The following is a 70616-nucleotide window of genomic DNA, read 5'->3' as shown; positions in this document are numbered from 1 at the left end:
TCACAAGATCTGCTTAATTAAACTTCCCACTTTGAAGTATTCCTACTGAATTTGTACAGATGTATTGGTTCACACAAAATCCAAAGTTAAAAATCACTGTCGGTAATGTGCAACCTGTAGGTCTCAAGAGACTAAGGGCCATGAAGTGGGCTACAGCAGCAGGCCTAGCCATGAAAGAGGAAAGTGCTCCCCCTTGTGGGTAAGATCAGGTCTTGCACCCATGGCTTTTCACCCCCACATTTTCTCTTGTTCCCTCCAGATAATTGTATGTCCTCACAATTTGAATCTCTAAAGTAGGTGGGTTCTGGCTCTATCAAGTCAAATGATACTTATTAAGCACCTACTACATGCAAACTGCTATGTGGGCTACTGGGGACAGTGTGAATGAGGTGATATGCTTGCCATTAATGAACCCCCATACTAGAGAGGGCAATGAACCCAACACAGATACCAGGGATGGTGCTGTAATGGTGCCGTGATAAAGGGAGAAAGCAATGTGAATTAATGCACCTTCTATCTGGCAAATATCATGTAACCCTTCTATTAATTACAATAAAAATATATGGGAAAAAAAGGGAGAAAGCAGAGGGTCTTGGAAGGCCATGTCTGGATTTTGAAAGCCCTCAACTAGCAAATGGCAGGGAAGGGAGGACAGGATGGGGCAGAAGCTCCAGAAAAGCCCCAGGCATCCCAGCAAGCAGACTTATTGAGTAGCCCTAATGTTACTGGGTGGGGCAATGAAACAAGATCATGCCAGTTCCTACTCTTATCCCAGCTGCCCTGAGGAGTCCTGTGAAAAAGACCTGACCTGAATGCCCATTGGTGGGCATTCTCCACTGTCTCCAGGTGCAAACGAGGGCCAGCAGCAGGGAAAGAGAACCACCGCCAGCTAGGCCCTCTGTCTGTGCCCGCCACCCTAGACTGGCAATCTTCAGGAGAGCTGTGCTTGGAAGGCTTATGTCTTGGGCCTTATGTCATGAAGAAGAGACCTTGGGCGGGGTCTCAGCCATACTGGATCCTAACTGTGCCACCAGTATCTGAAGCACTCTGTAGTTGAGCCTGTAAGCAAGGCTTCACAGTGACTTATAAAGACCATGGCATCCTCTAGCAGGGCTTTGGAAATACTAAGATGGAGAGGAAAAGACCTGAAATGTGGAGTATCTCCTATCTGCCACACTCTTTCCATACTTATTTCCTTTAATGCCCCCAGCAGCACTGGAAGATGGGTGTTAGCCCCACTGTGTGTGAATGAGGGAACAGACTCAAACAGGTTAAGTCATGTAGCTAGGAATGTGCAACTAGAGCTCAGGACTCCACATCAGAGTCCTTGTTCTTTCTGGGGTGGCACATTCCCTCTGGAAGGATGGGAGATCCTATCAGGCAGACTTGTCCAGCTCCAGGATGCTAAGTCCTATAATTTGGTGGTTCTATGCATGATACTTTCTGTTCTTCCTGCTTCTGCTGCAGCCCCCACTCCCCAGACTCTACGTAAACATCCATATTACTGCCACAAGAGAGGCGTGTCCCACCCACCTGCCTGTCTCTATTCTGCCCTTCTGAGAGGTGCCCCTTTGAGAGATTCCAGGAAATAAATGGGCAAAAAGGACTCAGGTACCAGTGGCTCACACCTGTAATCCTAGCTACTCAGGAAGTTGGGATTTGGGGATTGTGGTTCAAAGTCATCCTGGGCAAGAAAGTCTGTGAGGCTTTTATCTCCAATTAATGACCAAAAAGCTGGAAATGGAGCTGTGGCTCAAAGTGGTAGAGCACTAGCCTTGAGCACAAAAACTCAGGGACAGTACCTAGGCCCTGCCCCAGGACTGGCAAAAAGTAAAAATTAAAAGAAGGGTGAGAAAGGAGGAAAGAGGGACCTGGAGGAAAGAAGGAGAGGAAGAAAAGGGAGGAAAGAAGGCAGGCGGAGTGGTTCCTACCTCCCCCAGAAAGCTCTGGAAATCCCCAGCAGCTGCTTCTCTCTCCTGTCTGGCCCTGAGCCAGACAGCAATGGGCCTACTATGGGGTGGGGGGGAACCCCCTTCAATCCTGTTGCCCACTCTACCCGCAATTCCAGCCCCTCTGAGAGATTCCAGGCATGCTCCCCTTTAAGGAAACCATACATGCCAAAAATCCACACATACCAAGCAGACATATCAGCGCTTGCACTATAAAAGGATTCCTTGCTTTACAAGAGAGCTCAGCACATGGAGAACTTAAAATAGGAACTTTCCCAGTGCCTGGAAAACAGCTAGGATTTCAGAAGCACCCATAGATTCTGCTTTCTGAGACCTTGAGCACCAGCAACTAGCCTGGACTGCCTGAAGGCCTTAGCCACCTAGCCCTGCCACCTCCGAACTGTGCACATCATGAGAATGTATATCATGAGAACAAGCATCTGGGGGCCCTCGTAGGCTAGGGAGTAGGCTCAGGTGTTTTAGATTATCCATCCCCATAGCCAGCAGAGATTTCACGGCAATCTAAAAAGTGTATGCAGATCTGAAGCCTCTCAGTGACTCTTCGGAGTCAGGGCAGAATCCCATGGCCTAAAGGTACACATGGTGGTTGTACACCTGTAATCTCAGGAGGCTGAGGCAGGAGGACTACATGTTAAAGGCCAGCCTGGGCTACATAGGAAAGAAAGGAAGAAGGAAGGAGGAAGAGAGGGAGGGAGGGAGGGAGGAAGTAAAGAAGGAAGTGAAGGAAAAAGGAAGAAGGGAGGAAAAATAGAGGGCTGGAGCCATGGATAGAGATCAACACAAGGGGGGGGGGTGTGTACTGGTCACCATTGGGTCACGATGGTAATCCTAGCTACTCAGTAGGCTGTGATCTGAGGATCCGTGGTTCCAAGTTAGTCTAAGCAGAAAGCAATGATATGTGAAACAAATTATATCTCCAACTGATCACAAAAAAAAAAACAGAGGTGTGGCTCAGCTGGTTAGAACCTTGAGTGGAAAAAGTCAAGTGATAGGATGTGGCCACGAGTTCAAGTTCCCGTACTGGCACGCACACTTGTACCCATTTGCATGCAAGAGAGAGGGCGGGGGAGATGGGGAGAGAAAAGGGGTGAGGGAGAGGGAGAAGGAGAAGCAGGAGAGAGAGGTGAGAAAGCAAGCCAGCTCAATGTGGTGAAAGCTCAGTATGGTATCCTGATTCTTTTTCCAAGGGAGGAGACAGGCCAGGTCTGTGCTCTGAGTAAAGGAAAGTAGTGGCCCTGGATCAAGGAAGGAAGGGTAGGAGAACTTGGGCTGTGATGAGGGAGACAGAATTGGCTTCCTAGTCTTGTTTCTCCTTTAAATTGTGTGTGTGTGTGTGTGTGTGTGTGTGTGTGTGTATCTATGTTTATGTGTGTATGTATTAAGGCAAAACTCACATAACACAAAACTCATTCTTTTACAATAAGCATTTCAGTGGCATTTAGTAGCCACTGACAGTAATGATAACGGCAGATAATGAAGAACTGAGTCTCCTTCCACTTGCCAGCCCTTAATGCTCTGGGGAACTGCCACTGGACATTTAAATTAGTGCCCAAGATGCCAAACAGACCTAGAGTAGCTTGCAGCCCTGCCCCAAACATCCAGGCCAGCCAGAGATGATGCCTAGAACACTTTAAACCTCTCCTGGACCCCTCTCCAACTCCCCCAGAACTTAGGGTCATACCGTCAGCTGGCAGCTCACCATCCCAAGTAAGGCTCCACAAAACCCCTCTGCTATAGCACAGGGAGCCTGAGCTTACTCAGAGCCCCAGGGCCCCAGTGAGCCTGGGGCAGGGAAACAGAGGCAAGCAGGAGGATTCAGAACTTATGACTGGTAACAGGAAAACCCACCCCTTTTCTCCAGACCACACCCCAGAATCTCACTCCAAAGAAGCTGGGAAGATTGGCAACAACAAGAGCAGCCTAGCACTTGGCACCCACAAGCTGGCTGCCTCTCTTAAGAGAAGGGGCTGCAAGGCAGGACAAGAGTCCCTCGCTTGTTCACTGATGGATGGTTTGTCTGGGTTTTGATAAGGTGTATCCAGGATGACAGTTCTGGCTTGGGGGGCGGGGGGAGGACTGCCTACTATGCCAGCCCACACTTTTGGAGCCTTATGAGGGAGCCTGTGTGAAAGACAGACAGCCCCCCCTCCTACACACACACACACACACACACACACACACACACACACACACACACACACTGGCTGCATTTGGGGCACATAGGAAAAACGTCTCCCACCCCACCCCACCTTCTCACTGCCATGAAATGGTGGCAGCAGCTGCTGCAGCTGCTCTAACTGGGAAAGGAGGCAGCCTGGCTGGGGGAGCTCCCTTGACGGGTGGGGGGATGGGGAGCTACATTTTGAAGTCTCACATGGGGGCCCGGGTGGGGGTGGGGACCGACAAATGAACGTCAGCGGGATGATGGGGCGACACCTCCCCGTTCCCCCCACCCCGCCCCGGGAATCGCCCCCTTCGTTCTGCAAACCTGCTGCCCCTCGTTGTCCAGGGCAAGGGCTGGGACCTGGCCGGGTAGGGCGGGGGGCTTGTGAATGCGGTGCGGTCTTTCTGGAGAGGAGGTGAGGAGGAGGGCGCCGTCCGTCTGCGCGCCTCCCCGGGTGTCCGTGCGGGGACCGCGGCAGTCCCCTCGAGTGTGCCTTGCCAGCCCCGCCCAGCGCCCCCTTGCCCCCGCCTCGCCCACCCTCCACCCGGCCAGGACGCCCGCGCGCCGGCCCCGCGCCCCGCCCCGCTCACCTGCTCCATGCTGCACCCGCTAGGTCGTCCTCACCGCGACGGCCCCGAGGGGCACAGGGGAAGGCGGCGGCCCCTCCATGCGACCCCGCAGGGCAGCTGCACCCGGGGACCGCCGGAGGCCGGGAGCGCCTGCTGTCAGCCGCCCGAGCCCCCTCCCAGTCCGCGGACCCCGCCCCGGCCGCGGCCCCGCCCCTCCGCCCGCCCCCTCCCCCTGCCCGGGGCGGGGGCCGCGCGGCGAGCGGCGCACCCTCCCCAGTCACCTTGCCACTCACGGGTGCGCGCTCGCGCGGACACACACACACACACACGTACGTGCACAGGGCACACGTACCTCACACATCCAGGGCCCCCGACTCCACTGCCCCCCCAATTCTGTCTGTGCTGGGGTCTAGAGGGGAGAAAAGATGTCATTGAGTCATTGCAAGGGAGGACGTCCCTCTCCTCCCTCCTGAGGGTTACCAGGTTAGTAGGAGCGGGCTTGGACAAGGTCACTAAGTAGTTTGGTGGCAGAGCTGACGCCAATGGCCTTCTAGGCCCATGGGCCTCTTCAGAGGTTATCTGAGAGTAAGGATGTCAACCCACAGGACACAAGGAGCCACACTGGGCCACCCCACCAGGGATGGCGGTATAAACAGGCAGCTGGGGGGGGGGGGGGAGAGGCAGGAGTGGCTGCTCCTGGCCCCTGGGATCCAGCCTCCATACAAATGTGTCCTGGGGCTTTGGGCTGGGGAACAAGGATGGATGGATGGAGAATGCTGTTACCCACCCACTGTGCCAAGCCCCCCAGCCATGTGCTGACCTGTGTATCCACTGCCAGACAAGGGGCATGTGAACTCCAGATGTCACCTGCCTGGAAACTGGAGTTGGGGATGGTAGGGCCACCCACTCTGGCAAAGACTAAGCAGATGTCAAACACATTACTTCCCCAAGTATGGCCTTTAACAGGGGTGGTTCCTGCCAGCCCACTGCCTGGGTCCTGCCCCCAACAGGGCAGGGCTAAGCAGTTGCATCACATAAAGAAGGCCTGTGAGAAGTACCGGCAGGGAGTCCTTGAGGCAGGCATGAGGTGGGGTTATCCTTGTGCAGACGCTGGTTGCACTAGCGTCCAGGCTGGCATGAAGGTGGCTTCATCCCTTTTCACCCAGCCCTGGCCTCTTCATCAAACACCAGAGGGTAAAGGGAGAAGGAGGCAGGGAGTGGAGATGGAAAATTAAGATCCTCAGTGGGCTAGACAAAGGGGGCTTTATAGTCTGGGTGTGGGGGGCGAGCTGGAGGCGGAAGGCAGGAATGTAGGCCCAAGACCCTGAGCTCCCAGCGTCTCATTTAGAGGCTGAGTTGGACGCCTAGCTCTCCCATCATTGGGCTCTGCAGTGCGTTGTGACTTTGCTCCTGAAACTACAACTGCTCGGGCACTACACCCTGTCCTGCCCGACCCCCTGGGCAGCCTCAGGCCCTCAACTGGTATGCAGGGTGACTGCTGGCTGCTTGAGAAAGGGAGGGCAGACTTGGGTGGGGTCATAAGGCGATGAGGTCAATGGGGCTCTTTGTCCTTTCCAAAGAAATCTGTCCTGGACTGAAGAGACAGAAGACAGAAAAGGGTCAGCCAACAAGTATGTCATGCCCCCACCCCCCACCCCCATCACCCCACCCTATGGACCTATGGACCCTGAACAGGCCTCTCCCAGCCTTTGGTAGAGCTGAGTCCTGGCTTCCACCAGGCTCCATTCTTTCTCATCAGCTTTTCCCTGGTTTGTCCTTCAGTGCCTTGGAAAGAAGGATAATGGCAGCTACTCATTCTGAACTTCTGACAACTGCTGCTTGATCAAGTCTAAGTTATGGTATTCTGGTTGACAAAGAATTAACTATGCAATCAGGCACTGGTAGCTCACACCTATAATCCTAGCTACTCAGGTATATGAAACACAATTGTGGTTCGAAGCCAGCCCAGGAAACAAAATCTGGGAGAGTCATATCTTCAAATAGCTACAAAAAAAAAAAAAGAAAAAGAAAAAAGAGCTAAAAGTGGAGCTGTGGGCTTAAGTGGTAGAGCACTAGCCTTGATTGAGCACAAAAGCTTAGGGACATCCCCTAGGACCTGAGTTCAAGCCCTAGTAGTGGCACCAAAACTAAAATAAAATAAGTTAACCAGCAGAAATCAGAACTGGAGGGTGGCTTAAGTGAGAGAGTGTCAGCAGAACAAGCAAGTTGAGTGAAAAATCAAAATCAAGCCAAGTAAGGATGAGGCTCTGAGTTCAAATCCCAATGCCATCAAGAAAAGAGAAGAGAGGAGAGGGAAAGGAGGGGAGGGAGAGAGGCCTCAAAGGAAAGAAAATAGCCGATTTTCCTTAGTCCATTTGTCAACCATCTCTTGGCAAGGCTTCAAGTCCCACTAGAGGAAGACCGACGAAGATTGAGATGTGTTGTCAGCTCAGTGGTGGATTTGAGCAAACAGCCTCCCCTCCCACACGCTAGCTTCCTCTCTGCAAACCAGGAATGATAATAGTTCTTGAAAGGTTAGATATAAATGTGAGCTGTGAGCACTCGGTCCGTGGTCAGGGCAGAATTAGTCCATTAGGTGATGATTACTAACTTTAGTTCAGCAGGTGACAATTTCTGATCTTGTCATTCAATTCTGAGAGGCCATACCCCAGCTACAACCTAGTGTCCTTACAGGGGAGGGCACAGAAATAATGGCTCTAGCCCGGATTCCCACTCCCTCCCTGTGTTGAAAGAACTGAGAGCTGTCACAGGAAGGTCCACAACTCAAAGGTGCCACACACCTGGGAAAGGATGAAGGATGGATGGGGCAGAGGGGGGGGGTAGTCCTGCACCTGCTGCTCTGAGAGCATATGATGCAATCCTGCCTGGGTACAGCTGAGGCTGCCAGGCTCTGAGAGAGAAAAGTGAGTATTGGATGGAGAAGGCATGGGAAACAGAGTGGACACATATTTCACTTGATCCTGGATTCTCAGTCCAACATGTGGCTCTTTGCATGGCTTCTGGCCCCCTTCCCATGTCCCTTACCCAAGGCTAAGCCCCTCCCCAAATAGGCCTCAATGCCCTGTGGTCAGGAGTGTGACATGATGCAATTAAAGCATCATTGTAGGCACCACCTCCCGTGGGTGAGTGTTGCCTCAGGGCTCAGTCTCTGCCCCTTGCTCCTCTCTTCCCCTCTCCTCTAGAGAAAACAGGACAGATCCTCCCGAGAAGAACAGAAGGCTCAGGAGAATCTCATCCTAGAGCCTGTACTAAACTGTACACATTTATAGAATTAAATAGAACCCAGAGTAGAACTAAGTAGGTCCAGGGCCTTAGCATCTGTCACTAGTCAATGTCCAGGCAGCAGGGGTGGGGTGGGACATGAGCCTAGCATAAACCCACTTGGGGGTACAGCTTCAATTTTCAAACCCCCTCTAGCTGCACCAAGAAATCTTGTCCTATGTTCAAAGGACAGGTGGAGGATGTGAAGACCCAAGTTGTCCAGGAGGCAGGGTATAAAATTAGTCAGAAAAGGACTAGAGGGGCTGTTCAAGAATATTTAGCTAGGGCTTGGAATGTGGCTTAGTGATAGAGTGCTTGCCTAGCATGCATGAAGCCCTGGGTTAGATTCCTCAGTAACACATAAATAGAAAAGGCTGAAAGTAGCGCTGTGACTCAAGTGGCAGAGCGCTAAGCTTGAGCAAAAGAAGCTCAGAGATTGTACCCAGACCCTGAGTGTACCCCAGGACTTACAAAAAAAGAAAAATAAGAAAGAATATTTAGCTAACTGGGCGCCATTGGCTCACTTCTATAATCCTATCTACTCAGGAGGCTGAGATCTGAGGATCATAGGTTAGTCTTGAGGGAAAAGAAAGCTAAGGAACAGTACCCAAGTCCTGTATTGCTTCACCTATTATTGCCCAAACCTGAGAGGCAGCTGGGTGGTGTAGCCTCATGTAGCCACTAGGTGGCAGGAAAAGGCCAAGGATTCCTTGGCTTCCCTTCATCCCCACCAGCAGCAATCCTCTTTCCCCCACCCCACTCCAACCAACACACAGCTGTCCTCTAGCCTGCCTGCTCAGGGCAGCCAGCCCTCTGCAGACTCCAGCATTGGGCTCCTGAAGTCTGTACATTTTTCTCTCTGCCTTCTGAATTGCAGAAGTTCTGAGTCTTTCTCTTCAGCACACCAATTTAAAAAATGATCAGACCAAGCACCCGTGGTTCACACATATAAAATCCCAGCTACTCAGGAGGCTAAGATCTAAGGATCAAGGTTTGAATCCACCCTGGAAAGTTCATGAGACTCTTCGGTTAACCATCAAAGAAGTGGGAAGTGGAGCTGTGGCTCAAGTGGTAGAGCACCAGCCTTGAGTAACAAAGCTGAGGGACAGTGCCCAGGCACTGAGATCAAGCACCAGGACCAAAAACAAAACAAAAACAGGATTAGAGAGCATAGCTAGTTTTTTTTTTTTTTCCCCAGTCCTGGGCCTTGAACTCAGGGCTTGAGCACTGTCCTTGGGCTTTCTCAAGGTTAGAGCCCTACACTTGAGCCACAGCACCATTTCTGGCTTTTTCTATGTGTATGTGGTACCAAGGAATCGAACCTGGGTCTTAACGCATGCTAGGCAAGCACTCTACCACTAGGCCAAACTCCTGGGCCCCGTTTTTGTTTTGTTGTACCATAATGGAGATTGGATCCAGCCAGAATTCTAGCACTTGAACTATACCTTCAGATGTGTGTGAGTGTGTATAGGTTTCATATAGGGGGATGACGAAGGCAGAAGGTAGCATTATATTTGATTTTCCTGTCAGGCTGACTTAGAGTCATGATTCTCCAGATGTCAGCTTCCTGAGTAGCTAGGATTGTAGATGTGAGTCCTTCTGATCAGTCCTATGGAAATAGGACTTTCCAAGACAGGGAAGTCATATCATTTGGTGTGCTTCCCCATGAGAATGCAGCAACGAACTTGCAATTTCCCCAAAAGGCACAAAGGTAGTCCTTCGGCCTCCTACGGAGCGAACTTGGAGACATCGCGTAGGAAAGTGAAGCCACATCTGAGAGGGTCTAGGTGCAAACTGGTTTAAGTCACAAGAACATACCAGGTGTTCTCTCCAGACAGCTCAAGAGGTAATGGCTAGAAAGGCAGTAGGCAGAACTGGGCCTGGTAGTACTCATATATAATCGCAGCACTTGGGCAGTTAAGGCAAGACTGCAAGTACCAGGCCAGTCTGGACTACACAGTGATCCCCTGTCTCAAACAAAACAAGTGAAGCCCAGAATGGCAGGAGAGAATTGCAGACTAAATGTATGAGAAATCTTGACTACCAACCATGGAAAAACCATTGCCCAGGCATAGGAAAATGTGAATCTCACAGCACAGTCTACACCACTGCTTCTCAAGGAAAGAAGCACTCACAGGCTCTCTGCAATCACCTGCACTTCCCTGGGAAGACAAAACAGCCTTAAACAATGGCCGTCAGCCTCAGGGATTTTCCAACATGTCTACTGAGACAAGTTCAGCACTGGGGTCTGCCAGTGCTGGAAGGGGGGGAATGACATAACTGACATCACAGTCTCCCCTCCAGAGACAGGTGAGGAGGAAGATGGGAGATTGAAAACCCACAAACTCCAACGGGATGAAATGATTTCTAAACATTTTTATTTCAAATCTCTTTTCACCCTTCCCCAAAAAGACATGGGTTGGTACAGCAATCATAAAAAGGAGATACAAACACAAGAGTCAAAGGTCTCCCGCACTGACACTTACAAAAAACCTGGGAATTGTACATGGGATTTCCAAACAGGACCTGCAGCAGCTACTAATGTCCCTTTACAAGAGTCAAACATGCCTATTAATACAGTATATACAGACACCCCGCTCTGGAGCTAATCTACAGGGACATCCCAAGGCCCACCCCTCTATACCCAGAAAAATACCAAAACACACCCAAAGTGCATTTGTTTTGTTTATATCAAAACATCTTTCCCGCTCCCTAGCCCTCCCCCTCAGGCCCTCCCACCCCATTTAAGATTGGCCTGCAAGTCTATTTTAACCATTTAGTCATTTTTATAGTTTATGAAAATAAATTATACAGCAACTATTTTAATAAATTAAGCACAAAAGGGGAGAGGAAAGGACAACTAAATGGGAAGACAAAAGCCAGGCCACGCTTTGGCTTGGAGGGCAGGGGTGGCTAACTGAGACAGAGTGGTTGCAGAGTGTGGCTCCCCTTCTAGTGAAGAATTGGCAACCACACTGAAGCCAGAATGACACTCTTCAGCATGGACTTTCTTAAAAAACAACCAAAAATGTACAGCAGTGGCTGTGCCATGGCAGCACCGGTTTGGGCATCCCAACAGCTGGCCTGCCCACAGGGTGGTGCCCGGATCCTGCCTGTCCTATGAAGCACCGGGGATGGAGTGGTCAGACCAGCCTGCCGCTCCATCGGGGCTGGTTAGGGAGCTACGGACACAGCCGAGAGAGGCTGCGTGCGCATACATGATTAGCCCGATGAGTTCTGATGAATAGTGTCCTGTTTTCCTTATATTTTGTCTCTAGGAGAAACTACAATCGCAGTCCAGCTGCGATCTAATGTTGGTGTCTTCTCGCCATGGTTGGCTGCTTTTGCCGGCCCCTTTAGGCCTCCTGGCATGGAGGAGTAGGAGAGAGGAGGGGAGCACTTCCAGGAACCCTCTAAAACCTGCTGAATGAAATGGGAGTGAAGGCATGTCACAAACTCAGCATGCAGGGCTGGCTTTCTGGGAGGTAGATGAGAGTGGGAAGGAATGGGAAAAGGTGCAGAAAGGGGAGGAAGAGAGACAGGAAGAACTAGGTGACCCGCCCTACCCCAATACACCCCTTAGACCCCCAAAAGCAACGAAAAGGACAAAGAGGATGTGAAATCTGCTGCAAAGAAAGGTCTCTTTCTCTGGCAGATTAGAGAATCAGTATTGTAAATGCAACTCAGTCCTCTGTGAACCGCACGCAGTACCTGAGTCCCCAGAGCCTGTCTCTGTGATTCAACCCCAACTCACTTCTCCACAAACTTTTCCATTTACTCAAGGCCTCCTATCATTCTGTGCTGAGCATGAGGGCTCCAATGTCAAAACAGGATACATACTGGGACTTGTGGACTTCTGTGGTCCCATAATCCTACAGCTATCATAGGAGGGCATATTTTTTTCTTTTTCTTTTTTTTTTTTAATAAAAAAGGTTTTACTCCCCAGGAGCAAATAAATCATTTTGAACTACTGATAAACACTGCTGCAGTGAAAAAGAAAGATGGCTACATGTATGCAATAGCACAAATTCAGTGTAAAGACAGCTGTATTGACGACTAGAGATAAAAACCACTTATCCATCTCTCCCTTTTCCACAAACCAAGAGGATTCCCATAGGGAAAATGTCTAACTCAAAAGCTCTTCCCCTACACAGGGGGGCCATGTCATTCTCTTCAAGTGGAAAACAAACTCCAGTCCCCTGCCAGTGGAGATGCTCTCAACACTCCACCTAGAAGCAAGACTTCTGTGAATGAAGACACAGACTCACCCAAACACCACACACAGACTTGCAGACCTTTCCAGCAGTCAGAACTATGTCCTAGTGCCTGGTCCTCTAACTTCTGGGCCCAAAACCAAGGGAGAGGCAGTAGCAAAGAGAAAAATCTCACTTTGGGGGAGAAAGCTCATTCTATCCCCAGTTCTTGCTGGGATGGGGGCTTGAAGCAGACCATGCTCCACTGGGAGCCCAGTAGAAAAGGCTGGCTCTACTCCAGTCTCACACACCTGGATCGGGGGGGGGGGGGCTCCTTCCAGATATATCCTGCAGAGGATATGCTACCTCCACATCATTTCCAAATACACACTTAGCCTCAATGAAAAGCGAAGAAAGGAGAAGAATCCACAGGAGCAGCTCCCTGTCGCTTTTCTTCTCAGGAGGCTGCAAATGCCATCCACATTCACTTCATCTTGGCATGGGTGGGAGACAAGACCAAAATCATCACAAACAGTTCCAAAGTATTTCAAAGACCAGCCATCACTCATCTAGTTCCCCACACCAAAGCCCCCATCCTGCTCCTCCTGTACTCTAAATATAATACAAGCATTTCAAGGAACAGCAGGTTGCAGCAGCAGCTGACACTAGTTCCTACTGGCTCATACCATCCTGAGGAATACAGCAGGTCAGTCCTAAACAAGGACCTGAGACTACTGACACTCCCCACTCACAACACAGAAACCAACAGAGGGTCTCTAGAAGTGAGAGCCTTTCCTAGTTTGTGGTATCAGCATAAAACCAGAGAGGAATGAGTATACTCTGTATACTCTGCACTGCTCAGCCATGGCCAATTGCTAACTAGCCCTGCTACGGCTCCCTCTGCTCTACAGACTCTAGCCAACCTGAACTTTAGTCAACTGCCTCAACCCCTTCTCTCCACTGCTCAACTAACTTGCTCTATATAAGGCCATGCCCACCAGCACCAATCACTCATGCCTTCTAGACATTGCAAGGTTGTTTTGCAGTGTATTCAACTGAGGAAGGGTCAGGCCAGTTTAAACTATGAGAAAAGCAGACAGATCACACCTGTGAACACTTTCCTAGGAGGGAAGGCGGAGGGGTCAGGCACCTGGGGCATGCCTCTGTAAGCTAGTTGTTTTGTTCCTGAGTGTATGAATTCTCCACTGCAAACTCCATTACCACAAAGACTACTATTGGCTCCTTTACAGAGCTTGAGCTGATCAAGGCCAATAATGAGGCTCTAGATGGACAGTCGTTCTGTTGACTTCTGGGTTTGGCCTTCCCCTCCCTATCATATACTTCTAACTTTTAGATCTGCCTCATGCTTGAGAAGTTTCATTCTAGACCACGGCACTGATGTCAGATTCGTAACAGTACCCTGCTCAGCACATGCCATGCAGATTTCTGCTTCGTTGTTTTTGCTCCTGAATTTCTCTTTTTATGCTGCCCCTGTCTACAATCCAAAGCCTAATCAGTGCAGAGCTCTCCAGACCATCTGGTCTTCTCCAATCTCACCCACTCTAAATGTCTTTAAAGACAGTCCTTGATTTTCTGCCACAATGAGTTGTTCTCCGATTGCATCACATCATGTGTAGCAGTGACTTGAAAGTTCCCTTAGTGCAGGAAACATGTTTACTAACTAGCCCAGGGCATGAAAACACACTAAAAGTAATTTTTGAATTATGAGTGGCTAAAATGGGGAGTGGAAGAAAATTACAGGTAGTTTGCATAAAGACCTTACTGGGTTTTCATATCTCAGGACACTTTCTGTAAAATGGCAAACACCTTACTCTCTCCAGAGGTAATACTCACAGGTTAAGCCAATCTCTGGATCATAATCTTTTTTTTTTTCTTTCTTTCTTTCCTTTTTTTTGCCAGTACTGGGGCTTGAACTCAGGGCCCGGGTACTGTCCTTGAGTTTTCTCCAGGCTAGCATTCTATCACTTGAGCCACAGTACCACTTCCGTTTTTTTTCAGTATACATGGTACCAAGGAACCAAACCCAGGGCTTTGTGCATGCTAGGCAAGCACTCTACCACTAGGCCACACTCCCGGCCCACAATCTTTTCTTGTGTGTGTGCTAGTACTAGGGCTTGAACATAGGGCCTCATACTCTTTGTTTGGCTTTTTTGTTCAAAGCTGGTGCTCTGGACCACTTGTGAGTCATACCTCCACTTCTAGCTTTTTGCTGGTTAACTAGAGATAAGAATAAGAGTCTGATGGACTTTCCTGCCCAGGCTGGCTTCTGACACTTGGATGGATCACATTCTTATGCAACTGGTAATACTACCATTGAAACCAAGGAAAGGAGAGATACTATAAGACACCATGGGTTGTGTTTATATTGCAAAATTCATTTTGTGGGTCACTTCTTTATAGTAATAATGTGTATTTCCTCTCTGTTCACTACAAGGAAGAAAATTGGTCCTTCCCAAGCAAGGCTTCTGGATGAGGCAATCCTATAAAACAAACAAGACACAGGGACCTTGCCCCAAAACTGACAGTAGTACTTGTCTCATGATCTGAGGAAGGGAATCCCAAAAGACAGTCACATGGAACACACTACAGAAGAGTAATAAAGACCCAACAGCTCGACTGTCACATTTTAACAGCAAACTTCTCCCATAACCATGAAAAAGCAAACTCACAATTTGTATGATTGGCTATGGCTGACTACAGGCATAATGAAAGATCACTGAAAAACACTGAGTTTTTCTCCTCATGTCCAGTTGGAAACGAGCAACTTTCAATCAGCCCTCTAACAGAACATCTCACTGAATGGAGGGCAACAGGATCTGACTCAGGAAATATCTGGCTGCTAGAATGAACGCAAAAATGAACAAGCCATTGCTATCTCTAGGACAACAGATAAACCCAAAAACCCAAGAGGTGATATTTTACCTCTGCACTAAGGAAATCTCATTAAGGCTGAGACACTAGGCTTCACCTATCAAGAGCACAATCACTGTTTCTCACCTTCTTCTCTATTCCTTCTCACTAACAGATGGACAGATGGAGACAACATGGACTCCTACACCATGGGCCCTGTTTGCCATGAGGTTATCAAGAAGCATGCTCCATTAACCTCAACATCCTAGACTGGAGCTCTGCACTGCTCAGGTGACAGAACATGACTGCCTCACCAGCTGGTGAATGCAGTAGCAATAGAGGCGATAGAGTGTTACCAGACTGAAGCGAAAGAGACAGTTCTCTCAGGGGGAGAGGGCTGAGGGTGAAAGGAGAATGGGGAATGGGGTAACTTCAGGTCACCAAGCTTAAAGAATGCACTAAAACAGAATGAACACATACTCCATGAGAGCTGATTCTGAAATCAAGTTTCCAACCCTTAAAAGGGAGGCTGTGAAGAGTCACTAGTTCCTCTAGCGAAGTATTTGCCAGTCTATCTAACAATCTTCCCTGCCAACCACCCTCCGCTCTCCAGCTCCTAGTGATCCTTGGCAGTGACGACCTGATTCTCGTTCCTGCAGAGACTTCCAATTCTGCTTTGCACTTCGCTGGCTCCTCAGCCCTCCTCAAGATCCATGGTGAGGACCCACATTCTGTCTCTGTCACTAGCTGAACTCGACTCCTCTACTCCCCACCACCCTTTGGACTTGATCTTCTTTCACACTGCCTTCCAGTCTAATGGACACAAAGCTTAGCTGCCTTCAAAGTGAGTTTTCCATTCTGAGAAATGGAAATATCAAAACCAAAACTTGTTTGAAAAAAACAAAAATAAAAACAGTGTTGAGACTTCTTCCAGTTTTTCAAGGAGCTTATCTAGTTCTGGGGTACCATGGGGGTATGCAAAATGGTAGAGCCCACTCAGAGTATGGCTGTGTGCTTCTTCCAACCCCCAGGGCTGCAGGGGAAACAAAGTCTGCACAGAGACTCCCAATTCTTCATATTCCCTCTTGTACTTCCTACTTCTTTTCACTTGGCTCTTCAAACTGGAGCTTGGCAATCAGATGCCTAGGTAAAATACAGAACAAAGACAGGAAATTAGGATGGCTTGGTTCCACAGTACAAACCAAAATGGAGTGACAGAACATACTAGCTGCTGGAGGTTGGAGAATTGAAGCTGAAAAAGAATATGGAGCCTGGACAGCCAGATGCCGTGTAAATACCATAGCTGGCTGGGGATATGGCGATGACCTCTGTGTCAAGCCTACTGTTGACTGCCAAAATGAGGCCCTGAAATAAATGAAGACATATATCCTATAATATTACTCATATTCTCTTTTTCCTTTCCTTTTAGTTTACTACCCACTTTTCCTTAATTTTTCCTCTGAGGCCCACTTGGTCTAGGGGCTACAAAGAAAACTAAGACAGGGGCCGGGAGTTTGGCCTAGTAGCTGAGTGCTTGCCTAGCATACAGGAAGACCTGATTCCATTCCTTGGTACCACATAAATAGAAAAAGCCTGAAGTAGTACTGTGGCTCAAGTGGTAGAGTGCTAGCCTTGAGGAAAGCCCAAGGTCAGTGCTCAGGCCCTGAATTTAAGCTCCACGACTGGCATAAAAAAAAAAAGATAACTAAGATAGGAAATGGTATATTTTTCTTTTTTAGATAAAGTCTTATTTTTGCCTAGAGCTGTTCTCAGACCCCAATCTTCCTACTTACGTCTCCTGTGCAGCTGGAATCACATCTGTGAACACTACCACCTAGCTTGTTAGTTGAAATGAAGTTCTCACTTTTTTGGGGGGGGAGGGACGGGAGTTGGTTATGGGGCTTGAACTCTGGGCCTGAGCTCTTTAACGCAAGGCTAGCACTCACTCTATCACCTTGAGCCACAGTACCACACAGTTTTTTGGTAGTTAACTGGAGATAAAGAGACTCATGGACTTTTGTGCCTGGGCTAGGTTTGCACCAGCCCAGATCCTCAGATCCTTCTGAGTAGCTAGGATTACAGGTGCGAGCCACCAGCGTCTGGCTCTCATTAACTTTTTGCCTGAATACATTGTCTTTCTCTTTGGTTCCCTGCTTTATAAATTACTTTTGTATTATAAAGAAAATGACTGAATACAAATTTGAGAGAAGGAACTACATTTAGTTACAATTATATGTCCTTATTTGTATGTTTCATGGATTTATTTATTTTTTTGGCCAGTCCTGGGCACTACTGGAGCTTTTGTGCTCAAGGCTAGTACTCTATAAGCTGAGCCACAGTTCTACTTTCAGCCTTTTTTTGGGCCAGTGGTGGGGCTTGAACTCAGAACATGGTTACTGTCCCTGGGCTTTTGTGTTCAAGAAAAGCACGCCACCACTTTGAGCTACAGTACCACTTCTGGTTTTCTGGTGGTTCACTGGAGACAAGAGTCTCACAGACTTTTCTGCCTGGGCTGGCTTTGAACCATGATTCTCAGATCTCAGCCTCCTAAGTAGCTAGGATTACAGGCATGAGCCACTGGCACCTGGCATTATTATTTACTTTTTAAATTTTTTGGTCAGTTGTGGAGCTTCAACTCAGTGTCGGGATGTTGTCCCTGAGCCTCTCTGTATTCAAGGATGGTGGTCTACCACTTGAGCCATAGTGCCACTTCTAGTTTTTGAGTGGTTTAACTAGAGGTAAGAGTCTCATGGGGACTTTTCTGCCCAGCCTGGCTTCAAACTGTGATCCTCAGATCTCAGTCTCCTAAGAAGCTAGGATTACAGGTCTGAGCTACTGGCACCCAGCTCTTTATGATTTTGTTGTTTGTTTTGTTTTTTTGTTTTTGCCAGTCCTGGGGCTTGAGCTCAGGGCCTGAGCAGTGTCCTTGGACTTTCTCAATGTGAGAACTCTACCATTTGAGCCACACAATACCATTTCTGGCTTTTTCTATGCATGTGGTACCGAGGTATTGAACCGGGTCTTCGTGCTTGCAAGGCAAGTACTCTACCACTAGGGCAAACTCCCAGCCATCTTTTTTGTTGTTGTTGTTGTTTTTGGTCTGTCCTGGGGCTTGAACTCAGGGCCTAAGCACTATCCTTGGACTTTTCTCAATGCTAGAGCTCTATTACTTGAGCCATAGCACCACTACCGGATTTTTTTCTATGTATGTGGTACTGAGAAATTGAACCCAGGTCTTCATGCATGCTAGACAATCACTCTACCACTAGGCCACACTCCTGGTCATTCTTGATGGTTTTTTTGTTGTTGTTGTTTTGTTTTTTTCAAGTCTGTGTATAATCCTCCTATCTCAACTTCTCAAGTGTTATAATTACAATTATGTACCATGCCCAGCCTAAGCACTTTTTTTTTCGTGATTGTGGGACTTGAACTCTGGGCTTGGGTGCTGTCCCTGAGCTCTTCAGCTCAAGGCTTCTGGGCTTGGGTGCTGTCCTTAAACTCTTCAGCTCAAGGCTACCACCCTATCCCTTGAGCCACAATGCCACTTTCAGTTTTACAGTGATTAATTGGAGATAAGACTCTTCTCATGGACTTGACTCTTCTCATGGACTTTAGTGCCCGGGCTGGCTTTGAACCAGGATCTTCAGATCTCAACCTCATGAGTATCTAGGATTACAGGCGTGAGCCACCAGCCTGGCAATCTTAAGCATTTTTTATCTGACTTTCTTCCAGAATACATGCTCCTTGGGAAGTCCAGATGCCTGGATTGCGGTATACAAGGAGAATGGTGGAGAGACATAAAGCTCAACACATGATGAAAACTGCTTAGTATATAGGTTAGACAGGGAATCAGACAGTCCTTACCCTTGACCAACAAGGGGCCCTCACTACGTGGAGGGCTCCACCTCTTGCTTCTGTTTGGAAATGAGCTGCGCTTCCTTTAGAGACAGGTACACCTCTTCCTGAGGATCATAGTAGTAGAACTTTCGGATATAAGAGATCAGAGGTCTGTAAAAAACAAGGAGACACATAAAGTATAAAATTATAAAAGACATACTCCTTTATTCAACCTTTTTTTCTTTTCCCTTCCCCATGTGGCTACCATTATACCAAAGACTTTGTCAGTCTAACAAAATTCCTGTCTTCTCCCTCATTACAGTTTTGTCTCCCTCCCTTACCACTCCTATTCTACTCTTCAGGGGGCCTACAAAAAGGGCTGACACACTCTCTTTCTCCCTTTTGGCTGTAGTATGACAGCTCTAGAGTTAAGTAAGACATAGGAGAAGTGAAGGGATGTGGCCAGTCTGTCTGTCTCTGAGCAGCGGGCAGAACCCATTGCTATTTGAGGTCCACCCCAGTTCCTTCCCCAGTCTTCACAACCCCATTGTACTTAGGCAGTGGGAGGTCCGGGATGTGATCTATTCGGACAAGCTGTCGGATCCGGAACCTGCAAAGGTGCTGGAGGGATTTGACATTGCTGAATCGGGACACTGGATAGAGCAGCTGGACTGGAGTTGGTGGCAGTCCTTCAAGGAAGAAAACAAAGAAATACTCAGAGGAAACAATGAAGCTAACTACAACTTCCTTATTCTTCTTTATAAATTCTGCACAAAAATCTTTCCACAAAGGATTCATTTTCTACTTGCAAAAGAACTATTACCACATTTCATACTCAAGGGAACTTGTTCTCCTCTACTGATGGCTTTCTCAGCATCACTTAGAATCTAGGACCTCATGCATACCAGGCAGATGCTCTACTACTTTAGCAATGGGCCAACCCAATATCATATTCTTACCAGCTAAGAATCTTGCTCCTCAGAAAAGCCCAAGGTGAAATGCCTAGCTAGAGGATTTGTTTGGGGCAAAGTAGCCAATCCTATGCTTGAAGCTTTCAGAGAAAGACAAGAATTAAAAATCTCCCTGTTGAGTCTGAGAAGGGTGAAGGTTAAAGAGAAGAGGTTGGCAAATGGTGAACATAATCATAACAATACTTAATGTATATGTGTGAAAACAGAACTTGAAAGAATGGGTGAGGCTAGGTTAGATGCAGGGAGACTGAGAGAAGGGATGACATTAATCAAGATGCTTATGCAGGGTTAGAGATTTATCTCAGCAGAAGAGTGCTTGCCTTGCAAGTGGCAAGACCCTGAACTCAGTTCTCAGAATCAGGGGAAGAAAAGAATCAAGGAGTAAGTCTAGTTTGCAAATATTCAGAAGTGAGTCTCACTTATAATTTCCATATATAGCCATGTAGCCATATATTTCCATATATAGCAACTATAGCCATGTAGCCAGAGCAAGGAGGGGAGCACAATCTATGGCACAATTCTATGTCCCTAAGAAAGGACAAACCACTTTTCAGAAAGGCACCAGAGACTGATAACAGATCTCTAAGGTGGGTCCTGGCTTTTCCTCCCTCTCTCCCTCCCTTCTTTCTCCCCCTCTCTCTCTCCCTCTCCTTCTCTCTCTCTCCTTCTCTCTCCTTCTCTCCCTCTCCCTCTCCCTCTCCCTCTCTCTCCCTCTCTCTCCCTCTCTCCCTCTCTCTCCCTCTCTCTCCCTCTCTCTCCCTCTCTCTCCCTCCCTCTCCCTCTCCCTCTCCCTCTCCCTCTCTCTCTCCCTCTCTCTCTCTCTCTCTCTCTCTCTCTCTCTCTCTCTCTCTCTCTTTGTAGGTCATTGGGCTTAAACTCGGCCTGGCCTGAGCGTTGTCCCTGAGCTCTTTAGCTCAAGGCTATCAACCCCCCCTCCATACACACCCTAAAGCCAAGCCCCACTTCCTGTTTTCTGGAGGTTAATTGGAGATAAAAGTCTCAGGTCCTTTTGTGCCTTGGCTGGCTTTGAACCTTGATCCTCATATCTCAGCCTCCTGAGTAGCTAGGATTACCGGCATGAGTCACTGCCCAGCTTGCTTGCTTGCTTGCTTGCTTGCTTCCTTCCTTCTTTCCTTTCCTTCTTTCTTTTCTGTTTTTGTGGGTCAGGGGCTTGAACTCTGGGCCTGGGCACTATCCCCAAGCATTTCAGCTGAAGACTTAACCCCTTGAGCCACAGTGCCACTTCAGTTTTCTAGTGATTAATTAGATAATTGGAGATAAGAGTCTCGCATGGTCTCTTTTTTTTTTTTTTTTTGGCCAGTTGTGGGGCTTGAACTCAGGGACTGAGCACTGTCCTTGGACTTTTCTCAAGGCTAGAGCTCTACCCTTGAGCCACAGCACCACTTTCAGCTTTTTTTCTATATATGTGGTACCAAGGAATTGAACCCAGGTTTCATGCATGCTAGGCAAGCACTCTACCACTAGGCCAAACTCCTAGCCCTCTCATGTTCTTTAGTACCTGGCAGGCTTTGAACCTCAATCCTCAGATTTCAGCCTTCTGAGTAGGATTATAGGCATGAGACACTGCACCCAGTGGGTCCTGGCTTCTTTCACAAGTATCTAAGAAATGAATTCATCTGAGTATGTCTTGTATCTTTTTTTTTTTTTTTTTTTTTTTTGCCAGTCCTGGGCTTGAGCTCAGGGCCTGAGCACTGTCCTTGGACTTTCTCAAGGCTAGAACTCTACCACTTGAGCCTCAGCACCACTTCCAACTTTTTTCTATGTATATGGTACCGAGGAATCGAACCCGGGTCTTCATGCATGCTAGGCAAGCACTTTAACCACTAGGCCAAACTCCCGGCCTGTCTTGTATCTTAACAGCAAACTTGTGCACTCCTATAAGGAATCACACAGTGTAGAACAATGGAAAGACAGTTCTTCCCCTGGAGTTCTGGGCAGTCAGATACGGAAGATGAAAATGCAGCAAAGACCACCTATGGTCCACCTATCCTGTTCTAGATATTAGAAACCAACTAGGAAAAACTAACATGCCTGGTATTTACTCTTTCTTTTCCCTCTAGGTTGTGGGGCTTGAACTCAGGTTTTGGCTACTGTCCTTGAGCTCCTGTGCTCAAGCTAGTGCTCTACCACTTTGAGCTACAACTTCACTTCCAATTTTTCTGGTGGTTAATTAGAGATAAGTCTTACAGATTTTCCTGCCCAGGCTTGGCTTTGAACTAAGATCCTTAAATCTCAGCCTTCTGAGTAGCCAGGATTAGAGATGTGAGCCACCAGCACCCACCTTAGTGTTTACTCTCAGAATTACCTTAAATCTTTTACATAAATTATTTTCCACATTTTAAAAAACTCTATAAAGTTATATACTATGGTCACTCTCATTTTGCTAATGAGGAAACTGAAGCAGGCATAATTAGTAACTAGTATGGGTAGGGATGGCACTCAGGTTTTCTGGCTCCAGAACTGAGAATCCATACTTTTTTTTTTTTTTTTGGCCAGTCCTGGGCTTGAGCTCAGGGCCTGAGCACTGTCCTTGGATTTTTCTCAAGGCTAGAGCTCCACCACTTGAGCCTCAGCACCACTTCTGGCTTTTTCTAAGTATGTGGTACCAAGGAATCGAACCCGGGTCTTCGTGCATGCTAGGCAAGCACTCTACCACTAGGCCAAACTCCCAGCCCCCCATACTTTTTTTTCTTGGCAGTGCTGGGCTTGAACTCAGGCACTTGTGCTTGAGGACAGGTGCTCTATCACTTGAGCCCCAGAAACTAGCCTTTTGCTTGGGGGGGGGGGAGGGAGAGAGGGGGGGTCATGGGGCTTGAATTTTAAGCCTGGGCGCTGTCCCTGAGCTCTTCAGCTCAAGGCTACTGCCCTACCCCTTGAGCCACAGCACCGCTTCTGGTTTTCTGGTGATTAATTGGAGATAGGAGTCTCTTGAGCTTTGTGAGCTTTGTAGTACCCGGGCTGGCTTTGAACCTTGATCCTCAGATCTCAGCCTCCCGATTACAAGTGTGAGTCACCGTACTGGGCTCAAGACTTATCATTCTACCACAGTTCCGCTTCTGGCCTTTTCTATGATTAGAGATAAGAATCTCACAGACTTTCTTTCCCAGGGTGGCTCAAACCATGATCCTCAGATCTCAGCCTCCTGAGTAGCTACTATGATTACAAGTGTAAGCCACTGGTGCCTGGCCTAAAGCTCTCATTTTAAGTTATTAGTTTCCTACAAATATCTAGTGCTTGTCAGTTTTCTTTTCTCGGGGCTAGGAAAGCAGATTCCTCTAAACCATTTTTTCTTCTAACAATGGTACAATACCAACAAGGCTATGACAGCCCAATCCTCCCAAATGGAGTTTTGAAGATGGATAGAAATGGCAAGTTTAGCACAATATGGGCAAACCTATAATAGACACCTCCTAACAGAATGAATCGAGTCTTCTAGACATTTATTCACCATTTCCTTTTTGGTGAACCACCTCTCACACCTTTTTGTTTCTTAGAAATTGACCTCCCTCTGGGAGGGTACTGAGGGTCTCAGAAAGGAATGGAGAAAGGATGAACAAATGTAATCATGCTATTCGACATATATAGTAGAAAATGACCTATATAACTTGTGGGCAAAGATGGGAGGGGGAAATTGAGGGAAAGTAAAGGAAGAGATGACATTGTACAAAAAACGAAATATACTCATTAACTAACTTATGAAATGGTAGCCACTTGTATGACACATCAATAGTAACAACTTCTTCTATTATTATTATTATTATTATTATTATTATTATTATTATTTTTAAAGAAAATGAACCGAGGAGGCTGGCAGTTTGGCCCAGTAGTAGAGTGCTTGCCTAGCATGCATAAAGACCCAGGTTTGATTCCTCAAGTACCACATAAATTAAAAAAAGCTGAAATTGGTGCTGTGGCTCAAGTGGTAGAGCTCTAGCCTTGAGACAGCCCAAGGACAGTGCCCAGACCTGGTGAAAGAAAGAAAAAGGGGGGGGGGAAGAAAGAAAGAAAAGAGAGAGGGAGGAAGGAAGGAACATAGGTAGGTTTGGGAAGGGGGAAGGAAGGAATTAATGAATATGAGCCAAGAACACTCTCATTCTTCTTGCAATATTGAGATGCCTGGAACATCAACAAGACATTGTGGAATTTTAAAAGTTCACATGATGCCTGGACATCAGCAGTGGGACCAGTTTTCTTATTTACAAGAAGCAAAGTATGTTGCAGAATTAATATACAAAGGCCGGAGATTAGCCACTGGACTCTAGGAAGAATGATTGCTTAACCACCAGGAGAAAAAAAAAAGCGTAAGCGTGGACTTTGGAAGCAGAGAGCATTTTGATACTATACTAGATTACACCCAAGTTAATTACATACACCCTTACCTGGAACCCTGGATCTCAAGAAATAGAGAAATTTCCCATTCTTGGAATGCATGATGGCTCTCTTAATGAACTCGACCACAGACTGACAGCGATCTTCAAACTTGGGATGGCACCACAAGCTGAAGGTTCCTGAAATGTAAAGTTACAAAGCAAAAGTTCTAATATGAACATAGTAGTTCATGCCTGTCATCTGGCTACTTGGAAGGCTAAGATTGGGAGAATCCAAGTTTAAGGGGAGCCCAGGCAAAAATTTCAGGAGATACCACCTCAAAAGAAGAAGCTGGGTCTGATGGCATAAGCCTGTCTTTCTAGCTACAGGAAAAAGCATAAAACAGGAGGACTGAAGTCCAGATACAGGTCTGAGCAAAAAGCAAAACTTATTTCAGAATAAACAATGAAAAACAAGGGTAGAGATGTGACTCAGTGGTAAAGTTCTTGAATAAACAACTACAAAGCCCTGAGTTCAAACAATACTACCACCACAGAGAATTTTTTTAAGCATACTTTCTTTATGGAGGTAATGGGGATTGACTTGAAAGTCTCATACATATTAAACATTCTATCACAAGCTATGTCCCCAGTCATTTTAATTAATAAGTTAAGTAATATATATTTTGAGTCAGTCTCCCCTCTCTCTCCTGGGTTGGCTTCAAACTTGAAATCCTTGTTTCCACCTGCAGAATGGCTGCTATTTATAGACCTGTGCCATCATACCTTGCTACAAACTTACTTTAGAAAGATCTGAGGAGTACCCTCAGTTCAAGCCCCACAACTAACAACAACAACAACAACAACAAAAATACCTAGAGATAAAAAAAAAAAAAAAAAAATACCTAGAGATACCAGGAGTTTGGCCTACTGATAGAGTGCTTGCCTGGCACCCATGAAGCCCTGGGTTTGATTCTAGCCTTGAGAAAGCTCAAGGACAGTGCTCAGGCCCTGAGTTCAAGCCCCAAGAATGTCAAAAAAGAAAAAATACTTTGGGGCCGGGAGTTTGGCCTAATGGTAAGAGTGCTTGCCTAGCATGCACGAAGACCCAGGTTCGATTCCTTGGTACCACATACATAGAAAAAAAGCCAGAAGTGGTGCTGTGGTTCAAGTGGTAGAGCACTAACCTTGAGAAAAAAACCCAAGGATAGTGCTCAGGCCCTGAGTCTAAGCCCAGGACTGGCAAAAAAAAAAGAAAAAAGAAAAATACTTTGAAAAGATTTTGTTTATACCAATCCTTAAATGCTGACTTCCTATACTTGCATACAAATTACTTATAAATGGTAATGTATATATACACATATAAGACATATGCATTGAGAAAATGCTCATCATCCATGGTCATAAAGAAAATGCAAATAAAAACAACCCTAAGATACCACCTTACCCCAATCAGAATGGCCAATATTCTGAATTCAGACAAGAACAAATGCTGTGGGGATGTGCACTGCTAGTGGGAATGTAAACTAGTACAACCATTCAGGAAGGCAATTTGGAGGTTCCTGAAAAAACTAAAAATAGACTCTCCCTATGACCCAACCATACCACTCCTAGGAATCTACCTTGAGCATCATAACCCAGAATAGGATAAGGACACCTGCACAGCCATGTTCATCACTGCACTATTCACAATAGCCAAGCAACAGAAACAACCCAGGTGCCCCACTACAGATGAATGGATACAAAAAATGTGGTACATATATACAATGGAATTTTACGTAGCCACCAGAAATGATAAAATAATGGCATTCGCTGGGAAGTAGATGAAATTATCTCATGTCGAGTGAGATAAGCCAAGACCAAAGGAACAAAAGGTCTCCTTGATATGTGGATATTAGATCCAAACAATACAAGAGGGATGACTCAATACTCGGGTACTCAAGGTCTTTGACATGAACTTGGGAGACATAAATATAACTATATAGACATATAAATCTATGATGGGATATATATTCTATAGACATATTGAAATATTATACAGATTGATATGTATCTATGGCATACAAATCTCAGCTAAATTTTAATTTTGTTCTTAAATTTATGTGCCAATGATTGCATAGAAATTTCATTCTTGAATACGTTTGTTATACTTGACATTTGAAAAATTATGTAAAAAAATCAGTGTTAATAAAATCTTTTAATAAAAAAGATATATGCATGATATATAAAACACTTACTTCTGTAAAGATCTAAGACATTTAAATAACAGCCAACGCACAAGATCTAAAGTCTTCAAATATAACAGCGGAGAAAAATCAAGTGTAACATTTTTGTTGATCCCATTAATGCTTGTGTGTATGTGCTAGGTACCAAAAAAACAAAACAAACAAAAAAATACAAAAAACTAGGGGCCAGGAGTTTGGCCTAGTGGTAGAGTGCCTAGCATGCATGAAGACCCGGGTTCGATTCCTCGGTACCACATACATAGAAAAAAGCCGGAAGTGGTGCTGAGGCTCAAGTGGTAGAGCTCTAGCCTTGAGAAAACCCAACAGGTCTCAGGCCCTGAGCCCAAGCCCAGGACTGGCCAAAAAAAAAAAAACCCCACACACCACACACACACAAACAACTATGCCAGGCACTGGTGGCTCATGCCTATAATCCTAGCTACTCAGGAGGCTGAAATCTGAGGATCACAGTTTGAAGCAAGCTCTGGCAGGAAAGTTTGTGAGACTCTTTTTTTGGGGGGTCGTGGGACTTGAACTCTGGGCCTGAGTGCTGTCCCTGAGTTATTCAGCTCAGGTTAGGGCTACCACTTGAGCCACAGTACCACTTCCGATTTTCTGGCAGTTAACTGGAGATAAAGAATCTCGTGGACTTTCATGCCTGTGCTAGCTTTGAACCTCGATCCTTAGATCTCAGCTTCCTAAGTAGCTAAGATTACAGGTGGGAACAAGCATTAATCACAGGAGGAAAAAAAGGAAGTAGTAAGTTGTACTATAGCTAAAAGTGGTAGAGCCTTAAGAAAGCCCAAGGACAGTGCTCAGGCCCTGAGCTCAAGCCCCAAGACTGGCAAAAAACAAAAACAAAAATTCCCTACTCCAACTTCAGAATCCCCAAGCCAGGAACTCTGAGCATTCATGACCTAAAACAAAAAAACAACAATAAAATCCAGAAAGATTCAAAAGCTAAAAGGACTAGATTCCAAAAGAACACCTATAAAAAATGATGCAGATTTGAAACTTAAAAAGATAAAAATGTCTCATTGCAAACTGGCAACAGAAATGCCTTCATTTATTCAAGAAAAACACCATTTATTCAAGAGAAAAAGTTCCTTTCAAGAAAAATAGACTCGTGGGTGGGGGGAGGGTAATGGGTACCAAGACATGTGAAAGGGTATCAATGTACGTGAATTAATGCACCTTCTATCTGGCAAATATCATGTAACCCTTTTATTAATTACAATAAAAATATATATATATAAAAAAGAAAAAAGAAAAATAGACTCACTGGGCACAATGGCTCATGCGCCCAGCTATTCAGGAGGCTGAGATCCGAGGATCAAGGTTCAAAGCCAGCCCAGGCACAAAAGAACCTGAGACTCTTATCTATAATTAAGCTCTAGAAAATGGGAAGTGGGGCTTAGCTCTAGGATAGGGGATAGTAGGCTTGAGCTGAAGAACTTAGGGACAGCGCCCAGGCCAAATTCAAGCCCCATGACCCACAAAAAAAAAAAAAAAGAAAGAAGGCCGGGAGTTTGGCCTAGTGGTTAAAGTGCTTGCCTAGCATGCATGAAGACCCGGGTTCGATTCCTTGCTACCACATACATAGAAAAAAGCTGGAAGTGGTGCTGAGGCTCAAGTGGTAGAGCTCTAGCCTTGAGAAAGTCCAAGGACAGTGCTCAGGCCCTGAGCTCAAGCCCAGGACTGGCAAAAAAAAAAAAAAAAAAAAGAAAGAAAGAAAACTATTTGAGAAAGCTCTCATACTATCAAGAACCTAAAAGGCCGGTTATTCATCATTTATCATTTATTAGCCATTTATCATTTTCCTAAGTTTAACAAACAGCTTCCCTCTGAAATACTTTGCTTTGTATTTCTGGTTTTTGTCTGTTGAGTTTGGTATTAAGGAACAGCAGGAAAATACGCAGTAGGCAGCTATCTCCCCATGAGTATTTTTTGAGCTTTTTTTTGCTTGAACTACAGTACATACCACTTATGGGGCCCCACACCCCATTTATGTGGTAGTGAGGAATCGAACCCAGGCCTTCATGCATGCTAGACAAGCACTCTACCATATTCTAAGCCATATTCTCAGCCACCTCCCCATCAGTTATTTATCTACTTTATTTTCAGGTTTTTGAGCTAAAATTACTGTCTCTTCAAGAATTTCTTTTTTTGTTTTTTTGTGCTGGTCCTGGGACTTGAACTCAGGGCCTGGGTACTGTCCCTGAGCTTTTGGGCTTATGACTAGCATTTTATCACTTTTAGGAAAAGGAATTATTATTTATTTTCAGGTTTTTGAGCTAAAATTACTGTCTCTTCAAGAATTTCTCTTTCTTTTTTTTTCTTTTTTGTTGTGCTGGTCCTGGCCTGAGCACTGTCCTTGGGCTTTCTCAAGGCTAGAGCTCTACCACTTGAGCCACAGCACCACTTCCAGCCTTTTCTATGTATGTGGTACCAAGGAGTGCTAGGCAAGCACTCTATCACACTCCTAGTCCTACCTTTCTGTTTTGTAGAATTAGGGATGCATTTGCATTAAGAACCTTGTAAGAGGTCTGAGGCTATACAACACCCACATTTATGAAATGAGGGCCTATTTCTGTTCCAGGCCACCATCCTTGGCTCTGGGGAGTTTATGGGAACAGAGAGCCAGTATGGCTCACCCTTCCATCATTCTCCTGTAAGAAGGATTTTTAAAATGAAACCCTAGTTGTCCCTTTCCGATGCTATTCAATTTTCTTTTTTTTAATTCTTTTTCCATTGGTCATAGGGCTTAAACTCGGGGTCTAGGCACTATCCACAAGCTCTTTTTACTCAAGGCTAGCACTCTACCACTTTGAGTCACAGTACCACTTTTCATTTTCTGGTGGTTAATTATATGAGATAAAAATCTCACCGACTTTTCCTGCCCAGGCTGGCTTTGAACCACGATCCTAGTATCTCAGCCTCCTAAATCACTAGGATTATAGACATGAGCCACCAGAGCCTGGCTCCAGTATTTCTTCTGGTGACTACAACTAGATCCTATACGAACATTAATAAGCCTATGAGATTTCCCCAATTTCTAGTTCATTCCTGTAAATCTTTCCCATGACAAAGTCAAATACCAAAAGGAGAATATGGCTAACAACAGCAATATCTCTTACCTCTATAATGTTCCATTCTAGTGTGGTGGGTGATACCCTGTGATCGGAAACTGAGGCTCAGGATATAACGAGGATCAGAGCTATCTCGTACCAGGAAAGAACCATCGGGTTTCCCTTTCAGCTTCATCTCTGCATCTTCCCAATTCATTGGCCCCCAGTACCAACCACACTGTGAAAGACAAGAAGCAACCAACTAATTAACAGAACAGAGAATGTCAAAGTTTTCAGCACAATCTTCCTCACCAGGGGAGAAATCCCTCACATTCTCCCAAAATACTTGAGTAGGTAAAAGCCACTATAAGAATCCCAACTATGGCCAGGAGCATAGCCTAGAGTGCTCTCACCTAGCATGCACAAAGCCCTGCTTCTGATTCCTTAATATCACACACACAGAAAAAGCCAGACGTGGAATTATGGCTCAAGTGGCAGAGTGCTAGCTTTGAGGAAAAAGTGTCTGAGGAAAAAGTGTCCAAGGACAGTGCCCAGGCCCCGAGTTCAAGCCCCAGGACTGGCAAGAAGAAAATCTCCCTACCCCATATAAAGAATCCCAACTATCAGCAACAAATCAGGCTTACTATGCTTCTACTCTAGAGTAACAGAAGACAAATTCTACACTTTATTACTCAGGGTATAACAAGCAAACAAAAGGGAACTTGTGTTTCTTAGGATTAGAAACAACAACAAAAAAAACAGAATTTTTCATCCCTGGGATTTAAACTCAGAGCCTGGGCGTTATCCCTGGTATTTTTGTTCAAGGATAGCATTGTACCTCTTGAGCTTTTTTTTTTTTTTTTTTGGAGGGGAGATTGCTTAATTGAAGAGAAAGAGTCTCAGAGTTTTCTGCCCGGGTTAGTTTCAAACTTTGGTGTTCACAGCTCAGCCTCTGAGTAGCTAAGCTTAACAGGCATGAGCCACTGGGTACCTGGCTCCAAAATTCAGTTTTATTACATCTCAGACAGACTAAAAAGAACATAATACTGTTTTGTCATTGTAAATATGGAAGCAAAGTAACTACTCTTCTTCTAAAAACAATGAGAGCCTAGATATGAAACTTAAAACACAGGGCCAGGAGTTTGGCCTAGTGGTAGAATGCTTGCCTAGACCCAGGTTCCATTCCTCAGTACCACATACATAGAAAAAGCCAGAAGTCTTATGGCTCAAGTGGTAGAGCTCTAGCCTTGAGAAAGCCCCAAAACAGTGCTTAGGCCCTGAGTTCAAGCCCCAGGACTGGTACACACACACCCCAAACACAGGAGAAGTGACACCTGCCAGTCTTCAGGAACCCTTTACCTTCTCTAACTCTCGGAGGCTGGCTGCAAAACTGCTCGAGTCAGGCCGGTACAGGGGACACTGGAGGTGCTGAGGGGGCTGGCTGTGCAGGGATTCAGCTGCTCGGATGGGAGCAATCCGGGGAAATGCATCTGCAGGGCAAGAGAGTGAAAGTGAGTTGGTTACCGTCACTGCTCCCACCCACACTCAAAACACTCCCCCCAAAAGAGATGCTAACTGAAGAGGGGAAAGGCATTAGAAGCTAAGCTGGAAAGGATAGAAGCCAAAGCAGTGGGAAAGAGCTGAATGGACTGGAACAAAAAAGCTGTGTGGGCTCGTGTAAGCTGTGAAGGATGGGCGGGGGCATTTAACCCCAGAAAAGAGGTAGGGGAGCTGCTCACTAACCTGACTAAGGTGACTACTTCAGGGACTTCACCAGCCTAGAGCGATTCCAACTTCTCCCACCTAGAAGTGAAGTGCCAGTAAAGCAGCCTTGGAAATAGTGACTCGTTTACTTGCCCATGGAGAGTAATGATTTTGCCAGGCAAGTAGAAAACAATGATGACTTCATTCATTTTATTCCTTGGGTACAGGAGGCTGGCAAAATAGGTATGGGCTACTAAATGCTTAGTACTTATTTACAAGGCTGCAACAAATACTTAAAGCTTAGAAAAACCAAAGAGCTTTGAAAACCAGCAACATATTAAACTTCTTCACTATCCTAAGAATAAGGCAGGTTATTTACTCAATGACTGCAAGACACTCTCAGCTGGAGTGATAGAAAATTCAGTACTTCTTTATCCTAAGAAAAGTCAGATTCACCTCCAAGAAACTGTTAGAAAAAAAATAATTCTCGGCCTCATTTCTAAGTTCTGGTCCAGCCCAGGGGAAAGATTTAAGTTTTCTCAAAAGCTGTGATTTCCACATATACATTGCTCCCAACCTTCCACTCTGGTGAGTCTTGCCTCTAAACTAAGCTAACCTGGGGCATGGGGTGGAGGAGGCGGAGGTAGGGGGAAAGACTGCAAAGAAGACCCCATCGGAGCCACAAGGACTGATGTAGGCAGCGTCCCACTGATATCATCTAGAAGAGAGAACAAAAGCAAAAGGGTCATAAAAATGTGCACAAAATGAATGAGGTGAAGGTAAAGGAAAGGGAGGATTACAGGGCTGCCCTCTGGGGCACAGTAGTTTGACTTTCATCCCATGTTTTGCATAGTGGGCAACAGTCATCTTAATCTGGTTTGTTTTGCTAAGAAAGCAGGAGAAGTAAGGATATCTTTGGCAGTAAAGATTAAGGGCAAGATGAGTGTAAAGCTAATTAACAAATGAACAGTAAATATTACAGCATGCAAGTTTAACTGTCTAGGGCAATAACAGGGGAGCTGAGAAAGGGACAGGAAATAATTGGGCCATCATTAAAAAAACCTAGAAGCCTGTCTGGCTCCCAAAAAAGAGTAAGTCCCTAGAGTTTACCCTCCCCACTAAGGTGAGCTGGTAGAAAAGGGAGAAAAGAGACTATACCTAGGAGGCTGAGGCTTCTTCTTGGAGGAGGAGGGGGAGTTGGAGGATGTGGAGAGGTCAGGCCCCGCTGAGAAATATCCACGTCCACAAGTGACACTGTTTCACCTGAGGGATTCATGGAGCAAGCATGTTACAGAAGCACCTTGCCCAAAGCGGAGGCCAAAAGCAAAGTGAAACAAAAGGCAAGGCAAAGGAGGCTGGAGGTATGCAATTCAAAGCACATTCAAACTCTAATACTACCCAGGACAGAAATCACACCTGAACACTAATTTAAAATTCTATCATTCATTCATTTGCCCTGTTAAGAGCCAAGGTGCTGGGAGCATGGCCTAGTGGTAGAGTGCTCGCCTAGCATGTACAAAGCCCTGGTTCCATTCCTTGGTATCACATACACAGAAAAAGCCGTGAGTGGCACTGTGGCTCAAGTGACAGAGTGCTAGCCTTGAGCAAAAAATGTCCAGGGACAGTGCTCAGGCCCCAAGTTCAAGCCCCAGGACTGGCCCAAAAAAAAAAAAGAAAGAAAAGAAAAGAAAAAAAAAAGAGGCAAAGTTTATTTGTTAGTTTATGGTTGGTACTCAATGTCTTATACTTGCTTAGCTTGCTTAAGTCACACCTCCAATCAACTTTTTGTTGGTTAATTGGAGATGAAGTATCATAGATTTATCTACTAGGGCTGGCTTTGAATCTCAAGATCCTGAAGATTTCAGCCACCTGTGCCCAGATAGGCCAAAGGTTCTTGAGGACTGACAGTGGAAAATTCATCTAATAGTGGTCTGCCACTGACTTACCTTGAACTAGAGATACAACCCTGAATAAGATATATTTTTTTTGTCACATGAAACAATATCATTTGTTTCTGCCTTAGGGGGCAAGGCAAGTTGCTTGTTATATGCTAAATTTACAAGGAAAGAGTAAGTGCAACAAAGTATTAAGAATTACATGGTAAAGCTAAATGCAGAAAAAGTTACCCCATGTTAGCTTAGATGGCTTTCAAAAATATCTACCTATAAGAATCTACCACTAACATATCAGTTAGTTCTTAATAGCTGAAATTACAAAGTCCGAAAGTACATTTGCAATCCCAAAAATGAATTTCCATGATCAGCCAAAAGTAAAGCAAACTTAGAGGAAGCTCCAGTTGATGGAGAGAGTACACAGTTTCCCTGAAATTCCAGCATGTCATCCATATGTTCTCCTTGCCATCATGTCACCTAGAGCCTCTCTAATTTGAATCACCAGAAAATAAAGGGTATTTCAACATCAAGTTAGTGGTCAGGTTTGCTTTGGCAGGACTCATCTATAGGTCAGAACACTGAACTTCTCAAAAGTTAGCCCTTTGAGTGTGATTTCCAATACCTTGTTCATACTCAGGGTTTAATTAGCTCTTAGCTCTCTTTTAATGCTTCCCAGTTGAAGCAATGAGGTAAATCTCTACAGACAGGAGCTAGGTTTTCATTGTCTAAATACATAGCTTCCCAAAGGTCTTAAACACTGATTAAGATAAAAGTAGAGGGCCAGAGGCATAGCTCAGTAGTAAAGCATTTGTTTAACATGTATGAGACCCTACTCTGGGCTTGAACCCCAGCACTGAGGAAAACAAACAGAAAAGCTCTCCTCAAAGTCTTCACTTAAGGAAACTGCTTGGATGCAACACATGGTTTGGTAACTGAGGGTCTCATTGCTCTGAGCAATGCAACAGGCATGAACAAATGTCTCCCAACAGATTAGAGTTCTAGGTTGGAGGTATAGCAGTTAGATAAAAGATAATTCCAGACTGGAGGTGTGGCTCAAATGGTAGAACACAAGCCATGAGCAAAAAGCTAAATAAGCAGGTTCAAGACTAGTCAAGTGAATTTAAAAAAGATGTAATTCAAGAGTGTGAACCTGAAATTACAAATTTATGTAGAAAGTAATTAATGACTAGAAAGACATGTTGCCTAAAGGATAAGAGATCCTAGGTTTGTGGTAAGAAGAGAGACCTCATTCTCTAGTACAACATATGCCTACACAGGTACAAACTCATCTGTTCTGGCAGCACACCACAATCTATCCAGCTATGGGGGACTCACTGACATGCTTAACATCTTCCTAGAAGTGACCCTTCCTAAATCATAATTCCTTTTTTTTTTTTTTTGCCAGACCTGGGCTTGAGCTCAGGGCCTGTGCACTGTCCTTGGACCTTCTTAAGGCTAAAGTTCTACCACTTGAGCCACAGTACCATTTCCAGCTTTTCTTATGTATGTGGTACTGAGGAATTGAACCCAGGCTTCATTCATGCTAGGCAAGCACTCTACCACTAGGCCACTGACATTGTTTTTTTTTGTTTTGTTTTTTTGCCAGTCCTAGGGCTTAAGCTCAAGGCCTGAGCACTGTTCTTGGGCTTTCTCAAGGCTAGAGCTCTACCACTTGAGCCACAACACCACTTTTGGCTTTTTCTAGGGATGTGGTATCAAGGAATTGAACCTGGGTCTTCATGCATGCTAGGCAAGCACTCTACCACTAGGCCAAACTCCCGGTCCATGAAATTTTTTTTTTTTTTAATAGCTTCTCAGTCACAGCCACTGAAATTATCACTTTCTGAGACTTGTGGTAACTTGAAAAAGACCTTCCTTTCTACAGTTTTTAGATCAGGAGTTTCATATCCTATGAACAGAACAGAAGGTCTCCCTCTGAAACAGTTTGCCATAAAATGAGAAAGTAGTTATCCATTACTCAGAGGACATTCAACAGCTTTCCTACTTTAGCAACTGTGTTCCTTGCTAGAAGAGGAAAGACTTAAATTAGATAGAATGAAGAATGCAAACAGCTGCAAGAACTGCTAGCCCCTAAAATAGGTAAGACAAAAGCTCATATAATCCTTTATGCCCCAAAGTCTTAAAAATAGATCAGATAAGCCAAGCATCAGTGGCTCACATCTATAATTTTAGCTACTCAGGAGGCTAAGATGTGAAGTTCAAAGCCAGCATGGGCAGAAAAGCCCATGAGACTCTTATCTCCATTTAAGACTCTTATTCTCCAATTAAGAAGTGAAGCTGTGGGGGTCAGGAGTTTAGTCTAGTGGTAGGGTGCTTGCCTAGCATGCACAAAGTTCTGGGTTCAATTCCTCACTACCACATACATAGAAAAAAGCTGGGTGCTGTGGCTCAAGTGGTAGAGCTCTAGCCTTGAGAAAGTCCGAGGACAGTGCTCAGGCCCTGAGCTCAAGCCTGGGACTGGCAAAAAAAAATAAAAGAAAAAAAAAATAAAAAAAGAAGTGAAGCTGGGAGTTAGGCCTAGTGGTTAAAGTGCTTGCCTAGCATGCATGAAGACCCGGGTTGGATTCCTCGGTACTACATACATAGATAAAAGCCGGAAGTGGTGCTGAGGCTCAAGTGGTAGAGCTCTAGCCTTGAGAAAGTCCAAGGACAGTGCTCAGGCCCTGAGCTCAAGCCCAGGACTGGCAAAAAAAAAAAAAAAAAGAAGTGAAGCTGTGGTTCAAGTAGTAGAGAGCTACCCTTAAGCAAAACAGCTCAGGGACAACGTCCAAGCCCTGAGTTCAAGCTGCAGGAGGATATGAATGAAAGAAAAGAAAGAAGAGAAAAGACAGTTCATGCTTATATCCTAATTAAGAGAAAGACTTGCAGGACTACAGTTAAAGCCAGCATAGGAAGAAAAGCTCATGAGGCTCCATCTCCCATTTACCAGCAAAAAGCTGGAAGTGGGGCTGGGAATTTGGCCTAGTGGTAGAGTGCTTGCACAAAGACCGGGTTCCATTACTCAGTACCACATACATAGAAAAAGCCGGAAATGGTGCTGTGGCTCGAGTGGTAGAGCTCTAGCCTTGAGAAAGCCTAAGGACAGTGTACAGGCCCTGAGTTCAAGCCCCAGGACTGGAGTTCAAGTGATAGAGCATCAGCTGTGAATGAGAAAGCAAACCAAGAGCTCAGGGTTTGGAGTTCAAACTCAAATCCTGGTGCTCACACACACAAATGAGCAGGGCACTGGTGGTTCACACCTGCAATCTTAGCTACTTAAGAGGCTGAGCTCTAAGGAGCTAAGTTTAAAGCCAGCCCAGGCAGGAAAGTCCATGAGGCTCTTACCTCCAACTAACCACCAAAAAAACAAAAGTGGTACTATGGCTCAGTGTTAGAGCACTAGCCTCAAGTAAAAGTGCTCAAGGACAGCACCTTAAGTCCCAGCCCTAGCCCCACGCCCGACCGAAAAAAAAGGGGGGCAGCTACTCATGGAGCTTTTTTTTTTTTTTTTTTTTTTTGCCAGTCCTGGGCCTTGAGCTCAGGGCTTGAGCACTGTCCTTGGGCTTTCTCAAGGCTAGAACTCTACCATTTTTTATTAGATAATCTATGAACCTCCTTGGAAGTAAGGACTGGAACTATATGACTTACAATCTTTAGTGCTTTGTGAGCCTATAATTTCTACTTGTAATTTGTATGTGATGAATGTGAACCAAGCACTGCATAACTACGAGGGATATTCAATCATCAACAAGCAGACTAGGGCTGGGAATGTGGCTTAGTGGTAGAGTGCTTTCCTAGCATATATCAAGTCCTGTGTTTGATTGCTCAGTACCACATACACAGAAAAAGCCTGAAGTAGAGCTGTGGCTCAAATGGTAGAGAGCTAGCCTTGAGCTTCAGAAGTTTAGGGGCAGTGCCCAGGTCCTGAGATCAAGCCCCAGGACTGGAAAAAAATAAAAACAAAACAAAAAGCAGACCATATCTCTTAGTACAAATAAAGCCCCCAAAGTCCAAAACACATTCTACACAATAAAAAAACAGCTTTACTCTAAACCTAGTGGCAGAGAATGAGGGAAATTACTGTAGATATGCTTGAAGCTCCCTTGTGAGGCATCTGCGAGTGTTTTCTTGACAGGTCTCAAAACACTCAGATGTCAAAAGAACGAGAAAGACATCATCCTTACCTGTGAACAGGGGACTGAAGGAGACTGGAGAAAAGGCACTTTGAGTTCTTGTCAATCTGGGTTTCCTAGGGAGTAGGAAAAAAAAAACAAAATAAAAAGGAGAAATGAACATATATGCATTTAAGTTACTAGAACTCCATTCCAAATGCATTGAAAAACAAAGCAAACCCCAGTCATTGTCAGCAACACTTAAACTTTTGTAATAAAGCCTAAAATTTAAAGAAGAATAATTAAGTCAATTCCTTAAATAGATTTGGCTACCAAATTCACCAGCCTACAAAGCAGTGAGAAATCCCTTTGAATCTCTCTATACTCAATACACTAAGAAAGTAGAACACCTTGAATGGTAATTAGCAAGTCCATTTCAGGAAGAGTCAGATACAGAGTTGATTTTCATTTGGGAGCCAAGAAAAATGCTATAGACCTGACTAGGCAACTGAAACAATAGCTTTCCCTCTGGATCCACCTCTAAGAGCAGGACAAGTTAAAAACAGAAAACCTATTCAGAAAAGACACATAACTTTCAACCAGGAAGACTGTTTGGCCTAGAGAAGTGGGCCAAAGCCCTGGCTAAGCATCCTCAGGATAGAGTCTCTGCCTAGGGTCCCAGTATATCCCTTCCTCTCTCAGTCAGTCATATAGCGCTGACTCCTCCCTCCTTAATGCTGCTCCAGGAACTACCTTTGGTCACACACCAAAGATTACTTTGTACCAATTTCAAATGGCATTTCAGACAAAAATCAAAAGAAATGAAACCCAAGGCATCAGTAGCTCATGCCTGTATTTCCAGCTACTCAGGAGACTGAGATCTGAAGAGCTAACCCAGGCAGAGAAGACCCTGAGAATCTGATCTCCAATTAATCACCAAAAAAGCTGGTAGTGGAACTCAAAGTGGCAGAGTGCCAAGCTTGAATGAAAAAGCTAAGGGACAGTTCCCAGTTCCTGAGTTCAAGCCCCAATATCAGCAAAAGGAAGAAGGGAGGAAGAAAGGGAGGAAAGGAGGGAGGAAGGGAGGAAGGGAGGAAGGGAGGAAGGGAGGAAGAGAGGAAGGGAGGAAGGGAGGGAGAGAGGGAGGGAGGAAGAAAGGGAGAAAGGAAGAAAGGGAGAAAGGGAGGAAGGGAGGAAGGGAGGAAGGAAGGAAGGGAGGGAGGAAGGGAGGGAGGAAGGAAGGAAGGGAGGAAGGAAGGAAGGAGGGAGGGAGGGAGGGAGGGAAGAAGGGAGGGAGGAGACCCCAATATGAACTTTCTTTCCAGAAACATACTTAAAAAAAAACTTCACGTGACTATAACACAAAAATCTTATGCAAAGATCTTTTTTTCTTTGTACCAATAAGGCCTGAACTCAGGACCTTGCACTTTTCCTTAGTGCTGCTGCTGTATCACTTAAGCCACACCTCCATTTTTTTTTTTTTTTGCCAATCCTGGGCTTTGAACTCTGGACCTGAGCACTGTCCTTGGGCTTTCTCAAAGCTAGAGCTCTACCACTTGAGCCACAGTACCACTTCTGGTGTTTTTCTGTGTATATGGTACCGAGGAATTGAACCTGGATCTTTGTGCATGTTAGGCAAGCGCTCTACCACTAAGCCAAACTCCTGGCCCTCCGATTCTGTCTTTTTGCTAGTTAATGGAGATAAGAGTCACAAGGATTTTTTTGCCCCAACTAGTAGCAAACCACAACCCTCAGATCCCAGCCTCCCTAATAGAACAGTTTGGATTACAGGTCCCTAAAACCAGCTAAGCAAAGGTATTATTGAGGTGATAGAAATAGGCTACACATTCACTGAGGTGGTTCTGGAGACTAAGTGTATCGAAATTAATAGAACTAAATACCTAAAAGCAGTGAATTTTGTAGCATTTAAATTATACCTCAATCAACCAGACTTTAAAAAATCTCAACCTAGAATTGATACTAGGCATTTAACTATATTTATAGTATTAAAGTTCCTGACTATATATATATTATATTATACTTGGCTCACCTTCCAAAAATATTCTCATCCAAAAGACTAAATAGAAGGTAAACTGTCTTAACTTTCAATTGCACCAACTGAAATTTTTTAAAGCCCAAATAAAATCATATTTTGAAGTTATTTGGCTTCAGAAGATGTTTATTTGTTCAGAAGAAAAGCTTCATCTGAGCTCCTCAAAATTCCAAAACCACACCTTCCACAGAAGGACTGCAGTCCCTTCTCTTGACCAGTCTTCACAACCTGTGCCATGCTGAGGTTTGAGGGATCTAATGGCACATGGTGTGAATATCACACCCACAGGATTATATACAAACAAGACAAACATAGTCCCTTTGTTTATAAAAGTTCAGGACTAAGCCAGGCGAGGTGGCTCACACCTGGAATCATAGCTACTCAGGAGGCTAAGATCTGAGGATCAAGGTTCAAAGTCAGCCCGGGCACAAAAGGACCTGAAACTCTTATCTCCAATTAACCTCTACAAAATGGGAAGTGGGGCTCAAGGATAGGATGGCAGAATTGAGTTGAAGAGCTCAGGGACAATGCCCAGGCCCAAGAGTAGAGTGGTAGCCTTGAGCTGAAGAGCTCAGGGACAGTGCCACAACACCACTTCCAGCTTTTCTATATATGTGGTACTGAGGAATCGAACCCGGGTCTTCATGCATGCTAGGCAAGCACTCTACCACTAGGCCAAACTCCAGGCCTCATAAACTGAGTTTTATATGATAACGTCTGGGTATATTAAACTCAGCAAGTAGAAACCAAAGCACTGGCCTTTGAAAAGGTTCACACCCCAGCCATTTGGCTGTTTGCCTCTCTTCAAAGGAAGCTGCACTACTCTGCCATCTGCCCATGCTGAGGACGAGTCTCTCCAGTGCCAAGCGCTGAAGAATGGCAGTACCCAAATGCACACATCTTGCGGAGGCCTTCTCACTTCAGCTCATCTCCTCCCCACCCCCGACATTTTGAAGACGAAAAATCATAGTTCCCTAGGCTCTTGAAAAAGAAAAACATCTGAATCTAAACTCAGGCAGAGCCATTTTAATGTGCCAGGATGGTTTTTCTTGGCAAATATGGGTGCCTCAGAGCTGGAAGCAAAGAAGTAAAAGGTCTAAGAGATTGAGAGACTAATAATAAATACCTGTGCTTCCTTCTCTCTTCAAGGAAATGCTGCTTAACTAAACACCCAAAGCAGCATTCTACTGGCTATCATTTGGGGGTGGAATCTAAATGACTATTAAGAGAGAGAGAGGAGGGGGAAAAAATAAGGAATGACAAATACAAAATTGAGGGTGACATTCCATTTACCTAAGGGAAAAGTAAAATGTAATAAGGAAGTAGCACTGGGGTCTTCAAAGGTACTCATAATATTCTAAGCATTTGGCTTAATGGTAAAACCTGGGTATGTATTTGTTACTCATACATTATTATTATTATTATTATTATTATTATTATTATTATTATTATGTGGATCATGAGGCTTGAACTATGGGCATGGTCGATGTCCCTGAGTTCTTCAGCTCAAGGCTACCACCCTACCCCTGGGCCTGGGTTTCGTCCCTAAGCTCTTCAGCTCAAGGCTACCCTTGAACCACAGACCCATTTCCCCTTTTCCAGAGATTAATTGGAGATAAAAGTCTCATGGCTTACTTTGTAGTGCCTGGGCTGGCTTTGAACCTTGATCCTCAGATCTCAGCCTCCTGAATAGCTAGTACTACAGGCATGAGTCACCATGACCGGCCTTATATTTCTTTTTTGTATACATAAAATATATGGAATGATAAAAGTCCATTCTAGACTGATGTACTGTTTGTTTTTTTTAGGACAACATGAGTGGCATGGCTTCAGATAAATATTTTAAACTTATCTTCTGTATGACATGCCCATGTTATTTATACCTCCTCAGATAACTCTGACAATAGATGTGATACAAAGTTAAGCCATTATAATTTTGTCATTGGGCCACTTATATCTTAGCAGCAGAAACACTTGAGTGGTAGATAGAGCTGGGATAGGATTTAGTGGACTGTGCCTCCAGTAACTCAACAGGATGGGGTCAGAAGGCATTTGGTTAGAAGTCTTTTGTGTCAGTCTGTGCCTCTGCTCATCTCTACTGGCCAGCAACAAAATTTGTAAGATAAAAGTAGTATGAGACCAGAAAGGACAATACAGCGACCAGGAGTTTGGCCTAGTGGTAGAGTGCTTTCCTAGCATGCACAAAGACCCGTGTTTGATTCCTCAGTACCACATAATTCATAGAAAAGGCTGAAAGTGGTGTTGCAGCTGAAGTGGTAGACTTCTAGCCTTCAGAAAGCCCAAGGACAGTGTTCAGGCCTTGAGTTCAAGCCCCAGGACTGGCCAAAAAAAAAAAAAAAAGGACAATACCACTGTCAGTTTTCAAATTCCTTAAAACCTAAAATATAAACAATAAAATAGCAATGCCTTCTACCCTCTTGTCCATAGATCTTTCTACTGATGCACCAAGACATACACATCGTCTTTTCCAAAGTTATTTCCAAACTAGGGTTCCCAAATAGTTGGCTGGACTTAGGGCCCCAAGGTAACTTTGCACCTGTTTAAGAACACAGTGCCAAGTCAGGCAGCCTATGCCATTTCCAACACATTATAAGGCAGTGTCTGTCCATGTGCTACAGGCACAAAAACCATGTGTTCATCTTCAGTTCCAATACACAGACGTCTATGCAGCAAGGTCAGTTCCAAATTGTCACCATAAACCAGTTAAAGAACCCATGGAAGGAATTGCAGGGAAAAGCTAAGAGGTTCAGAACAACTCCTAAAACCTTAGGAATGCCTGGCTGGGAATGTATTGAGATGTGAAAGGCACAAGATTCAAAGGGACAGAGACTTCTAAAGCCCAGGAGCCAGTTCCAAGAGCTGCCAACCAAACTACTTTGTGAAAAAGACAGTTAAGATTAACAGAGTGTAGACCCAAAACCCAAACTGCCAGAACTTCCTTACCAGGCTATAAAATCATTTTTCTCTTAGCACATGCTGCTATAACACAAAGACTCCTTTAGACCTCAAGACCCACAGCAACAGTGAAAAACTTTCTGAGCTGAGTGTCAATGGTCCATGCCTATAATTCTAGCTACTTAAGAGACTGAGAAAGGATCACAATTAAGAGGCCAGGCAGAAAAATTTGTGAGACTCCTTCCTTAGCCCATAGCTAAGAGCTCACTGAAGTGTGCCTGTCACCCTAAAGTACACTGGAGGCACACAGTTTCAGGCCATCCAAGGCAGAAAAGTTTCTAAGCTTCTTTCTCAACAGAGGAAAACTAGAAACAGTGGTGTTTACCTGTCATCTCAGTAGCAACAGGAAGCCTAAATAATAGGCAAATCGTGATCCGGATGCATGTTAAAATCAACAAGTACAAAACAGGGCTAGAGGCATGGTTTAGCAGCAGAGCATCTACTAAGCAAGCATGAAGCTCTGAATTTGAACCCCAGTACCACTAAAAAATAAAGTTTTTCCTGTATGCTAGGTCTGTCTATGGAAGCAGAATCCCAAACTGATGCCAATATAGCCTCTATCTAGGATTATTTTTCTTTTTTTCCTAAATTAAAAATCATCATAGAAATGTCTCCATTTCTCCATCTTACAACTATGAAGACTTCAAGTAATAGCCTCAATTGTTGAATACAGTAAAAACAAGTCTTGAAAAGAAAAAAAAAGATACCTATTCCCAACCAAGTGTGTATTATATGACAACTCAAGGGCATATTGATGCTGTTTCTCACCAAATCTAAAGGAAGACAACCAGCTCAACATATGTGAAAGACAAGGGACGTCCACTGGTTTTCCTGAAATAGCAAAGCTCTATATTACAGTGAGGCCCACAGGCATCAAGCCCAGCTCTCTGAATTATGACATATGTGTGGTATAAGGCCTAGCCTAGTTCCTAAGAATAGAAACCTGATTAATTGGCAGGCTCATTTCTTACTTCACTTAAAAAGTGTTCTTTATGCTAACTTATACTTCTCTTAAGACCCAGTATCCAAAGAGGTCCACTTGCTAGACCCAAGAACATCTGAAAGGAAGTCAAGTTTTGCTTAGTGTTAAAATATAGGAAATGCTAGGAAGTACTTTCTAGTCAGTAGCTGTGAAAAAGGTAGGCAGTAAAGGCAGATGTTGAGAAGAGCAAAGAGAATTATGCCTAGAGGTTATTATAAATGCCCAAATTACACAGCAAAGACAGCAGAGGCCCATAATTAACTCCAACCAACAATAAGGAGGAAGACACACACCCTTTGGCAAAGACTGAAATTTCTCACTGCTTCCAGGTCCTACCAATCAAGAGAATAAGCTAAAAATCCAAACTCATCCTTTTTCTCAACAAGGCAGACTTGTGTGGAGGTACAGATCCACAAAAATCACACCTACCCTAGCCAAACTTACCAAGTTTCGCATAGCTGTGAGGCTGCCAGCAAGACTGGCACATAGTTAAGTAGTGGAAAAGCTAAGAAGCAGCACCAAATCCTAAGCACTGAAAAAATTTTACCAATTTAGCTTTATTACTTCTCTTCCAAAGACACAAAATATTCCATCCATATTTCTTTTGTCTTCATTCTATTTCTACAAGAACAGCAGTAAGATAGTTTTCTCTCCATTTTATGGATGAAATGGGGAAGTATGAAAACAAATTTGGCCTCCAACTCATAGCTAATGTTGGAATTCTAAATAGAATCTAGACTTTCACATTCTTTATACAATATGCTGCCTCCAAATACCCAGTCAGCCAAACGTTTACACACAAATGCCTAGCTCTTTTCCAATTCATCAGAAAAAAAGCCCTTGGACCAAAAAATGTAATCCTCCAGTGCCCTGAACTAAGCTTCTTTGCAGAGGTAGAGCCCAATTTGCTCTGCAGCAAAAATCTGTATTCTGCTTAGTGTAAGGGTTGGTGACAGAGCAGCCAATGACCATTAAATTCTGCTTCCAAAAGCAAAACACTATATAATGTTATATTGCCTTTCCTTCTTCTTTACTAGCTAATTCCATGCCACACTTCATATTTTTCAGCTCTGGAATCTTAGACCAAATCCTGGTCAGTATGGAACAAAGGCAGGGCAAACCATAAGAAAATTAGCAATCTCTCCTGTTATTACCCTAGCTTCAATCCTGCCTTCTACTCCCATCTGATGAAAATTCTATCTCTATTGACAAGTGGAGCATCAAATGCAGAGCCGAAAACACACACACACACACACACACACACACACACACACACATCTTCCCCCCTCCTCCCAACCCCCCAGTCCTGGGGCTTGTACTCAGAGCCTGAGCACTGAGTTTTCTCAAGGCTTATACTCTACCACTTGGGCTATATCACCACTTCCGGCTTTTTCTATGAAGTATGTGGTACCGAGTAAGGAACTGAACCCGGGTCTTTGTGCAGGTGAGGCAAGTAACTCTATCACTAGGCCAAACTCCCAGCCTACACACAACTTTTTGGGGGTTTTTTTGCCAGTCCTGGGGCTTGAACTCAAGACCTGAGCACTGTCCTTAGACACTTTTTGCGCAGGCTAGCACTCTGCCGTTTGAGCCACGGCACCACTTCCGGCTTTTTCCATGTCTGTGGTACCAAGGAATGGAGCCCGGGTCTTCATACATGCTAGGTAAGCACTCTACCACTAGGCCAAACTCCCGGCCCAACACACAACTTTTTTTTTCAGCAGTCACACACTTTCTAAGACCTTAGCTCTCCATCTTCCTAAGTTCATCAGGAAACAAATAGAGAAATATTGACCTCCCTGAAGGGGAAACACATTGATTTCTTTATGAAGTTTGGATTTGGCCTTTCTCCCCAAAAGAAACCCATGGTACAGCTGTTCAAAATGGGCAACAAACTAAAATGAGTATACACTTGCCTCTTGGAACACCAATTGCCCATGAGAAGTCCATGGGTGAGTGGTTCAAGTCCAGGATTAACTGGGAAGCTTTTTAAATTTCAAATAATTTGACTCCAAACATATCTTTTCAAAAAGCTCCACCAGGGATTCTAGTGCACAGCAAGGTCATCAATGTATGTGATTTACCTGTTCTTTAACCTAGGTTTTGGGAAAGAGGGATGGAGAGAGGGAGGAAATGAAAAGAGAATTCATCATATAAGCTACACTAGAACCAAAACTGATTCTGGTGTTTTTAAGTCCCATTCAGAGATACAATCCACAATGGCAAGTCTCATCAACGGAAGTCTCATTACAGTGACATAAAACTTAGTTTGAAATGACAGCTTTCTAACCAATACCAATGGTCTCATTTGATGTCAAAAAATCAGTTCACCCTTTAGGAATTCAAACAAAACAAAAACAAAAACCCTCAATGTCTAAGTTTGAAACTTTCATTAACTGGCTCACATAGTATTGCTAGACATACACCAATATCTATACTTCACTCACACTTAGAATTTTCACATGGGCTTCAGAGAGAGCAAGCAAAGCTATTTTCTATTCTTACAGGCAGTGGTCAGCACACAGGCTTTAAGACAGCAAGTACATCTAAGGGAAAAAACCAGGAACGCATTAAAACCAAATTTAAGACAACCAACTGACTGGTGGCCTATACTGCATAAGGTCCTTCGGCCATTTGCATGCATGTGGATGAAGGAAGTGGGATGCAGGTCCACAGAAAAACAAGCAAGATGGTCAAGATAATAAGCAAGGTAACCAACCCCAGCGTTTTGTCCAAAGACCAATTCCAGCAACCTCACTGTGGGGCAAATGGTAGATGGACAGACACCTTGGAAGAACTTTAAAAAGTGGGACCAGAATGGGGGTGGGCAGCTGGTTTCAGATCATTCCCAAAAACCATGTTGTCAAACAGCAAAGAAGTGTCACGGAGTGTGAACTCTCCAAGAGTGAAAGCTGCTTCCACCATTAGCTCTTGATCTAAAGGCAAGAAGTCACCACCTTTAGCCTCAAGTCTTTGCAAAGACCATGAGAACTGCTACGATTGTGTTAACGGGGGGAGAGGGAGAGGGAGGGAGAGAGAGAGAGAAAGAGAGAGAGGGGGGGGGGAGAAACCCAGTTGGTGGCCAGGCTCCCCTCACCCCCCGACGGGTCTCACCTCCCCGAGTCCAGCTCCCGGCCCACAGAGCCTCCCATGTCCGTCAGGCTCGCAGCAGAAGCAGCCAGCTCTCCAGAAGGCCTCTTGCCGGTGCCATCCCCACCTCCTGAGCCACCGTTGCAGCTCTTGGTGCGAAAGAGGCGACTGAGGCGGATTTTGAAGGAACCCTTCCGAGAAGGGCCCGCGTGGGGCCGGAGGGGCCCTGGAGGCGGCGGCGGCGGCGGCGGCGGCTGCGGCGGTGGTGGCGGTGGTGGCTGCTGCTGCGGCTGCTCCCCTCGAAGCAGGCGCCCAGAAGGGACCAAGTCCTGCAGCGGGAAGGGCGCCGGAGGCAATTCGGGGCCCGGGGGCTGCGGCAGAAGCCGGCTGCCCCCTCCTCCTCCTCCACGGCCCGGGCTGCTGAGCTCCTCTTCCGAGCAGCTGTTAGTCTCCAGGCTCTCGGCCTCCGATTCCAAGCCTTCCAGGACCAGCAGCGCGTCGCTCGTCTCGGTAGGGTCCTCCCCGGCCTGCGGGGCGGCCGCAGGCGGCTGGGGCTGCGGAGGGGGCGGCTGCGGGGGACACGGGCACGGGCAGCAGCCCCCACCCACCGTCTTGACCCCCGGCCCCGCCGGCTGCGCGAGCCCCAGAGCCGCTAACTGTGCCTCTAGTCCAGCGACCGGGCCCCAGGACCGCTCGAGCGCCAAGCCCGGGGGCAGGGCCTTGGGGTCCAGGGCACAGCGGTGCCGGGGACACAGCAGTTCCGAGGGTCCCGGCTCCGGAGCCGCCTCCGCGTCCTCTTGCTCGGGCGGTCGACCCACGTTGCGGAACACCATCAGCTGCGGAGGCCGGGAGCCCCGCGGGCCGGGCCGCGCGAGGAAGTGGGGCGGCGGGGGGCCATGGCTCGGGGGCGGCGGCGGTGGGCCTGCCTCGGGGGCCGCCTCGCCGTAGCCGAGGAGGCGGCTCAGGACGCGGTAGGAAGCGGCCGCCGCCGCCGCCTCGCCATCCCGGAGCTCGGCCCCCTGCATCGGGGTGAGGGAGGGAGGGAGGGAGGGAAGGGGGGAGGGAGGGCGGGCGGCTGAGAGCCGGACTGGGGTGGGGACTAGGCCGGGCCCCGCCGGAGCCCCGCCCGCCGCGGCGACAACGCTAACGGCCGCCGCCGCGGCCTCGGCCTCATAGAGGGGGGCGGGGGGCGCGCGGAGCCCAGCGCGAGCCCAGGCCGCGCGCCGCCACCGCCACCGCCGCCGCCGCCGCCGCCGCGAGGACCGTCCCCCGAACTAGCGTCACTTCCGGGAGGAGAGGCCACGCCCCTCTCCCGGGGCGGGCAGCGTTGGGCTCCACTGCGAGTGACGTGACGCGCATCGGGACGCTATTGGCCCTGGGCTGGGTCTGGGCCCACGTCGGTCTCCAGCCTCGACCCCTGCTTTTCACTTCCTGGGCACTCAGGCCCGGACTTGTCGACCCTGTGGAATGCGAGAGGCTCTGGATTCCTGAAAGGAAGCTCTGGCCGGGACAGTTGCCTGTCGTCCTTGTCTCACCTATGGCACTTGAGATGTGTGTCATGGACCAATCATCTTAGTAACCTCCTCCTGGCAGTCACTCAACTATGGAAATGTCCACCTGGATAAGCTTTCCTGACGATGTGTTTAGCAGCCAGCTCCCTCTGCGAAAGGAAATGTGTGTGCATATGTAGAGATTCATAAATTGGTCATAGACTGTGTTGATAGAAAGTAGACCACGCAATGGCAAAGTCCATATAACTGATTGTCATAGGGTGTTTTTCGTGATTTTTGCCAAACTCTGTGTATTTTGTGGTGCTGAGGCAGATCCTAGAGCCTCCTACACAATAAGCAGGAGCTCAACCGCTGGGCTACATTTTTAGCCCTTACCAAATTCTTACATGGGTAATCAAACTGGTTGCAAGTAGCCAAGTAGTGTAATTAATTATGACATAAATATTGCTTGGCAGGGCCAGGAGCATGGCCTAGTGGTAGCACGTACTTCCCTGAGTTGGATTCCTTGGGTACCACACACAGAAAAAGCCAGAAGTGATGTGTGGCTCAAGTGATAGAGCTCTAGCTTTGAGAAAGCTCAAGAACAGTGCCCAGGCCCTGAGTTCAAGCCCCAGGACTGGCAAAAAAACAAAAACAAAAAACAAAGGTAGGGACAGGAAGTGTCCTTGGACACTTACTGGTTAAGGCTAGTGCTCTGCCACTTGAACCACAGCATCATTTCTGGCTTTTTCTGTAGATATGGTACCAAGGAAGGGAACCCAGAGCTTCATGCATGCTACATGGTAGGCGAGCACTATACCATTAGGCTATGCTCCCAGCCAACCTTTGTTTTCTATAAACTTTTTCTTGCCAGTCCTGGGGCTTGAACTCAGGGTCTGGGCACTGACCCCGGGCTTCTTTTTGCTCCAGGCTCTACCACTTGAACCACAGCACCACTTTTGCCTTTTTCTGTTTATGTAGTACTGAGGAATCAATCCCAGGGCTTCATGCATGCTAGACAAGCCTTCTACCACTAAGCCACACCTCCAGCCCTTTTTTTTTTCTTTCTTTCTTCCTTTTTTTTTTTTTTTGGTTGGTTGTGGGACTTGAACTCTGGGCCTGGGCATTGTCCCTGAGCACTTCAGCTCAAGGCTACTACCCTACCCCTTGAGCCACAGAGCCACTTCTGGTTTTGTGGTGGTTAATTGGAGATAAGAGTCTCATGAACTCTAGTGCCTAGGCTGGCTTTGAACTGTGATTACAGATCTCAGCCTCTGGAGTAGTTAGGATTACAGGCATGAGCCACTGTGTTCAGCCCCAGCCCTGTTTTTAATAAACTTATTGTGATTTCTTTTTGTGGTAATAGCACATGCTAGGCAAAACACTCCTTATCATTGAAATGTACCCTCCCCCGCCCTCTAAGTTTGCATAATTTAATTTTAAATAGTGGTTATGTTTAACAACTAGCCTATAAAATTCCAGACATTTCAACAATTGACTTTCACAAGCTAGTATGAACCTGTTCCTAGCGCCATTAGACCTGAGTGTTTCTATCTGTAAAATGGAAACAATGCTTTACTTGGCAAGGATGCTATAAGGATCAAATAAGATCAAGGTCTTCATGGGAAGGAGGAGAGCCTAAAGATGAGAAGCCCAAATGAAAACTCATTCCAATTGTCCCTGTGGGAGATATTGAGCCCCAAGGGATAAGGAAGCTAGACTGGTGAGCAAAACTTAGAAATTTTAGTGCCTAAACCCACATTGAGGGGAAGGCTAGAGGTCTACTGAATCCTATAGCCATAGAGACCTTTTCAAAGGAGTGTTCATGTTTTCTCATTGTTCTTAGGCTAAATACAAAGCTCCTTAAGGAGATCTGTGAGGCCCTGGGTGATCTTATCCCTGCCTCTCAATGTTAGTGTTCATTGTCACTAACACTGACTATTCCTCACATATCTGGAAATTGCAGAAGCTATTTTCCCCTCTATCACACCCCCACCTTTTTCCTCAGTGTTAAAGATTTAACCCAGGGCTTATACATTCTAAGCAAGCACCTGAATATTAAGCCATATCCCCAGACCAGCCATTTCCCTTTCTTGGAAGACTTTTCCTCTGTCAGTGCTTAGTAAGCTCCTGTTTGTCTTTCAATTTGAACTCTGTCCTTATGATACCAAGGACCTCACCTTGCTTGGGCCCTTCCTCTTCAATGAGCTTGAGGACCACTCCTTTGTTGCACTTAATTGCCCATATGTGATTTGGTTCAGATCTGTCTTCCATACAAAGCTGTAGATTCTGTGAAGGACAGGCCACACTGGCTCTCTGTTCTCATAGACTCTCCAAGCCAAGGATTGTGGTCTGGCACAAAAGTAGACCCTCAATTCATAAATGTGGGGTGTTGTGCAACTTTAGACCTCTTACAAGGTTCCTAATGCAAATACATCCCTAATTCTACAAAACAGAAAAGGTGGGGCTGGAAGTGTGATAGAGTGCTTGCCTAGCATGCATGAACCCAGGTTCGATTCCTTGGTATCACACACACAGAAAAAAGCCAGAAGTGGTGCTGTGGCTCAAGTGGTAGACTGCTAGCCTTGACACAGTGTCCAGGCCCTGAGTTCAAGCCCCAGGACTGGCAAAAAAGCAAACAAAAACAAACCAGAAAAGCCCTCAGCCAAGCACAGTGCTTCACATCTTCATTTCAGCTACCAAGAGGCAAAGATCAAAAAAGGCCAGAAAGGGAAAAATATTAGCAAGATCCTAACTCAGTAACCTGAGAGTTGTGGCATGTCCTGTGAGCCCAGCTATGCAGCTGGTTCCCTCTGAAGACAACCCTGGGAAAATACATGAGACCCTCTTTGAAGAAACAAACTAAAAGCAAGAGGACTTGGAATATGGCTCAGGTTATAGAGAGACAGCCTAGCAAATCAAGTCCTAAGTTCAAACCTCATATGTTCTCCCCCGCACCCTCCCAAAAAGACACTGGCAGCCTTCCTCAAATGCAGTGAAACAAGTGAGATCTCAATGAGCCTTTTAGCTAAAGTTATTTGGTTCAAAACCAGCTGCTTAATGCTTGATGCTATAATTCTCCATCACTTCTATCCCCAACTACATCTCAGACATTACTCAGGTTTCCAAAGAAAAGAAAAACTCCTTTTTTTTCCAGTTCTGGAGCTTGAACTCAGGGCCTGGGCACTGTCCTTAGGCTTTCTCAAGTCTAGAGCTCTACCACTTGAGCCACAGCACCACTTCTGGCTTTTTCTGTATGTGGTACCAAGGAGTCAAACCCAGGGCTTTGTGCATGCTAGACAAGCATTCTATCACTAGGCAAAACTCCAGTCTCAAGAAAATAAAAATTTCTATAGCACCTGAGAGCATTCAAGACCTAAAGAGGCTAACCTCCAACATCCCTAGTTGTCTCTGGAAAGAAAGCTCTCTGGCCCCAGAAAGTAGTTTATGAAGGCAAAGTTTGTGGCTCTTCAGCGCCCTCTGCTGTCCAGTCACATCCCTAGCATCCCATAAGGTGCAGGATGGCAGTATAATTTGCACAGAGATCATGAAGGTACATGCAACATCTTTGTAAGACAGGACAAGGAATGCCTTCTTTCTCTGTTCTCCTATTTTTCCAGTCCTATAGCCTAAGGGGGTAGAGGAGAGACATTGAAAATTAAGCTATGAGAAAAGATAGACTAATGTGTTTGTTGAGCTGATTTTATAAAAATACTTCTGCAAACTGAGTACACTGGTGTGATGGGAGGCTGGGCAGGAGGATCTCCTCAGTTCCAGAATAGCTGTAGCTAGGTAGCAAAACCCTCTCATCCAGACACCAGTGGCTCATGCCTGTAATCCTAGCTACTCAGGAGCCTGAGACCTGGAGGATCATGGTTCAAAGCAAGATTGCATAGAAAAGTCTGCAAGACTCTTTCCATTTAACCAGCAAGAAGTCATACTGGGAGGCATGGCTCAAGTAGTAGAGCACCATCTATGAATGAAAAAGCTGACTGAGGGGCCAGGAATATGGCCTAGTGGTAGTGTGCTAGCCTAGCATTGCACAAAGCCTTGGGTTCAATTCCCCAAAACCACATACACAGAAAAAGCTGGAAGTGGCACTGTGACTCAAGTGGCAGAGTGCTAGCCTTGAGCAAAAAGTGTCCAAGGACAGTGCCCAGGCCCTGAGCTCAAGCCCCAGGACTGGCAAAAAAGGGAAAGAAAAAAAAGAAAAAGCTGTCTGAGAGATCAAGGCCCTGAGTTCAAGCCACAGTACTAGAAGAAGAAAAAATTATTCCCTGCCATGGTAGAGCTTTAGTTAGAAAGCTTATGAAAAACAACTTAGAGATTCTAAAGAAGTTCTAAGGTTCATTTAGTTATTCTATAATGGGCAATATTTGGGCAATGAGATCTACAATTTCTGCTCCTCTGGACTTTGTGACTGGTCAGATTTTAGTCCCAATTATGTAGTGATCTGGCTATATTATTAAGCATACATAATTCAACTTCTCTACACAGTCAGGCATTATTAGGGCAGAGGCAAGAACATTGCTTGAGCTGAGGGATATGAGACTAACATGATATAGTAAGGAAGGCTGCTAATGTCTTTTGGGGAGGGTGCGGGGGAGAATGATATATGAGGTTTGAACTCAGGACCTCATTTGCTAGGCCGTCTCTCTATGACCTGAACCATATTCCAAGTCCTCTTGCTTTTAGTTTGTTTCTTCAAAGAGGGTCTCGTGTATCTGCATGCACTGCTAAGCTTTTTAACTCAGACCTCATGCTTTACCACTAGAGTCATTCCTCCAGTCTAACATTTTGCTGGTTAATTGGAGATGGACTTTTTCAGACTTTTCTTGCTAGGCTGGCTTTGAACTTGGATCCCTCCAGCTTTCAGCCTCCTGAATGGCTAGGATTATAGGTATGAGTCATCAGTGCCTGACTGAGGCAAGACTTTGCCTCAGAACTGAGGTCTTAAGGATGGGCTATCTCTGTCTCTGTACCTGTGAAATGGGGATAAGAATATTCACTTATTCTGTAGGACAGAATCCTCTGAAATGATGTATAAAGAAAGACTAGGGACTGCCACAATCTGGACAAAGATTGATTCTAGTGATGGTTCTTACCTTCACCATTCTCAATCACAATTCTGGTTGAGCAGCCCAATGTCAGGGGATGCAGGCATCCAGAGCAGACTGCCAGGAAATACTGCCTGGCCCTTCCTCAAGCCTGTTGCAACTGCTGCCAGGAGGCTAAGTGGAACAGAGGGGTGGAGAGAGGGGCATGGGCTCATCTGTGGTTGCTATGGCACTCCATCCTGGATTTGCCCATCACTCTTAGTGAGGCAAAGGGCAGAGAGAGGAGGGGGGTTAGGGAGATCACAACTGGTCTCCTCTTCTTCCCTCCCTTTCTCTTCTCTGAAGCAGATGTGTGGTGTGGGGGAGGATGGAGAGAGCCTGGAATTTGGATCAGACCTGGGGGGAAGAGTGATATATCAGGATTAAGTGGGTTTGAAAATTAAGAGAGGGACACATTGAGAGAGGAGGGGCAGGGCCCTCAAATCTATGTGCAGGAGCCAGCTGATGACATTAGGGAGAAGAAAAAAAAAACATGCCAGACAGCGCCAGCCTGAGGCAGGGTGGAGAGGGAGGATAGATACATGGAATGCAGGCGTCCCCAGACAGCAGACAGCTTCTGCCAGGGCTTTCCTGAACACCAAATCCCCCAGTCTGGAACCTTGGGGACAAAGAGCTGCCCTGAGATGGGCATCAGAGCGGTAGTCATGCTCTCTCCTGTGTGGGGGCTGCTGGCTTTCTATTTCCTCTGTGGCTGGGCTCTAGAAGGACCGAGGCTGCTCCGCTCTCTGCCTCCACTGTCTTCCCAAGCCAAGCCAGGATGGGTGCCCTTGTGGAAGTCCCCACAGGGGGCTCAGGCAGCCCTAGCTTTTCTCTACTCTGGAGATGCCCAACAATTGTTGGGGACAAATTGCAGTGAGCGCTTTGAAGCTCATGGGGCAGAAGTTAAGCCAAGACTCCCCCCAGTTCTACAGAGAGCAGCGGGCACCCTGGCTCAAGCTGCCAATTTTCTCAACATGCTGTTGCAAGCCAACGACATCCGAGAGTCCAGTGTAGAGGAAGATGTGGAGTGGTACCAGGCCCTGGTCCGCAGTGTGGCTGAGGGGGACCCAAGGGCCTACAGAGCTTTACTAACCTTTAACCCTGCACCAGGGGCCAGCCACCTACAGCTGGCCCTGCAGGCTACCCGAATGGGAAAGGAGACCATCCTTCAAGACTTGTCTGGGAACAGGGTACAAGAAGAGAGCCCAGCCGAGGACATGGAGAAGCCTAATCTACAGAAGCGGCTGCTGACCAATGACCTAAAGAGCCTCAACAGCCCTAAGTGGCCACAGGGAGATGGATATGTGGGGGACATACCACAGGTGAGGCTGTCTCCTCCCTTCCTGGAATGCCAGGAAGGCCGGCTCCGTCCTGGCTGGCTGGTCACTCTCGCTGCCACCTTCTATGGACTCAAGCCAGACCTTAGCCCAGAGGTCAGGTAAGTGGGCTTGGGCAGGATTTGATGGTTTTAGGGGATGGGGGGATGGGGGACACAAGGCTACCCAAGTGTGTGTGGTCAGATAGCAAGAGCACGTGTATGTCTGGGGGCCTAGATGTGTATATTTGAATCTAGCAGTTTGTAGTCACAGCCAGCTCTGGGAATCTGTATCTATTTGTTAATGTGCACATGATGTATACAAGGCAATCCATGTGCATGTATTTGTCTGGATATCTATTTGTGTTTGGGTGCTTGAGTACAGGAATGAATGTCTATATGAACCAATGTATGTGTGTGGCATATAGGCAAGTGTGCATATCTAAGCGTACATCTATATATGTGTATACACATGTGTGTTCAGATGTGTGTGTGTCTGTATATTGAAAGAAAGAGGTCTTGGCTGTCAGGCCGTTTGAGGAACGGGCTTGGGTTGGATAATAGTGACAATCCATATACCAAGCCTCTCAGAAAACCATGTGGACATTCCAGAAGGAAAATCCCTGTCAAGATCTTAGAGCCAGTTAGACACTGTTGACTCACACCTGTAATCTCAGCTATGCAGGAGGTCGAAATCTGAGGACCATGGTTCAAAGGCAGCTGAGGAAGATAATTCCATGAGACTCTTATTTCCAGTTAACTACCAAAAAAGCCTGAAATGGAGCTCTGATTCAAGTAATAGAGTGATAACAGAAAGAGAGAGAGAGAGAGCGCGTACTCAGAGACAGCATCCAGGCCCTGAGTTCAAGCCTAGGACTGGTGGAGAAAGACCTTGGAGCCAAGTCTGTTATCTTTCTGTTCAGGAGTTGGCTGTATCATTAAGGTCATTCCCAATGGCTTTTTTTTTTTTTTTGCAAGGGGGAGGGAAGCAGGTCAGTCGTGGGTCTTGAACTCAGGGTGCTGTCTCTGTGTCTCTGAGCTTTTTCCGCTCAAAGCTAGTGTTCTACTACCGTGAGCCACAAAGCCACTTCTGGTTTACTAACGGTTAATCAGAGATAAGAGTCTCACAGACTTTTCTGCCCTGGCTGGCTTCAAACCACGATCCTCTGAGTAGCTAGGATTAGAGGCAGAAGCCACAGGACCTGATTCCAAGTGCTGTATTTTTATTGATTGATTTATTATTTTTTTTTGGTGTTGGGATAATGTATAGAGGGGTTACAGTTACATTTGTCAGGTAGTAGGTGCACTACTTCTCACACATTGATACCCCCTCTCATGTTTTTGTCCCCATTTCCCTCCCCTCCAAGGGCTGTATTTTTACATGGTCTAGGCCCCACTGTTCTGTCTTAAGCCAAGAGCTTATAGCGCTTCCATTTGGGAGCCTATTGAGACCAGGGCAGCAGATGAACACAGAAACGCAAGGTTTTCAGCAATCAACATGGCCTTGCCAGCTCTGGGTCTCTGCTCATTGTTCCCAGCAGGGTTCCCCTCCTGCAAGCAGGCAGGCTGGCTGCTGGCCAGCTTTCTCGCCACTCTGCCCAAAGGAGGGTTAGAAAGCTTCTGGTCCAGCACGGGCAGCTTCTTAGGGCTCCTCCGTTGCATACTTTCAAGTAAGGGTGGTTAATCACTGAGCTGTGTGTGTGTGTGTGTGTGTGTGTGTACAATGAGCAAGTGTGAAAATCTCCTTCAGAGAGACCATCAGAGCCCTGGTTTCTTGATACATCTCTCTCCTCTACTCATTGATGGAAACCAGAAAATGACAGAACGTTGGAAAGTGGAGGGGCAGAAAGTTGTTGCCACAGAGCAGGATTAATGACGGTGAAGAAACCGCAGGTCTGGGCCCTTCACTGCAGCCTCGTGTGGAGTTTGAAAAGACTACGTTCCCCCCTAGTCCAGCACAGGTCTATCTTGGCATGCAGCACTAAACCCTAACCACAAATCCACTGTCCTAGAGGCCAGGTGCAGATGGACATAGATCTCCAGAATGTGGACATCAATCAGTGTGCAAGCAACCCGGGCTGGTACTCTAATACACACCTGTGTGATCTCAACAGCACCCAGGTAAGGATGAAAAGGAGGAGGGGCTGCTAGATGGGGCTGCCCATCTCCCATGAGCAGCTCAGCATCTTAGGGCTTTGATGGAATCCCCAGGGATTAGCGGAGCTAACATGCCAGGTTTGTTTTTGTTTTTAAGAAATGAGGGCCCTCGTCTACGGCCATACCACCCTGAACGCGCCCGATCTCGTCAGAAATGAGGGCCCTCGGGGCCAGGAGTTTGGCCTAGTGGTAGAGCGCTTGCCTAGCATGCACGAAGACCTGGGTTCGATTCTTCGGAACCACATACATAGAAAAAAGCCAGAAGTGGTACGGTGGCTCAAGTGGTAAAGCGTTAGCCTTAAGAGAACCCAAGGACAATGCTCAGGCCCTGAGTCCAAGCCCAGGACTGGCAAAAAAAAAAGAAAGAAAGAAAGAAAGAAAAGAAAAAGAAATGAGAGCCCTTACAGATCACCCTATACTTTCTGCTCCTACCCCAAAAGAACTACCCCTTCCAATTCCTTTGAAGGCTCAGAGTGCCCCATTTGCTGTCTGTTCTGGTATTTGGTGCTCTTGGATCCCACACCTCTGTAAGTAATCTCCTTTCCTTCTCATGAGCCATGTACCTCATGCTAACACAACTCTAGTCTGTTTGTAGCCTGTAAATGATGCTCTATTTCAGTTGGTTGAAATAAATGGGGTTGGCTGTTGGAGTCTGGAAAGAATCTAACCAGAGAAGAAACTTTGTTCTCCTTTTTATACTAAATATATCCCCAGCTCACAATACTCTTTGGCAGAGTTGGATTTGGGGTAAGATCAAGGTACTTGGTACATAGCTTTGCTTTCCATGAGGAACAGAAGAGAGTTTACTGCCAAGCCAGTAAAGATGGCAGAAGCAAATTCATACTCAACATTGATGAGGGGGAAGGGTTATAGGAGTCAATGACAGGCTGATGGTTTTACCAGGGGTAAAATATTCGTCATGAAAATGGTGCCTCCAAGCCATAGCTGTTGTACTGTGATTGTGGCTACGTGGACCTTCTCTGCTTTGCTTTCTCCCCGACAAAGCACCTGTTCTTCACGCTCATCATAGACACCCTGGTGGCCATAAAGCCCAGCACTAGCAATGCCACCTTTTGGGCCTAAGTGGGCAGCATGGCCATCAATCTCAGGCCTGGGCAGGACAGGAGTGCAGGAGACCCAGGTGTGGGCTCACAGTATTGATCTGTCCTGGCTTCCTAGCAACCCTGCCTCCTTCCCAAAGAAGAAAGTTGAAGAGGTTTGGACAGGTGCATACCATGGACCCCAGACTACACGCAGATAGAATCAAAGCTGGGGCGGGGCGGGGGGGGGGCACTGGGATGACCGGCACGGGCTGGTATTTCCACAAGCCCAGTATTGGGAGACTCCATGATTGCTCTGAGTACCTGAATTCTTAAGCTGAACTGAGTCCAGAGAGGACCCTGCAACTTCGGTTTACCGTGCTCAGCATAAGTGAACACACAGGTGGCCATTGCTCTTCAGGACCCCTGTGTTTGGAGCCAAGATGTTCAGGAATGGAGAAGAGATTCCCACTGCCCATTGCAGACTTTGGTGGGGGGAGGGGCTGTGCATGCTGAGGACTGAGCCCAGAGCCTTTTATATCTAAGCTTGCATTCAGTTCTTTTTTTTTTTTTTTTTTTTTTTGCCAGTCCTGGGCTTGAGCTCAGGGCCTGAGCACTGTCCTTGGACTTTCTCAAGGCTAGAGCTCTACCACTTGAGCCTCAACACCACTTCCAGCTTTTTTTCTATGTATGTGGTACCGAGGAATTGAACCTGGGTCTTCATGCATGCTAGGCAAGCACTTTAACCATTAGGTCAAACTCCCGGCCCTCCCTCTGTTCACTTTTTAACTTAGACACATTTCTTTCCCTGGGTACACACAGTCAAAAGTAGTCCTGGCAAGAGAAGCTGGACCCCAATTTCCTAAAAGCAGGTTCCCTAACTCTTATTGAGCTCAAAGGCTCAATAAGAATCTCCCATGGTGAACTCCACTCTGTGATCTATTGGTGTCTGTCCCCTGCTGGGAAAATATCAATGGGCAGAGGTGGCCTTGGCATCCCACCAACGTGGCATTAGCCTGGTATTAGGGCCAGGGAAAGCAGTCCTGTGCCACAGCCAGATGCCTGCTTATGGAGGAAGTTGTTCCTCTGCAGGCCTTTTCAACCCTGCTGTGTGCCAAAAAGGGCAAGGGATGGGACCCTTCTGAAGCAGGATGCAGACACACAAAGTGTGCCACAGAGCTAACCTGCTATTGCCCCAGCAATAGCTTGGCACTGGGAAATGAGACACGAGGGTCTTCCTACTGCATCTCACCAAAAGGGTGACCTATCCTGTACTCTGTCTCTTTGAGAAGAGTCTACAGTAGGGGATGAAGTAGATTTTCCATAAAGGGAAAGCCCTAGAAGCACTATGGAAGCTATGGATGGGAGCCCCTAGTGTAAATCCACAAGTCATGTGTCAGGAGCTCTATGTGACTTCCAATTTCTAGGAGGGAAAGCTCTTCAGGAGAAAGGCCCTATTTGGATACAAGTTGTTGCCGGGCTTTGATGGCACACATCTGTAATCCTAGCTACTCAGGAGGTTGAGATCTGAGGATCCTGATTCAAAGCCAGCCTGGGCAGGACTTATCTCCACTAGCCACCAGAAGTAGAGCTATGGTAGAGCACTAGCCTTGAGCAGAAAAAGTGTAGCAGTAGTCGAGCAAAAAAGCTCAGACATAGTGCCCAGATCCTGAGTTCAAGCCCCATGGCTGATAAAGAAAAAAAACAAACGTTGTTTGTCATCCCCACAGTGTGTCCCCATGGAGAATCAGGGTTTTGTCCTTGGCCGCTACCTCTGCCACTGCCGACCTGGATTCTACCGGGCAAGTGGCTCTGGGGGTAAGTAAGTAGACAAGGGGTCAGGCAGTCTGGACTGGCTGGGAAGGAAGACCTGTGGAAGAAAGGCAGGTTGGGGGAAACCCTGGGAGGAAACTCAGTGAGTGGGGGAGGAGGGCAAGGGCAAAAGATCAAGGAAACAAAAGAGGCCAGAGGAAGTCTGCCTTCTGAGAAGGAATCCAAACGTACAAAAGTAATGAAGTTGGCCTTCCAATGAAACCTAACCTGGCGTCACCACTTCCTGTTACTGTGTCCTCTTCTGAACATTTGTGCTCAAGGCTAGTGCTCTACCAGTAGAGCCACAGCACTATTTCCAGCTTTTGGGTAGTTAACTGGAAATAGAGTTTTATGAGCTTTCCTGCTCAGACTGGCTTTGAACCACCATCCTTAGATCTCAGCTTCCCAAGTAGCTAGGATTATAGGCACGAGCCACAGGTACCTAGCTAAGTGCCTCTTCTTAATGCTCATCTTGTTCTTCCTAGGGCTAGAGAGTGCCACACACACTACCAGGCAATTCGGGTCCCCACAGAGCAACTCGGAGAAGCTGTTGCAATGCCAACCATGTCCTGAGGGCTGCACCAGCTGCATAGATGCAACACCATGCCTAGTGGAAGAAGCCCCAGCCCTGAGGGTGGCAGTGTTGGCGTGCCAGGCCTGCTGCATGCTGGCCGTCTTCTTGAGCATGCTGGTTTCCTACCGCTGCCGCTGGAACAAGGCAAGGAAGGCCCACAGCCCTCCCTGAACACAACTACCCTACCCATCAAAACTAGACACCTGTGTCTTGATTCTAAGTCTACATGACCTTAGGTAGTGACCTGCCCACTTTAGATTCCTGACCTACAAAACGAAGGCATTGGACTTAAGGCAACAAATGCCCTGTGAGCAACTCTAAGCAAAACATTGCAGAAATGCAATGCGGGAGCAAGCAATTTGGTTCCTGAATCTCTCAGTCTAATGGAGGAAGCACACATGGAATGAAAGCTGGGTGCTGGTGATTCACAACTGTAAACTTAGTTACTCAGGAAGCTGAGATTTGAAGATTGCAGTTCAAAGACAGCCCGGACAGGAAAGTCCAGGAGACTCTTATCTTCTGTTTACCACCAGAAAACCGGAAGTGAAGCTGTGACTCGAGGTAAATAGAATGCTAGCCATGAATCAAAAGAGAGCTCAGGGACAGCATCCAGGCACTGCATTCAAGCCCCACAGCCAATAAAAATAAATGAATAAAATAGCAGCACAGAGAGGCAGACACAAGGCTGGAGGTGGCAGTTGGTTGCTATGGAAGCTCAGGCAAGGGACCCAGTTATTCTGCTTGAGATGCTCCTGGAGAAACTCTCAGGAAAAAATGTGACAATTGAGACAGGCTTGAAAGTTAACTAGATACTTCTGGGACAGAGAAGGACATCCTATTTAGGCTAGGTGCAATCCGACCCAAAGCTTGGAGCAAGAATGAAGATCTTTCTAGACTCTAAGCCCAAGGCAGGACTAAGAGTACTGTAGGCTGCAAGAGAGCCATGTAAAATTGTAAAATCCTGGCATTAGCCATGTTTAGTGCCAGCTGGAGTCTGGTGTGAGGGTGAAAGAGTGGGCTGTTGGTAAGGATCAAACTAGTGTTAGAGGCTAAAGTCCAGAGTGATCTTTTTTTTTTTGTTTTTTTTTTTTGTTTTTTTTTTTTTGCCAGTCCTGGGGCTTAAACTCAGGGCCTAGGCACTGTCCTTGGACACTTTTGAGCCACAGCACCACTTCCAGCTTTTTCTGAGTATGTGGTACCAAGGAGTCGAACTCAGGGCTTCATGCATGCTAGGCAAACACTCTACTACTATACGCTTCCAGCCCCAGAGAACCTCCAATAGCATCATCTGGGCTCAACTCCCCCACTGGCCTGCTCACATGCCTCTCTTTCTGGGCTCACAGAGCATCCGAGCATCTGGAGTTGTTCTGCTGGAGACCATCCTTTTTGGATCCTTGCTCCTCTACTTTCCTGTGAGTCTGTGCATTGCAGTTGGCCCCACTTCCTGAGATCCCTGGAAACTGCTGAGTGAATTAATCATGTGCATAGAGTAAATATGGTGATGAGCCTCTCTGTCGCCTTCCCACCAGGTGTTCATTCTGTATTTCAAGCCCAGTGTATTCCGCTGCATTGCTCTTCGCTGGGTCCGTCTACTGGGTTTTGCCTTCGTGTACGGGACTGTCATATTAAAGCTTTATAGGTAAGGCTTGGATCAGGTCTTGCTCTCTCACTGCTCACCCCAGGTCACCCAACTCATACATGTAATGGCATTTCTTTCCAGGCCAGATCCTTCCCAGTTCCATTTCCCTGTGCCCCCAAGCCTACCCCAGACTTAGCCTTCCCCTCCATGTAACTTTTTGGGGACAGTGAACAGATGGAAAGACCAGGACAGGTAAATGGATTGGGGCAGGAGGTGAGAAAGGAGGTAACTCAATTCTCCCAAGCTTCTGTGTGCACTCTACCCCTCACAGAGTACTGCAGCTGTTTCTCTCTGGAACTGCCCAGAGGGGGCCACACCTGGGCAGTGGGCGGCTGCTAGGCCGCCTGGGGCTGCTCCTGCTCATTGTGCTGGGCTTCCTGTGTGTGTGGACAGCTGGTGTCCTGGAGCGAGACACCCTGCACGCACCTCTGGTGACCCGAGGCCACACCCCTACTGGCCGACATTTCTACCTCTGTCATCATGACCGCTGGGACTACATTATGGTTGTGGGTGAGCCATTTCCTCTGAGCCCAGCCTCTCTCTGCCCTCTGTCCTCCCCCGCCACCCAACCCTTTAGGGGCCTTTGTTCTGCTTCTCCGGCCTAGTCCCCAGACTCTGCAGTATGCTCTTGCAGAGAGGAAAAAGGCAAGCTGCTGAGGTGATGTTTGTACTCCGTCTGTCTCTCTCCTACACAGCGGAGATGCTGCTGTTATGCTGGGGTAGCTTCCTGTGCTATGCCACCCGGGCTGTCCCTTCAGCCTTCCATGAACCACGCTACATGAGCATTGCACTGCACAATGAGCTGCTGCTCTCTGCTGCCTTCCACACAGCCAGGTGAGGATGGGTCCATCTGCCCCTCCTCCCCTGCTGAGGCACAGCAGTGGCAGGTCCTGGGGTGGATCCTCTCACCCTGACATCACCTCTCACCTCCCAGGGGAGGCAGGCTGTCCCTGGGACTGGTCAGGCGCCAGTAGCTCAAGGCTATCATCCTAGCTGTTCAGAAGGCTGAGATCTGAGGATTGCGGTTCAAAGCCAGCCTGGGCAGGAAAGTCCATGAGATACTTATCTCCAGTTAATTGCCAGAAAAATAGAAGTGGAGCTATGGCTCAAAGTGCTAGCTAGCCTTGAGGAAAAAAAAAAAAAGCCCATGAGGGGATGGGAATGTGTCTTAGTGCTCATCGAACATGCATGAAGTCCTCAATACCACATAAACAGAAAAATCCAGAGGTGGTGCTGTGGCTCTGGTGGTAGAGTTCTAGGTCAGGCCCTGAGTTCATCAAACAAACAAACAAAAAAGCTGCAAGGCCCTGAGCGTGAGATCAAGTTCTCCCCCCCCACCTCTCTCTCTCACACACGGAGCACCCTCTTTCTCTTTGCCTAGCTAATTGGGGGAAGGTTGGGAGAATCACTGATGTAAGGTGGGGAGGCTGCTCCCATGCCCACTAATAATCTCCATTCTCTTTGGCCCCCAGGTTTGTGCTGGTTCCCTCCCTGCATCCAGACTGGACCCTCCTCCTCTTCTTCTTCCACACCCACAGCACTGTCACTGCCACACTGGCTCTGATCTTCATCCCTAAGGTGAGGCCTTCGACTTTCTTGCATGAGGCAGCCCTTTAGTAAGAACATAGTGGATCTGCCATCACCAAGGCACCCTCTCTAGGTCCGGGCAAGGATGAGACAGGGTTGAAGTTCTGAGCACCCTGGGCAAAGACTTCAGTTGGGGAAGGAAATTACTCCCTGTTTCCCAGAGAGGAAAGTAGTGCTTGTGCTGAAAGTTCTTTTCACACAGCTGATGGAATTCTGAAACTGCTCAGAAGCAGTTACGAAGAGACAGGTGGACGAAATGAAGGCCCATGGCTAGGAATGGTAGGGGAGGAAGGTAGCACAGGTCTAGTCTGTAAATGAGGGAAGAAAGGGAAGGGAAATTCTACAGACTTCTGGAATTTCAAATCAGACAAGGGAAGAAGACTCAGAAAGCAAATGTACTCCATAAATAAGACAAGTGAGAATAGGAGTGGACAGGGAGACACGGTGACATAGTGGTTCTTCCCTCTCCCCCCACCCCCGCCCCGGCCCCATACATGCTGTCTAGTTCCAGAAGCCAGGGGCATCTCCCCGGGAAGAGATCTTGGATGAGGTATATGAGGATGAGCTGGACCTTCAGCGTTCAGGCTCCTACCTTGAAAGTAGCATCGCCTCGGCCTGGAGTGAACGCAGTCTGGACCCAGCAGATATCCGGGTAGGTGCTACCTCCTCCCCAACTCCTTTGATACCAGTTTTGAAGGACTGAGTAGAGGGAGCAAGCACATTGTTCTCCCTCCCGTATCCCCTCCCTTCAGGACTAACCCTCCCTTCACTACTACTGCCCTAAGTGGACTCACCTGAGTAGTCATAAAAGACTCTGCACTACTTAAGTGATAGGGCCTCAAAAGGCCAAAGCCCAGACTCTGGAGGTCCAGGTCATGGGGCAATTTAGAGACAAAGCCAAAAGTGGATCTTTACATCCTTTGGGCATGCATCATGAGGGGCAAACTAAGAAACCTCCTGGTCTTCAACAAAATGAGACAGTTGTTGACCTTGAGGTCACCCGTAGGACTGGGCAGTTTGGACAGTGAATGGCCACAAGGATTTCCACTAGAAGCCCCTTTCCCTGAATCTGGCAGGTTTCAAAGCTAGGAAATCCTCCCTTGAACTTGAACTTGGAAGAATATGTCCACTCTTGTTTTTCTGCTCAAGATAATCTCTAGACACAGGAACCTTAAGGAAAGACTCATTAAGAAATGAGGAGACTTGGGCTGGGAATGTGGCTTAGTGGTAGAGTGCTTGCCTGGCACTCATGAAGCCGTGGATTCCATTCCTCAATACCTCATACCTCATACACAGAAAAAGCCAGAAAGTGGAGCTGTGGCTCAAGTGGTAGAAGGCTAGCCTTGAGCAAAAGAAACTCAGGGACAGCACCCAGTCCTTGAGTTCAAGTCCCAGGACTGGCCAAAGGAAAAAAGAAAAGAATTAGGAGACCTGCAGGACTCCTAGGCACAGGAGACATCTTGGAAAGCCATTTGTTTATCTCCTTCACTTCTACTGAAGCCTTATACCTGACTCATCCACAGGTTGGCAAAGAAGTTGCCTACATCCCCTAAGCCCTTCCTTGTCCAACTGCCTCTGCCCATTTCCCCATGTCCTCTTTGTCCTTTGAGCTCTGCTTACTTTGTTTCCTTTATAGAAGATGTCGAGAGGTGGAGAAAATAGCCAGAGGTACGCATGGCTCAGCAGTCTCAAATGTATTCCCTGTCCCTCATGCTGGTGATTTTCCACAGTGCCCCAGAGAAGAAAGGCAGTCCAAGCCCTGGATCTAGCTTGGAACCAGGCTGACACTGCGCTTACAGTAATAGAGTGGTGAATTCTGAGAGTTTTAGAAGCCAGGAAGGCTTCTAAAAGAAGAGCTCCCCGGAGAAAAATGATCTAAACAAGGCCTGAGGGGGAGACCAGCACAGCCAGGGGCTTGCAGAGCTCATCTGTCCACCTTAACCACAGCTCTGCTCTCTTCATTTCTCCCTTCTCTGTAGGACGAGTTGAAGAAGCTCTATGCCCAGCTAGAGGTCCGTAAGACCAAGGAAATGGCTGCCAATAATCCTCACCTGCCTAAGAAGCGGGGCAGCTCAAGCCAAAGACTGGGCCGCTCGTTCATGAGGTACCTGGCTGAGTTCCCGGAGGCCTTGGCCCGGCAGCACTCTCGGGACTCGGGATCCCCAGGCCTCAGCAGTCTGCCTGGCTCCTCTCACCGCCGGCTCCTCAGCTCCACTCTCCAGGAAGTCGAAGGGGCTCCGGGTCTGCACAAATCCCACAGCACCTACGACCAGGAGGAGCAAAACCCACCTCTCCTCAACTCCCTACTGAGAAGGAACCTGTCCAAGAAAGCCTCTCATGTGGAAAGCCAGGAGTTTGTGGACGGGCCCCCTGCCTTGGGCTTCAGGTCAGCCAGCGCCCACAATCTAACCGTAGGAGAGAGGCTCCCCAGAGCTCAGCCTATGTCTCTGCAGAAATCACTCAGTGTGGTGACTGGCTCCAGAGAAAAGGCCCTGCTGGTGGCCAGCCAGGCCTACCTGGAGGAGACCTATCGGCAGGTGAAGGAGAGAGAGGAGTGGAAGAAGGCAGAGTTGATCATTGCAAGCCCAATGAGAAGGCCATTGGCTAAGAGGCTGGAGGGGGCTCATGCCCCGCCCCTGTCAGCCCCACCATCTCCTGCCAAGAGCAGCAGCATCCACAGCTCTTATGTCTCTGTGAGGCTTCATGAGGAAGCTGGGAGAAGGCCACCTCACCCCCCTATCAGGCACCAGGTCTCCACACCCATCTTGGCCCTCTCCGGAGCCTGTCTGGGAGAGTCAAGAATGCTTTCTCCCACCTCTACCCTGGCTCCACCTCTGATACCAGCTCTGGCCCCAACCCCCACCCCTGCCCTGGCTCCTGTCCCAGTTCTGGCCCCCACCCCCACCCCTGTCCTTGCTCCTGTCCCAGTGGTCCCACAAAGTCCCAGTTTGCTCACCTACATCTGCCCCTGGGAGAATGCAGAACTGCCAGTCAAGAAAGAAAATGTGGTTCAGGAAGGTCCCTCAGGGTCAGAGCGAGGTGGACACTCTTCTGCCCCAGCTCGAGCCAGGCTCTGGAGGGCCCTCTCTGTTGCAGTGGAGAAAAAGAGTGCTGGGGAGAATAAGACTGACCCAGAGGATGGGCATCTCCAGGGGGAAGCCGATGTGGATGAGGACAGGCCCAAGATCTCTAAATCCCAGAGCCTCAAGACCCCTGTGCAGCAAGGTTCCATGCGCAGCCTGGGCCTGGCTATCAAAGCTCTGACCCGTTCTCGGAGCACATACAGAGAGAAAGAAGGCGGGGAGGGCAGTCCTGAGAAGAAGGATAGGCCTACAGAATCAGGCATGGGAGTTTCTCTCCAATCTCCCAGATTAGGCCGGCCCAAGATAGTGAGCAAGCAGGCTGCTCTTGCCCCGTGTGATGATGAGGAGTCCCTCCAGAACCAACAGAATGCTCACACCAGCCAAATGCTGCAAGTCTCTCGCCAGGAGAACAGTATAGAACAAGAGGACAGAGGCAGGACATCCCAGGGCGTAAGGGAACAGAAGGTTGAGAGAGCAAGTAAAATAGGACTTTCCACACTGAAGCAAATTTGGGGGGACAAATATGCTAAACAAGTGAAGGAAGCCATTGTGGGGTGTCAAGAGCTACCCAATGCTGGCCTCCAGTCTCTGGGCAGTGCTGATAGCAAGGTGGCAGAGGTATGCCTCTGGGAAGTCACTGAATCAGAAGCATGCCAGCCAGATAGCAGTAACAAGACCAAAATCTGCCCCTGGGAGGAGAGTGAAGGAGCCCCCGAGGGAAAGGCATTGAGACAAGATCTAGGTGACTCCCAAGACAAGAAGACAGGGAAGGCTCCAGAAAAATCAGAGCCCAGAGATGTGGTTACCATTGCTTGGAAAAAGCCAGAGAAGCTGGTCAGGGGCCAGGCAGCAGTGTGTCTCTGGGAGAGTGCTGACCCTGGAGGTGTCGCCCAGCCACCAACTTCTCAGGACTCTGACAGAATGCAGGGCAGGTTTGGGGAAGCAGGCAATGTGGAGACAAGAGCAGAGAAGCGTCAGGGAGAAGCACCAGATCCAGGGATTTGTCCACCTAACACTGCCAAGGCAGAGCTGTGCCCCTGGGAGGTGAGTGATGGGCAGGAAGAGACACTAGCCCAGGGAGTAAAAAAGCTCCCTCAGGAAAGACAGAAAGCAGTTTTCTGGAGTGAGCAGAAACTGGCTGGGAACCTGGAGTCTCTCTGTCCATGGGAGAGTACAGATTTTCGGGGTCCGATGGCAGTCTCACTTCCGGCCTCTGGAAGCTCAGGGCACTCAGGAAGTTGGGGCAGTGGCCTTGTAGAGGTATGTCCGTGGGAAACAGGAGATGTGCCTGCTAACAGGAAGGCAGAGGTCTGTCCCTGGGATACACATGATGAGCCAAGAAAGGAAGAAACACTAAATCAGGGGACAGGTGGAGAATCTCTTCTTTGTGAAGATAAAGCTTCTGAGAAGGGGATCTTAGGAGAGGTGGAGGAGAAAACTGTGGAAGCAGTACCAACAGGAAATCAACAGCAGAAGTCAGTTCCTCGGGAGGGCACAGCTGCTGTGCAGTCCAGCTCAGGTCCAGACAACTCCTTATCCAATGTTGGTAGCCAATGCCTAGGCAATGAGGGCAGCAGAGCGATGCACATGTGTGCACGGGATGCACTGGAGCCAGAGGAAAAGGAGGCAACACCTGCCACAGCAGAAATCCGTCCCTGGGAGGTAGATGGCGGAACAGAGAAGTGGACATTGAGACAGACACCAAAAGGAGGAATATCTCAAAAGGACAAGGAGAAAATGCCTGGAAAAACAAGAAATGATGACATAATAGCACGGAAACAGTCTGAGGAGCAGAGCCCAAAGCAGGAAACAGCCTGCCCCTGGGAGAATGTGGCCTCTGGCAGTTTCCCTGCACAAGACACAGAGAGGCCAAGCAGTACGGGAAGCAAAGCTGCTGAGATCTGCCCGTGGGATATAGAGGATACTCTGACAGCTGAGATCTGTCCCTGGGAGGTGGATGCTGGAGTTGCAGAGGAAAAGACATTGGGAGCTGAGGCCATCAGGAAATCTTCAAATGATACACAAGATTCTGGACCCAAGCAGAAAGCTGTTCCTGCTCCAAAGAAACCAGAGAGACCAGCCCTGGAAAAGGAAGTGGCCTGTCCCTTGCAGAGCTTGAGTCCAGGTGGCTTCTCTCAGCATCCAGACACTACAAACACTGACAGGCTAAAACCTGAACTGCAGGAGCTGGCACATGTGAGCTGCAAGCCAGTGGAGGTGAGTCCCTGGGAAGAAGAGGGAGACCCCACCCGTGAAAAAGCCAAGATCTGCCCCTGGAAGATAAGTGAAGGAGCTATGAAGAAAGATCTAGAGCAAGAGATGGATGAATTAGCAAGGGAAATGGAAATGCTAGAAAAGAGGGGGCACACATACCATGAAAGAGGTATATCAAAACAGGAGGCAAAACTCCAAGAGCAGGAAGCTATTTGTCCTTGGGAGGACACAGATTCAAGGAAACCATCTGCTCAGACCCCCAAGGGCTCAGTCTTGCCCAGCAGCACTAGAAACCAGTTGGTAAAGGGACATTCCTCAGAAGTGAGTGATGAAGTAACAAAGAAGAGGGCCCTGAGACAAGACCTAAAGACAGGCTCCCTGCCAGAACACCTGAGTCCAGGAAAAGCTCCAGCTGTGACAGCAGAAGTTGCTACTCAAGCTGGGAAAAAAATAAGCAACGATGAGCTTCAATTTGTCTGTCCATGGGAGAATGCGGTAACAGGAGGATCTTCCTCCCAGCCTGAGAGTCAGCGCCCTGACCAGCTGACAGCCAGCAACCAGAGCCTGGTCACCGCTGGTAGCAAGCTTGCTGAGGTGTGTCCATGGGATGTTCCTGTCCTGGATGCACATACACCTGAAAGCAGCACCAAGGCTGAGATCTGTCCCTGGGAAGTGACTGAACAAATACCTGAGAAAAGAGCCTCAAAACAAGATAGAAAGGAAGAAGCTCAAGAGAAAGAAAGAGTCCTTGGAAAACTTGAGCTCAAAGGTGTGACAGTTCAGAAAATGACAGAGATGGCTGGCTGCACAAAGCAGGAGGCTGTGTATTCTGGGGAGATTCAAGACCAGGGGAACTGCAAAGGCAGTTCTGAGACAGCAGGCTCTGTGGGAGCTAGCACGGCCAACGTGTGTCCGTGGGAAGCAGAAGACGTTCCCTCTGCCAAGAAAGCAGACATCTGCCCTTGGGAAGTAAATACAGGAGCAGCAGGAGGATGGGGACTGGCACAGGGGCAGGACAGAGAATCACAAGGGCAAGGAGAGGCAGGCTCTGGAGGGGTTGAACACTCCCCAAAAGCAGCAGCAAAACTCAGCAGTGAGTCAGCAACAGTGTGCTCCTGGGAAGACACGGGATCAGGTGTCCAGCAAGAGGCTCTAAACACGGGCGATGCCAAGCTCTCCCCCAATGGAGCAAGCAACATGAGGAGTCTAGCAGAGCTGTGCCAGTGGGAAGTCACAGACCCAGAAGGAAATAAAATAAAGGGCACTATGGCAGACCTCTGTCCTTGGGAAGTAACTAGAGCCCCATCTGAGGAACCTGGCTTCCTGACTTTGACAGTAGCTTCAACAGAAAATGTCTATCCATCCCCTGAACAATCACTATGTCTTTTAGTTCATAGACCTGTGGATAACTTCTTTCCAGACTTCAAGAGCTCCCATCCTGAGATAAGCAAGTCAGGGAGTACTTTTACTCTAGAAGGTGTCATTGAACTACAAGAACCTTCAAGGCTTGGGTCAAGGACCAACTTAGCCCCAAACTCCAGTCTCCAAGAAGCTGAGAGTCAGAAGTCTTCCCACTTAACTGAAGATCAAGGACAAGAAGTAGCTTCTCAAGCTTCTCAAGGTGAAGAACTTGATCCTCTACCCACCTACCCTTAGGACTGGGAGCAATAGCTCTATTAGAGGTGGTCAAACATAGAGTTAGCTGTCAGAAGCCAAGGTCCAGGTCTAGTGTTCCCAAATCAAGACACCTGGCAAACTGTGCAAGAAGGGAAAAGCATAGATTGCAAGACAAGTCCCACCTTCTCTTTACTTGTTTTTCTTCTAGCCTGAAGAAAGAAATCCTAGATCATTTGCTTCTAAAGAATCTTTCCACACATCCAGAGTACTTGACACAAGAGCTAGGGGCATGGCTCCAGTGGTAGAGGATATATCTAGCCAGCATGAGGCCATGAGTTCAAACCCCAATACCACCAAAAATAAAACAAAACAGAGTAATACAAGAAAACAAGTAACAGAAAACAACTCAACTCTTCTCTGAAGTCTATCAAAGAACGACTTGGTTTTGTTTTGCTTTTTGGTACCAATATTGGGGCTTGAACTGAGGGCCAAGCACTGTCCCTGAGCTTTTATGCCCAAGATTAGTGCTCTACTACTTTGAGCCATAGCACCATCTCCAACCTTTTGGTAGTTAATTGGAGATAAGAGTCTCACAGACTTTCCTACCCAGGCTGGCTTTGATCCTCAAATCTCAGCCCCTTAAGTAGCTAGAATCACAGGCATGAGCTACCTATGCCTGGCAGAACTACTTGTTGAGAAGAAACT

The 70616-nt window shown here is 47.0% G+C and overlaps 2 protein-coding genes across 2 annotated transcripts; one reads left to right on the top strand and one right to left on the bottom strand.

Annotated features, from left to right (window-relative positions):
* Nucleotides 1-15967: 15967 nt before the first annotated feature.
* On the bottom strand, nucleotides 15968-47312 carry Socs7 (suppressor of cytokine signaling 7). The gene is made up of 10 exons (XM_090350721.1): nucleotides 46312-47312; nucleotides 37259-37323; nucleotides 32341-32445; nucleotides 31799-31900; nucleotides 30838-30968; nucleotides 29548-29716; nucleotides 24258-24386; nucleotides 19440-19575; nucleotides 18914-19057; nucleotides 15968-16192 (listed from the first exon to the last, which is right to left on the bottom strand). Exons 1-9 carry the CDS (start codon nucleotides 47310-47312, stop codon nucleotides 18937-18939), a joined length of 1959 nt encoding a protein of 652 aa, XP_090206847.1. The 3' UTR covers nucleotides 15968-16192; nucleotides 18914-18936.
* A 6205-nt stretch (nucleotides 47313-53517) lies between these two features.
* Gpr179 (G protein-coupled receptor 179) lies at nucleotides 53518-70228 on the top strand. Its single transcript, XM_090351679.1, has 11 exons — nucleotides 53518-54311; nucleotides 56201-56309; nucleotides 59116-59203; nucleotides 59683-59915; nucleotides 61115-61183; nucleotides 61301-61410; nucleotides 61682-61920; nucleotides 62106-62244; nucleotides 62883-62988; nucleotides 63503-63649; nucleotides 64977-70228. The coding sequence occupies exons 1-11, from the start codon at nucleotides 53518-53520 to the stop codon at nucleotides 69948-69950; spliced, it is 7008 nt and encodes a 2335-aa protein (XP_090207805.1). The 3' UTR covers nucleotides 69951-70228.
* The last annotated feature ends 388 nt before the right edge of the window (nucleotides 70229-70616 follow it).

This window comes from Megascapheus bottae, chromosome 17, assembly GCF_031878675.1.
Source record: "Megascapheus bottae isolate mThoBot1 chromosome 17, mThoBot2.hap1, whole genome shotgun sequence".
Taxonomy (NCBI): domain Eukaryota; kingdom Metazoa; phylum Chordata; class Mammalia; order Rodentia; family Geomyidae; genus Megascapheus; species Megascapheus bottae.
This window is presented reverse-complemented; position numbering and strand designations above follow the sequence as displayed.

Bases quoted from the DNA above. Each gene is read 5' to 3' on its own strand.
- Socs7 (XM_090350721.1), bottom strand. From the start codon at position 47,312: ATGCAGGGGGCCGAGCTCCGGGATGGCGAGGCGGCGGCGGCGGCCGCT. The intron at 31,901-32,340 runs GTATAGTCTCTT...TCTCTCTTCTAG, and splicing joins AAGAAGCCTCAGCCTCCTAG to ATGATATCAGTGGGACGCTG. The intron at 30,969-31,798 runs GTTAGCTTAGTT...CTTGCCCTGCAG, and splicing joins TCCTCCACCCCATGCCCCAG to ATGCATTTCCCCGGATTGCT.
- Gpr179 (XM_090351679.1), top strand. From the start codon at position 53,518: ATGGGCATCAGAGCGGTAGTCATGCTCTCTCCTGTGTGGGGGCTGCTG. The intron at 61,411-61,681 runs GTAAGGCTTGGA...TACCCCTCACAG, and splicing joins GTCATATTAAAGCTTTATAG to AGTACTGCAGCTGTTTCTCT. The intron at 62,989-63,502 runs GTGAGGCCTTCG...CATGCTGTCTAG, and splicing joins CTCTGATCTTCATCCCTAAG to TTCCAGAAGCCAGGGGCATC.